This window comes from Bactrocera tryoni, chromosome 4, assembly GCF_016617805.1.
Source record: "Bactrocera tryoni isolate S06 chromosome 4, CSIRO_BtryS06_freeze2, whole genome shotgun sequence".
Taxonomy (NCBI): domain Eukaryota; kingdom Metazoa; phylum Arthropoda; class Insecta; order Diptera; family Tephritidae; genus Bactrocera; species Bactrocera tryoni.
Window position 1 is genome coordinate 53,879,171 of NC_052502.1, and position 72,089 is coordinate 53,951,259.

A 72,089-nucleotide genomic window follows, 5' to 3' on the forward strand; every position below is an offset into this window, starting at 1 on the left:
CGACACTGCGGCATGGACGCCGAGGCAAACTGCTGACGGACACTCGTTGCTCGTCGCCCGGCAGAGTAGGCGGCGCGACGGCAGTCAAAGTCTGTTAAGCTGCGAATAATTGATAGCAATTTTTCTTGTCACCCGACGACAGGTAGGCGGCGCCGCCCGGCGATAACATAGCGTGCGCAACACACACATACTTACGCACATAGATGCCACACGCATTTATGTGGCGCAACATTGCAGCTTGACTGTGTGGCAACTCCACTGATGCTGCCACGCGAGCCAACGCGCGACATATGGTGTTAATTTATAAATGTTTCACGCAAAGAGCAGAGCAAAATGGCATGCAAAATTTATACAATATATGTATGCACATGTAACGATAACGGTATTTACGAGCACGCAGCATATTCCACGGTGTAGCATATTGGTAGTGCGTTGGTTTGCCTTTAGTGTGGGGGAAATTTCTTAGGAGCTGGTAGCATGCATCAAGACACCGCTGTCACTAAAGTGCGACTAGTTGAAGGAAAAGCAAGCAAAGGAAGCAGTACAGCAGCGCACAGTGGTTAAATGTCGTAATAGTATAAATTTCTCGAATGCTTTTTTTTGTAAAAATTCCTAATTGCTCTAGTTTGCTTCCCAAGCCCTCTACCTTACGCTAAAATCTACAAAAAATGTTAGAGCAAAGAAGTTCAGCTAGCGGAGGAGAGCTGTTGAAAAGGGAGTATATAGCCTTAAGCGCTCCAGTTTAAGTGTTCCAGATCACTGTCCAGGTGTTATTTTGCAAGAAGATGGGCATTCTGTAGATAGTTACCTTGTATTCTATCGTTAGGTAACTTGTGGTTACCTCATGTCAAATCAGATGACCTAACACACTTAATTAAGAGGCTCACAGCGATATCGAATTTAAGCAGGATCGCTGGAAATCTTCGATAAGCCTTGAGTTTTCACCAGTTTTCCAATTTATTATTATCGACCTTAGCTGTGTTGATAATAATTCCTTGTATTCCTTCGACTAACTCCTTCATAGCAGGGCTGCAATTGAATTAATCGCGAATTAATTAATCCTACGAACTTGCATTTAGTTAGACACAGCCTTTCAATTAACAGGTAATATAGATTGTAATCCTGTGTGGCAGAACTAAACGTTTTTTATTTCAATTAAGAAAAATATCGGCTAAGGAAAGTCAGCAACAATCGATTCTCGAGGCAAATATTTTACAAGCAAAATCATTCGCTATAGACAGATATTGGTCACTTAGTTCGAGATTCGGTCCATAACATGGATGTTATGCATCTCAATCAAGTTCCATAAGTTTCTGGCGAGTCATTATAGATATGTGAACTGGTGTTGCTCTGTATTAGACGGTCCCTTTGTAAGCTTCCAGATATTCTGACGAGTCACCTTCGATGTGTGTGGTCTGACATTGCCGTGAAGAAAACTTCTCCTAATGGGCAAAGCTGACCACTTCTAGATATTTTACTTGCATCAGGCGGTCCATTTGAAGACTCTCAGAGATTCTGGCGAGTCATTATCGATATGTGTGGCGTGGTGTTGGCCTGATTGAACGCAATTCCTCTCATATTGGGTAAAGCTGAACGCTTTTGGAATTTTTCCTTTCATAAGACTATTGGTAGACTCCCGGAGCCTCTGGCGAGGTCCTAATTAAAATTAAATTAAAATCTAATTCCTCTACTATCGGCCAAGACCGGCCGCTTATGAACGAATTCCATTATCAGACGGTCCAAATCCGAACTAGGAGTTGGCCGTAGGGGAGGAGGCTCCACTAAATACATGCAAAATTCATAAATCATCGAGCATCTTTTTGTATCCAGCTTCATTTAAATGCTTCCAAACGGGGTTTGAGCAATTTTGAGCTTAGCTCTGAGCAATCGAAACCTTAGTCATATGATAGTCAGACTCCACGATTTCTACATTTTATGGATATTGCATAAGGACCATAAACTCAATTCACTTTTCCAGCCGCTGGCTTACACAAATGCCTTTATAAAAGAAAACCTTTTAAATTTGGCAGTTGCCTATTTGCTGGCGTTCTTCTTTTATGAGTCCTCAAACAATTCCGAGTCAAGCAATCAAATAACAGGTCAATTGACCTTTAAAATTTTCATTTTTCAACGAATTTGTCCTTCAAATAATAGTTCCACTTCTTCGTTTCTTCCTTTTTCAAGGTAGTCAATAAAAATTAATCCATATGCAATCCAAAATATAGTAGCCATAATCTTGCCAGCCTACTATCACGATTTTCCACGCTTTGGAGCGGGTTTATCCTGTGCAGTCCACTCGGATGATTGTAGATTGGAGTTTAGAGTAGAATTCTGGAGTCACGTTTCATCTATTGTCATATATCGACGCAAAAACTCGGGCTTAGTACGGTTGAATATCTCGAAAAACGATGGCGATCGATTTCGCCATGTTCGTCTGTTTTTCCGTTTGTATATAAAGAACCAGTGCCTCAGTTTTTGAGATATCGGTCCAACATTTAGCTGAAATAATTTTCTATCGAAGCAGCTACTAATTTTTTGGAACCGCCGATATCGAATCCCTATAGCATCCGTTCCCACGACAGTCAGGTGTACGTAACCGCAACGGACCTGTATTTTAATCCGACCAAGGACTGTCAACTGGGCAGATTTCTGCCGCAACAACAACAATAGCATATATCAAATATATTCAAAGCTTTGAAAAAATGGGAGTGGCCCCGCCCTCTAATTGGTTTAATGTACATATTTTCTAAGGACAAATCAATCATTTTAAAAATATCGGGTGATAACTCACTTACTCCTAATTTAACGGTTACTAGTAAAGGTGTGATAAATAAAGAAATAAAAACGCCAGAGGCATCCCATTTACAGATACGGTTTGAATCGGAACAATCATTTCCTTACCTCCCATATACCTAATAAGAAGACTTTCGCAGCTTCAGCTGATTTTGTACAGTATATATCGACAAATATGTGAGTTATCTTAACAATAACATTGAGACAGCATATTTTTCTTGTCCTAGAACCCACATAACTAACAAACTTTTAGTATCTTAAGTTATATCCCTGGCTTTGACCTTGGCAAGTTTCAAGAGTATGCAATATTGGGTTACACCCGAACTTAATCCTTCCTTACTTGTTTTCATATAACCTTTTTAACATTTTTTTTCTAAAATTACCCACTGCGCATATCCTTCTAACAAATTCATAAATGGCTTTCTGAGCACAGCCATTACATCCGCGCTTTTCTTCCGCATTAGTACCTGCAATTTTTACTTAGAGGAATCAGCTGTTTTGAAAAATAGCAAAAGGACTAAAGACTTAGGGACGTACATACATATGTACATTGTACATTCATACATTGCGACCAGTAAAACGCAGCCCAAAAGCTTGCTTCTCAGCTGGAAGCATTTTTCCTAGCATTTCTTGATTGTACAGCAACGTCTTACTTTCTCACGTACGTGGCTATGCACAACGCTCTCCGATTACCTGATGACAGCTAGCCAGCGACGTCACAGGGAGCGCACGCACGTACGCAGGCGACTCAAGCACGCCGCGGACCGAGGCAACGCTTTACGTGTATATTTACCGGTGCAAGGCGCCTAGATTTATGCGTAATAAATTTTCAACCGCCTGCTTGAACACGCACACCTAACTCAGTTAGCAGGTAAAAAGTCTGATGTTACACACACATACATATATACGAAGTGGTGAGTGTGTGCGTGCGCGCTTTGGTGGGTGCATGCAAACAAGATGGAAAATAGAAAGTAGAAATGTAATACTTCCGCGCTGAAAAAAGATATCGGTTTGTGGGGAAAAAGGTGAAAAATGTGAATCACGTCAACCTTTTTACGAATAATATAACGGCGAGAAGAACGCAGACAACAGTAAACCCGAAACGCATAAAAATAACTCAACAGATTTGCCAATGTGTCGGCCGCCGAGGTGCGCCATAGGGATCAGACGTCGCCACCATCTGTTCCGACGTCGTCGTTATCGGCGTTGAAGGTGCGACGCGTGAGTGTACGATGGGTCATGCAGGCGCCACCAGGACCCGCCCACATGCGCACATTGTGTGCGTGAAATATTTACCTAAGTTACTTTATTTTGATATTTATTTGTTTTTTATATTCTTATTTATGCCTTTCTTTGTTGTTTTGGACTTGCGTTTGGCTTACTTCTTGTTGTTGTAGTCGGCATTAGAAAGTAAATTATAGAACCGAACGCCCAGTGTGGGCCAACTAGTTTATCCTTTCGACGCGGTTGTTATTGGCGTTGGCTGCGGCAATCATAAATCACCGTTACTTGGAGTAGACGCTGGCAAACGTGCGCTGCCATGGCGATCCTTAGCACGCGCAACAAGCTGTGAAAATGTTGCACATAATTATTTTGCTCGGTTCGTTGTGTTCGTGTCGCTTGTCGGTGTTGTTGCTGCTGCTGTTGTTGTTGTTGCATTGCACAGTTAATGTGTAAATTAAGTGTCAAGTACAGGAATCAGAGCGAAAGCGTCGGAAAAAATGCGAAACGAGTGGAAAATCCGTGCGGAAGTGGTGTGTAGGAAAATTAAGTGTTGTTGTTGTTGCTGTTCACTTCGCTGACGACTGGGGTTTGCTGAGCAAAGCGTTTTACTACTTTTACGCAAATTTAAAAAAAGGCATACAATTTATAATAAGTAGGAAGTGAGTGAGTGTAATTAATTAATTAAAAGTAATTTGGTGCATAAATAAATATTCAAAAATAATTAATTAATTAAACAACTTTTCTAAGCGTTCATAGCGCAGTATCATTTCAATAACATTTATTAACTTACATCAGCTTTAACAAACTAAATAATGGGTAGTCGAAAAAGTCTTTTCGTATTTTGTCAATAGAAGACGTTGCAGTCGTATATCTCTAGTGCCACCAATCACATTGTGCGATACCATATATTGTTCGAAAGGTGAGATTCTGAGCTTCATTTAACGAAAAAAAATCTAATTCGGCGAAGTTGAAAAAAAAATTTATGAAAATAATAAAGAAATTCGCTATATTTTGAAATTTTTGTATAAAAAAGGGAAGAATGTCACACAAGCCACCAATGAAATTTGTGAAGTTTACGGAGACGATGCTGCATCAGTTCGTGTAGCTCAACAATGGTTAACTAGCCTACGTTCTGGAAATTTCGATGTGAAAGATGCACTTCGCTCTGGTCGACCTATCGTTGAAAAAGTCGATGAAATTATGAAAAACATTGACAAGGACCGTCACATAAGTAGCCATGACATCGCACAAGGAAGACAACATTCATTATAAAATGGTTTCGAACCATTTAAAAAAGGCTGCCTACAAAAAGAAACTCGATGTTTGGTTACCACATTAATTGTCTGTGAAAATTTTAATGTACCGATTTAACATCTGCGATTGAAATGAAATCGAACCATTTCTGTAGCTAATGGTAACAGGAGACGAAAAGTGGATCAAATACGACAATACTGTGTGTAAAGGATCATGCTCCAAGTGTGGTGAAGCTCAAAAAATGGTCCCAAAGCTAGAATTGACGCCTTGAAAAGTTATGCTGAGTGTTTTGTGGGATTGGAAAGGAATTATCCACTATGAGCTGCTTCAGCCTGATCAAATGATTCATTCTACATTTTACCGCCAACAACTGATGAGTTTGAAGCAAGCAATCGAAAAAACGGCCAGAACTGATCAACAGATAGGGCTTCGCCTTCCATCAAGACAACGCTAGACCTCACACATCTTTGATGACTCGGCAAAAACCGGAAGAGCTAGGCTGGGAAGTTTCGATAGATCCACCATATAGACCTGATTTTGCACCATCGGACCACCACATGTTCCGGTCAATGCAGAACTTCTTTTATGAAGTAAAGGTGGCTCAAGAGAAGTCTGTGAAAATTACTTGCCGCAGTTTCTCGCCAAGAAACCAGCAAAGTTTTTCACTGATGGAATAATGTCTCCAGCGGAAAAATTTAATAATTTTACCTAATAAAAGAATATGTATTCAAAACTAGTTTTACCAGTTCTGGACTTTTTTATCATAAGCTGTTTTAGAATTGTCATTTCTTTACTAGCTGTTTGTTCATGTAAAATCAACAACACAGTTATCGAGTTGAATTGAGACAAGAGTGTATTCGGATATCTCATTAAAGCAATAAAGTTTTGTTTTACAAATTTTAGACCATTTGTACAATTGCGAATGACTCATATAAAGGGTTTTCTCATAGGCACCCTACAAAAGTAAACCGATAGGGAGAGCAAACGACGGCATATTTTTTCCGATCATTCTTTTCAGTTTTTTCTTTTCGGTAAGATTTGTAATTTCATCATAGAAAGATATACTACGATCCAAGAACGAGTCGAAATCGAAATTATTACAATTTACCATCGAAATTCGGAGTCAGTGACCTCAACTTTAAGAACGCTACGTCAAATTTATGGACATAATAATCATTCTGTCAGATCAATAATTGTGTGGGTCGTACTTCTTCCATGATGATCAAGGCCGGCACGTTACTGTGAATGGGAATAGCTATCGCTCAATGATAACCGTATATTTTTGGCACGAAGTGGCTGATATGGACTTGGACAATATGTGGTTCCAACAGCCACACAGCGATTGTCACAAAAGATTTATTAAAAACCAAGTTTGGTGAACGTGTTATCTCGCGAAATAGCCCAGTCAATAACCCGCCTCGGTTGTCCGATTTGACGCCATTAGACTATTTCCTGTAGTTCTACGTCAAGTTTATGGTCTATGCCAACAAGCCAGCGACAATCGATGAGCTTCGAACGTAAAATTGCAATAGTACCGGCCGAAAAATTGGGTGAAAACCGTCGAACATTGGGTTCAGCGTTTGGATTTCTGCAAGCGTGCCTGTAGTAGTCATGCAAAAGAAATCGAGTTCAATACATAATAGCATCGGATATACTATCACAGGAATAAATAATTTCATTGATATCCTAACCCAGTTTTGTTTTATTTAAAAAACTTTTGTAACGCTCTTATTGAAAACCTCGTTATATTACTGTCTAAACAGAAAATGCAAAACTTTTCTTTATTGATTTTAAAAAGTTAAGGCTTTAAATAAATTATAGTTGTTTATAGAAAACTTAAGGCTCAAAATAAAATTCAAATTCAAAGGTTTTTTTGTGAAAATGAAATTTGTTTCTGCAAAAAAGAAGCGCAACTCACTTGCGGATGTATCATAGAATGAACTGTATTAAACTAAGGAGAAAAATTGATGTACAACTTGAATGGTTCTAGTTGCCTCTAATGAGATTCAGAAAAGTTTATGGTATTAATAGTTCCTATCTTCAAACTAAAGTAAATAGACATTCAACTCAAAGCTATAGTTATTTTTTATATATTAGAACCGTCTTACTTTCTTCTCAACAAGATTTTACACAATTCAGGGTTGATAGTATTCCGTCCAGATCTCACTTTTCATTAAGCCTAGCAATTTCTCTTTTTAGAATACCCCAGAGATGTTCGATAGGATTAAGAGCTTGTTTAGCATGAGGAGAGGCTAAATTCTTGATGCGGGTTCTTTCTTTATTCAGCTTTATAAAGCTTAAGCACTAATTTAATGTGACTCTAGGTGCCACATTAGCTTTTAGTCGTACTTCAGTTAAAATTTCTGAATAATTACTAATCAAACTTAATTAAGAACTCTTTAATGTACTTAAAGCACATTAAAATAAAAAGTCGATATTAAATACATTATAAACGTTTTTCACGAAGCCTTGCGTAGGAAACCATTCGACCGCAACAAGCCGGCGCAGTGCTTATGAACGCAGCAAGCAAACCTAATACTCCGTTATAATGACGGTTAGGTAATGTGCACTTTCCATTTGCTGTCACCACCGTCTACCAACAAGTATGTTTAGTAGTTTAATTAAAAAAACTTGCACTTCTTCTAAAGTTGATAAAAGCAAATATAAGTAAGTAAACACATTAAGCTGCTTTGCGCCACAAAAGCACACACCAAGCACTCACACACATCACCCTAATAGGGAAATGCAGTCGCATAAACCAGATGGTGGTTGAGTAAATTTAGAAACTATACCAGCTCGTTCAGTACTTCGATATATGTATATAGTTTTCAATGTAGGATGCATTAGCGAAAGGGACAAGGAAAGAAGAGGAAGGGGTGTGGGTCGGTCTGAGCGGGGAAAAATTCGCCAAAAACAACACAAGTCTTCCCTATATCTTTTAGGTGATCACGCCGGTTGTACATCCCAAGTAAAGAAAAGTCGCTATACACTTGGTCCCTCCCATGAAGTGATACTTAACTGTACGAAGTAATACTTAACCGGTGGTTCCGTGAGAGAGTCTTGAGGTGGGAGTAGGTTAAGTTTGGCCGATTAAACTTCCACACTCTGGCTTCCGATGCTTCCCTCTGCTATAAAAAAAGCACTTGGTCCTTCCATTGGGTTCGTGAGCGCCCTTACTTCCGTTGTCCACCCATGTGTCTCGAGTTGAAGGAACTTTTCGCTGAAGGAGCATCTTCTATGGCCTAACCAGCGTCCTTGTTTCAGAGGAATTTTTCGTTTGAGCATCGTCTTTTATCGTCTAATCAATAGATTCGCTAAATTATTATTTGCTTAACTATATCCATGTTGCCGTAGAGCTCATACAGTTCGTTGGTCCATCACGCGGACGGCTCAAAAGAACAGTTTTGGCGTAAATTCCAAGTGCTTTCTGATCTCGATTCGTTATCGTCCACGTTCGTGCGCAGTATAATAGGGCAGGAATAATGAATGTGCGTCGAGAGAGGGAACTGCCTCTCAATTGCCCACCGATCTCACAGTAGCACTTACTGACAAGAGTTATTTCGGCCATCCCCGCCAGGCTTAGACTTTTCAGTAAATATGATAAAGGAGGTCTCAGATGGACGCTTAAGGTATACCACTTCATTTGACTTGAAACCGCATATGATCAATCTCCTTAAGAAAACAAGATACATGTTGGGAGAATTGAATAAAACCATCAGAATGTAGGCACAACTAGACTAGCTTAAGAACGGAACGTACAAAATATCAAGGCGGCTGGAAAACATCTCACAATTCATCCTACAAAACCGGCAACCGTTCTTTAGTAGTGGTTAGATGTGGAAATCTATTGGAAATTTGGTCGCTTCTCAGCAAAAAAGATTGGAGTATATTTCTGGAAAGAATTCCCTCCTAGAATCTGTTAGTCGTTGTATCGTTCATTTGCTTCTTGACTCGATCCAAAGAGCTATAAATGATTTTGGACTAAAACCGTATTACATAAAACAGACTCAAGGTCGTCTTTTTCCAGAGAAGGACTTTGACAGATAATTCTTGACTTCAAGGAACTTACCTATTCACGTCTTTCGCACGAACTCAAAATTTGAAGAGTCGCTTCTTGTAAGGAAAGCCTTTCCAAAGAAATTTAAAAAATTGCTCCCGAGTTAACAGTCCTTAAGGGGTTGAAAATTTAGGTAACTTCCGTTGCAAAGAATTGACTGTCATGATTATTATTGATAGAGGTAGTGGTGCAATTCTGTGAGTAACTTATTGACCTTTGTACATTGGGACCTTAGGTAAATAGGCATATTTCTCGTGAGCCACGAATAATGCCACTTGGACAGCCTATCTGGTTTGATGCTAAGATCTTCTAGGTATCGATAAAAAAGTTTCTCGCATATCGACAAAACGCGTAGAGGTTCCCAAAAATTTATTGTGGAGGCTAATATCAATTCGGCAGGTTCGTATGATAATCAATATACTTCAACTTTGGTCTGTTGCTGGAAGGTGCTGAAGAAAGTGTCTGGATGTTTCCACCTCATTTTGCTCTTTGCAATTTTGACAAGTTGCGTCCTCCAGTCTTACCACTTGAGTGCCATTGGCATGGTGAGCACTTGGTGCGCTTATCACTACGGCGATGAGACTAGCTAAGAGTTACGACCGTTTGGACCTTTTACGTTCCACTCTGGGCCAGATGGCTTTCGCAACCCTACAAGTGCTGGTTGCTGAGCAACGCTTGTTGGTCACCAATGAGGTCCATAGACACAGCGCTCGAGTTCACGAAGACAGAGGAACCCCTGTTCGTTCTCATCCTGATGGAATTTGGGTTTGAGTGCCTTTCTATGCAAGAGCTTTTTTTTACATTTTCCGACTATTTCGCTGTTTCCAAACATAAGCTTGATGTAACTGCTTGTGAAGTCATGCACTACTCGACTAGTTTTAAGGTCACTGTCAGCAAGGTCAAGACCTGTATATTTGCTCTGCTATCGGAGTGGAATCCCTTAAACAAGCTGCACTTCGGTGAAGTACATCTGCTGCTTGATGGCTGCGATATCTGCTTTAAAGACACTACATTGGTCTGGCAGTGTTAAACAAGAGTTTAGAGAGCTCGAGAAGACTCCCCTCCAACCGTCACCTTGAGCTTCGATTCAGCCGTGGCCAAGTACACCGTGTCGCTTCTAAAAACTAGCTTTATTAGCAAACTCCCACGAGATGTACTCCGAAATGTACTAGTACCAAGTAATTCCCGAAGGGTTCAAACTACCGCAAGGACAGCTCACATGTCCCGCCTGCCGTTTCGCTTCTACTTATTATGCGCTGCATACGTGAGTGTCGCGCTTAAATGGCACTGTGCTACCATACCAATTTGTTTATGTGTTAGTGGGTGTTAAATTTGCTCCGGGGATTTTTTCTAACAAATTATGCTGGCAGATTGCATTCACACCGACCGCGCTGCAGCGTTCGAAAGCCATTGACATCACAACCGATGACTGCCGTGCGAGCAGATGCCGGCGCACGAATGGAATTGGAAAGCGGAAATGTGTGAATGCGTGAAACATGTGTAAATATCAGCACTTTTGCAGACATCTGCCAAGCTTTCAGTGAGTGGCGCTAAACAGCTCTGCAGTTGGTGGGTGTCTTCAACTATCTGGGTGCGTGTGTGTGCGCTTATTGCAAATGTGTCGTAATATTTGTACATTTTTTATCTTCAGCTGCATATTTGTATGCCATTTTTTCTTTCTACACATTTTCCATGTGGCATTACACATGCAGGGACACCTAAGTACGCACATATTGCCACTTTTCTCTGTTCTCTGCTGAACTATGTCGTTTTGCAGCTTCAGACGCGCTGAATACCGTTTATTTAGTTTGTGTTATTGTTTTTGTGTAATTTTTTTGCAAATCTCGTGCTTTAGACATTTACCATATATTTTCTTGACACACTCACAAACTATTTACAGTTATAATAACTTGTTTCTTGTTACTGCTAATGCGACAACGCAACGACGGAACTCGGTGTATGAGAGGCTGTCTGGAAGAATGTGAATTGCGTAGATTTGAAAAGCAGTTTTCAATAAAGAAACACTCCGTTTTTTACTCTTTAAAATTAGAGCTACTTGGGGAAAGTTTTATGAACATCTACTATATACTTGTATACGTCTGAACATATATTTATATATGTAGGTTAGTGTGATTCAAAAAAAAAAATTTTTTTTTTTGGTACTCGGAAAAAGAGGTTCCTAGACACCTTAAGAAAGCCTCTCCAAGCATGAGTTCTTAATTGTAACGGGAAGGTCCTCCTACATAGAGTTTTCTATTTTTTCTTATTATCAGATAGAAAAATTTATGTATATCTCGCTTCCAACTACTTGAAAAAATATCTTGTTCCTTAGATTTTGTAGGAAATTGAATGCTCTTTTTATTTCTAAGTACCGATTGTTTACTAAACTATCCGCATGTACATTCAATGCGACGCACCGTAATAATATTTCAAAAGGTTAGATTAGATTAGATAAGGTAACGCGGCCCAACCTGGCCGGGATCTCATTTGGAAGGCCGGCACCTAAAACTCTCATGTAATAAATCATAAGAACCTTACAAATCGACCAAGCGCCTTGAGCCTATCACCAATTTGTTGAGATCTAATGCCAATTTCGGCTATGTCTTTTTGTACGCCGAAAGTATGACTATCGAGATGTTTTTATCTCTTACTTGCAAAGGCACAATCAAGAAGAAAGTTCCTGGATGTTTCTACCTAATACTCCTTCATACAACTTTGACAATTTGAGTAGGCCAAGATTTTTCCTTACGGAACGAATGCCTATTGTACAGTAAGAAACCCTACCTTTGCAATTTGTTCAGTTGCTCTCCTTGTGTTCTATCCTGAGCCAAAATAATCCTGTAGTCGCACAGGAGCAGGTCGTCGAACAGTGCCTGCTAAGCTCATGCGAGATCTTATGATTCAGAGTTAGAACATAAGATGCTAATTGAGATCCAATTCCATTCCCATTTAGATGTGAGTGGGGCAAGGGTGTCTTGTCTGGTTAGCTTACCGGCTTTGCAGTTGCCAGCGACTCAAGCAAGTCTTATAATGAAGTAGCTTGACACTTATTGTACTGAAGGCATACTACGCTCCTTGACTAGCTTTAAGTGAACAGTTTTCGAGCTCATAGCTGTTGGTGTGAATTTCATGGAGTACGTGTAGGCCCTTTAATAGCAGTCACTTCCGCCTAAAACATACTACAGCGTTTCCGTAGCCTAAAGCTAAGATTGACGGAGAGCTCCTTACAGAAAACTTTTTCACCAGCCTTTCCTCCCACCTTCGATCCATCTGAGAAAAACTCACACTTCTCCAGTGACTCCTCCCCATCCACATATTCCTCGTCGTTACATGAGCAGAGAAAAAATCGCCACAAGTAGGTTCTACGGCGTAGCGATCCTAGCTCCCATTATTGATGCACTTATTTCTAATGTCAACCCACATGTACGACTTTTTATTTTAAAATATTCTTTAATTTTCTCTTAATTTCTTAGACGCGCATTCATATTTTAAAGGGTGATCCAAGTAGAAGTAACATAAATCGGCATACTGTAGACCGCGGGGAGTCGATTCGGCGGTGTTCGGAGCAACTCGAATTGACGTATGGAACGACTTGGCGCATTTTTAGCCGAGATCTTAAATTAAAAGCGTAGAAAATACAGCTTGTGCAATAACTGAGGCCGACCTTCCCAAGGCCTTAGTTTCTGGAAAAGTTCAAAAAAGCCCCACGTTTCCAAGCCAAATTTTGTTCAGCGTAAGGCTCATTTCTGGGTGGTTCAATGGGTATGTAAACAATCAAAATTGCCACATTTGGGACAAAAAGCTACCTGAAAATATTCAAAAGCTGCCGCTTTATCCAGAAAAAACAGTGGTTTGGTGTGTTTTGTAGACCGGTGGAATCACCTTCAAAGGCGACCGTTATCGCGCCTGTGATCTCGGTAACATTTGGTTTCAACAAGACGGTGTCACTTCAAACACATCGCATCACTTTGGTGAGCAGATAATTTAACGTTTTGGGCTTGTCGATTGCCCACCACCAAGATCGGGTGATATTACACCATCATATTTTTTTGTGCTGATATGTAAAGTCTATGGGGACAATCCCGCTTCAATTCACGCGTTGGAGCAAAACGTCATGAGTGTCATTCTCAAGTTACCAGTCGATATGCTCAAACGAGTCATGGAAAATTGGACTCAACGGATGGACCCTCTGAGACAAAGCCGCGGCCAACTTATGAAAGAGATATTCTTCAAAAATTAAATGCCAAATAATGTTCTTTCGAATGATAATAAACAGTCCCCATTCAAGTTGAATTTTCTGTGGGTTTATGTGGGACATATGATGACGGTTTGACTACACCCTATATCTGTTGGTATTTTTTTATTAAGGACAAACAAGAAATTCTAATTAATCGTTTGGGGATCAGATTTGTCATAAAAAATATTCTAGTTGTCATTTATAAGATTTATCCAGGCTTAAGAAATAACAAGATTAACTTACTCTTCTAAAGTTCGATTTATGTTTAATATTTATAAAATTTACTTGCCTTTACTTAAAGTAAATTCAATCAAAGTGAAACCTTTCGGCTAAATTTATTATTTTCTCTCATAAAATATATTCATATTAAAAAGACACTTGTGCATATGTAATAGAAACTAATGAGTCGCTTCGTCGCAAAGCTTTAGTCACTATCAGCAACAAAAGGCTGAGAGACATAATAACACAGACTATCTGCGTGCAAAAATATACAAGTGAACAAACTCATACGCCGTAAACTCCCTAGCACACATAGTTATAATCATAGGTGCTGTATAATCTTCACACATACATATACAAATACGTTTATGCACGCATTTCGTTTCAGCTCGTGAATGAGCAAAAACGTTTTTAGAAATACTTTCACGTCATGCGTGCCACATCCGCTGCAACCGCATTTTCAAATGCGACGCGTCGCCTAACGGTTTTCTCTGCCACCTTCGGCCCCAGCGCTTCCGCTCTCCACACGTGATAGTCAGTCGCTGGCGCAAAAGGAAAAAAACGTAAAAACTGCGCGACAGCATACGCCATTGAGGTTGTCAAAAGGCAAACAATTTTACGCTTGAATTGAGGAGTTGCTAAACATTTTACCGCATGGCAGCAGCTATAAATATAAATAAATTTCTGTCTGTGTGCTCTGTGTATGGGTTTCGTTTAAATAGAAAAAATAGGCGGCTTTAATGATGGCAAAACTTTAATAACGAAAAATTTGCAAAACAGCCAAAAAATTCAAGTGCTTGAAAAAGTAATTTAATCTTGGTTCTCGCACTCTTTGCTAGCTTCAAATTAGAAATGCGGCTCATAGCAAGCGTTTGACTCACCGGTAACATATGAATGTAATCACTTAAGCTGATGAGACAAGCTAAGATGATTAAATCTGCTAGGCTAAGACTTTAACTGCAATATGTGTATGAAAAAGTCGTTGACTTTCGCACAAAAAGTGCCTCCCTACTTTGTAGGATTATGAGAGAGAGAACGAAGAAAAATATATAAGCGCTATTGCTTTCACAAAAGTTTAAATGGATTATACTAAAAAGAAGAGTAAAAGAAATTATTTCCTCTAAAAATTCGTCTATTTTAGTGAATGTGATCTAGAGAGTAGGATATTTCGTACTATAAACTACAATCACCATCTAGATAGTCGTTGTTCAAAGTATCATCCACTGTTTAGTGAACATATGGGCTCGATTTCTTTCTTATCAGTATTCAATACTCTCTATTCATGCAAATTCTTCTGAAAAATGACTGCAGTCATTTGGTGGTAATAAATTATTAAAATAATAGACACCACGAAATCTTTTCGAAAATAAAAGAGAAGAATTTGGTGGACACCATGCCGAAGAATTTCGTAAAGGTTCTCTTCTCGAATTGATTCGAGCATACCATATCATACAACTATTGTGAATAGTTAATAGTTTATTTTTAAACTAAAATGCGACGTTATTTCGGTTGCATCGTAGTTTTTTATAAGAACTTTATTTTGAGTGGTTCGTTTTTATGACAACTATATGTTATAACGATCCGATTTGAACAATTTCTTCGAGACATTCCCTTGTCAACAACCCTCGCCAATGCAAACAGCTTTCCATACAAACACCCGATTCCGATCATTCAGTTTGTGTGACAGCTATATGCTATAGTGGTCCGATATCGGCTGTTCTGACAAATGAGCAGATTCTTGGAAAGAAAAGAAACGGTGCAAGATTTCAGAACGATATCTCAACTACTACGACTAGTTCGCCAATATATAGACGGATAGCTGATCATTTGACGGTTTATCCAAGTAAAGGTAGTTTTTCAGTTCAGTAGTCCTTTTTTTACTAGATCACGCGTGAGTCACGCCAAAGTGTCACGTTATTTTTGTTCAGTATACGATTACGATTACGTCTGAACAACAATTACAATTCTTCCAACTTTGTTACGAAAATTCACGTTCTGCAAAGAATGTGTATCGCTCGCTTCGCTCAACTTATGGTCCACATAATCGGTCTATCGGTACCGTTCGCAGCGGACTTACGTATGGGACAACTCGGCGCAGTTTACGTCGAGATCTTAAATTGAAAACCAACAAAATACAGCTTGTGCAAGAACTGAGGTCGCTCGACCTTCTTTAGTGACATCGCTTCGCTCTATGGGTTCTTCAAAAGTTCCAGAGAGATCCGACGTCTTCGAAAGAAATTTTACTCAGCATGAGGCCCATTTCGGACTCAATGGGTATGTAAACAATCAAAACTGCCGCATTTGGGAAACAGAGCAACCTGCAGAGATTGAGGAACTTATATTTCTGATAATACTGATAAAAAACTACGATTTGGTGTGGTTTGTGGGCCGGTGGAGTTGTCGGTCCATATCTCTTCAAAAATGTTGCCGATGAGAACGTAACCGTCAATGGCGACCGTTGTTGCGTCATGAAAACCGACTATTTGATGCCTGAAATTGAGGATCGAGATCTTGACTACATTTGGTTTAAACAGGACGGTGACACTTCCCACACATCATATCAATCAATGGATTTATTGAGAGAACACTTCGGTGAGCAAATAATTTCACGTTTTCGGCCGGTAGATTGGCCACCAAGATCATGTTATAATCTTATTATACTTTTTTTCCTAGAAGATTTGCTTCGTCAGCAGTATCTCTAATTAGATAAGTACCTAGCACCCATTGCAGTTTTAACGTGAAATAGGTTATTAGATCCTACATGAAGAGTTAGACCCCACCAACTTTATCTTCTAATAATGGTTTCCATGACAAGAAAATTCCAAATTAGTCCCAAGTAGCTTCAGTTCTCTCTTATTGAAAGTCTGGTACCATTTGGTAATTGTGCTTCCTAGTGAACAATAGTGGCTCTGTCTTTCTAGCAATTGAGTTTAGTCTGAACGATAGGACACATAAATTACACAAGATTACCGGGGGTATTATGAGCGTAGGCCGCAACAGTTACCCTTTCATCCCTAGATGTATGAACATTTTTTTTTTAATTTTTAGGATTCAGAAAAGGATTTTTAGGATTTAGAAGTTCAGAAATCGCACGCCTCGTTGATGTGAACCGCTTTGAACAGATCTACATAACGTTGAAACTCCCAATTTCAATTGTGGATCTGCCCATGAGCATCAGTTGAATCAATTTCACGAGAGATTCGTAGTTTCCCAAATGTGTAAGCGCACTCAGTATGGCCTTAGGCTGCATGTTATTGAAAGTGACTTCTAAGTCAAGATAGGTTACGATATTTTTCAATCTCTACTACCACCAAGCATAGCGCTAATTCATTTCGTTTAGAATATGCACGTTTCGAAACTGCTACTTTTTGTGGGGTGAATTTGTTTCTTATATATATTTCTATGAATCTCTCCAACATTTGTAAGGGGGTTGAAGAAAGACTCATCAATCTGATCCTTTTGGACTTGCATGAGAGCTTTTACCTGTCTTTGGTATATGTATTTCTTCAACTTTCTTCCTTCACGAGGGAATATATGGTAATTAGCAAGATTGTTATATAACTCGGCAGCTGTAATTGTGCCGTGAATAAAGTGTCAGGTTCCGGCGCCTTAAAGTGCTTGAAACGTCCTGTCGTCCAGTAGACATTCCCTTCTGATACTATATCTATAGAAATGGAATCTATCTTTATCCATTAGTAGGCCTAAAGATTCTTTACTGGATGTCCTCTAGATGCGGTCTGACTTCTGAGGGTACCCAGTGTTTTGTTTCGACTGTGCTATAATTTTCTTCTGTCATAATCTCGTTATCATTATCTATATCTCTACCTAACCAATTTGCGATTGCACACTTTACTTTTGCCAATGCAATCTTGGAAAGAGCTGGAAAGAGAGCTAATCAAATGTATTGCTTTTTATGAGCAAGCGACTTTCAAGTGAACTATAATTAATTAGAAATTACACTGCTCCTTTCCTGCGAAATTGAAGCGTCCAAAGGCTTGTAGCGGTGTACTAAGAAAAACTCTGAATAATTATTCCGTACAAATTTCCAGTAAAGGTGAATTCTCCATTAAAATGTCCATTTGAGTTCAGGCTACTTTGCATAAGCGAACTGCTATCTAAATGCGGAATGTGGCAGCCAAAAAAGACAAAAACAAAACAATTTGCGATGTCAGGTAAAGACGAAACCAATAGCAACAAATCAAATTTGAAAGGTTTGCCAAACACTTGCCCTGTTGCCGATGAAATACAATATTTTAGCCATTTGCTGCTGGAGCTACACCATTGCCACTCTATTCTACTACTTCACTTCCTCTAAAAAAATTGGACGAGATGCAAATGAAATGGTGTTACGTATAGATACCGTGGTGTTTGCATGAGCCAGCGGTTAACCCAGTAAATATGAAAATATAGATAATAGTATGCAATTCCAAAAGTTCTTAAAACTGGGATGAGAGAACTAAGACGGTGATCTTTAGGGACAGATAGAGTCTTCTTCTGATGACTAAAATAACTCTAAATGAAGTGTGCTCTTTTTATTTTGGAAAGGATCATCAAAAGCTCTAAATACCAAAGGCTTAGAACTATCAGAAGTACCTGAAGACCGGAACCGGAAAGATTATATGGCTTTGACGAATAAGAAAGAGCAGAAAAAACAAGAGGCGATGTTGCTAATCTGAAATAAAAAAAAACCACTGTGATTCAAGTAAGGATCATTTTTCCGACCAAGGCTGTCTAGGACCGTGTAGGAAACAAGCGGACGTATTAGATCTGAAAACATTTAAGCTAGCACTAGTTTTAACAACGCCTTGCCCGCGATAAATCCTAAAAAATCTCGGAAGCTCTGCGCCCTCAAAGCGGCTTCTTCCTTGCCTTAGTATCATCGAATTTCGGAGCTCCGCTGCCCCTTTCAGTTTATCTATTACTGAATGACTGGTCCCCCGTGTAACATTTTTTACAACGCCTGACCAAAGCGGAATCTTCTTTGCCTTAGTATCAACAAAAGTCGGAGCTCCGTTGCCTCTTGCAGTTTATGTACGACTGGATTGCTCGGTGTCCCGTTAGCATGGTGGATGCGGATCTCTTACTAGTGGAAATGTTTTTCTGACCCGTTCTAGTGTTGTAGGAGTCTGTCTGACTGACTGAGGTAAAATCTTGCCAGATGCCGCTTGTCGGGGTTTTTTGGAGGAAGACGACGTAATATCACTTAAGCACTTCTTTATGGACTGACTTACTTATGAGAAATTAAGGGAACTCAACTCTCCAGACATCCAGCCGAAAAAACTGGGGTCAAAATATATGTTTCAAGTAGATTTGTGACGAGGGCAAAGAACTTTGTCGACTTAAGGGCGTAAATGTGACTTTACGAGTTTTCTAGCATTAAAAGAGACTTGAGAGCTGATCAATGGTGATCCACTCCTCGCTGATCAACCATAAAACTTAGACTACCTCAAACCAGCTTTACCCAAAATTCTGCGACCCCGTCTATTAACAGCAACCCTCCGAGGTTTTTACTGCTACCGACACTCTTGGCTCGTTGGGTCTTCAAACGCTTAGTCTTGCTGCGAGCATAAAAGCATTCTATGAATTTTGCGAATTGATGGCGAACGGATATTATTTGTTGAACACTACAACGCTTTGCCAGCAAAGGTTGTGCTTATACTTCTTCAACATTTGCTGCTGCTCTTTGATCTTCGATGCTCGTTTTTGTTGGCAAGTTTCCTGCGCTTCTCGTTTTGCATGCTGCATTTTTCATTTATTTGTTTTGGGTGATTCATTTCTACGAATTTTTTTCCTTGGTTTGACTTATAAAGCTTTGACTTCGATGAACTTTGTTAATGGTTAGATTTGTAAATTTGTATCCTCCATTACGAAGATTGCATTTCAATTCGTGGTGCTTGGCAGTGCATTTCGCTAGGAGAGAAATATTGTCGGTGGCAATGTGGACGGTTTTAAAGATTTAATTTGCAAATGTAAGAAAATGTTTTAAAATACCTGTATTAAACGTAAACGATTAGAATAAATAAATGAAAGATTTGCATAAATTTTCAATATTTTTGGGATGCAGCTGTAGTTCCTATAGAAATTAGGTTAAACGGTGTTTAAGATAGTAAAAATATCACTTTCAGTCATCACTTCGCTAATATGGAAAATAATCTGCAATCCGATAAAAGAATTGAAAATGTGACCAGAGTTATTAAAGCTTCAGAGCCCGTTCTTTTGAAAACCACGTCAGTGTCATAAACTGCTTTGGAATCAAAACCGAGAAGATGCGAAGTCTTCGCATTCGATTTCAAGAGACTGGCTTTACGTGCCAGAGATAGGCCCAAAAGACTTGGACTTAATAACAGGACCACGAAAATCCATGGTAATGTAAAAAGAAGCGGGTATCGTATGCGCCATTGTTCATAATATACGCTGGATTGCTGAGAGGATAAGGATAGGTTGGTCAGAAAAGTCTCATGGAGGCCGTATTGCTAGTCTGCCGGAAATTGCTTCCAATAAAAGGGATCTAAAATATGCTAAATGCTGCTACACTTCCGCAGAGAACAGTTTGCTTTTGGATAATCTCGAAATATTACTAGTATGAAAATATTTTTCCACTTTATCTACAAGCCGTCTTTATGTATTGAGCTAGTGAATAAACTATGGCGGAAATCATTAATGCCTTGACCTTTACGCAGCACCGCAGAGAGAAAGCCGTAGCTCGGAGATATTGCATGCGTACATTTTGATCCATCAATTCATTCATATTATACTTTCAAAAAAAAAATAATAATTGATTATTTTTCTGATAACTTGGAAATGATCTGGTAATGATATGTATATGGAACGTTTTAAAGACGGATCTTGTAAAGCATCTAGAAGGAACATTGATGGGAATCTACTCAGAAGTCTCGAAATATCATTCCCAATTTTGTTCCTTTTGGTGTCTGGAAATCTTACGAATGAACTAAAAATATTAATGTATACTCAGGGTTTGTCCGAAATATAATAGGACTGATTTTATTTCACCGCAACTGTATTTCGGAGAGTGCGCGCAGCGACTGGATTCGGTAAAGAGCGTTCTCAGCTAACGAACGACCGGCTGGTCAGTTGTCTCCGAGCATTGGAGAGTCAGTTCTGTGAGTGATGCAAGCCAAAAATGCAGCGTTCGTTAGCCCAAAGGTACGCGATTAAATTCTGTGAGGATCTCAATAAATCTGCTTGATATGATCAAGCAGGCTTACCCAGATGTTGCTTTAGCAAGAAGTGGTGTGTTTTGGTGGCACCAGGCCTTTTTGTAGGGCCGGGAAGAAGTCGCTGATGAAGACCGTGCTGGGAGACCTGCGCCTTCGGCAAACACCGACAATGTGACTCGTGTGCGCAAAGGTCTGAACTCAGACCGTCGACTAAGTATGTATTCGTTTAATTGCCCAGATGTTAAATTTATCAAAATTGTTTAATAACGGAATCACAGGAGACGAGTGGATCTTTTAGTATGAACCCAACAGAAAGAGACAATCTTCCGAGTCCAAGCATCATGCACCTCTGCTCTCAAGGCTATTAGGGAGAATGGCTTCTGAGATGCCTTCAATGCTTGGAATGCGCTGCATCGACGCAGAAGGAGCCAACTTTGAAAGTTTTTAAAGAATTGTAAGGGTTGGTTCAATAATTTTTTTTAAATCCACGCAGTCCTATTACTTTCCGGGCAAATCCTGTTGCCTCCAAAATGACAAAACATTTTATAGTTGAAGTTATAAAACTGATGTATCTTTTATTTACCTGCCAAATTAGATCGCTTGTTCTTGCCTTGTCATGTCTATATTATCGAGTGTAAATCTTTCCTGAATATTCTTAATGGCCAGCCTTCACGTCAGATTCATCCAGCGACGCTTCGACCTTAACCAAGTCATCCTTATAGTAAATAGCTCCTCTTATATCCGAGAACACATGTGATAGATGTATAGGGTTATTCAGGCTTATCGCAGCAATTTCAGCTTATATTAAGTTTCCGGAATTCACGTGGATTTTATTCGGCCGATTGTTCATAGTTAGACAAAAGGCAGTATTTTAAGCTGCCGGACCACTACAGTATATTTTAAGCATGAGTCTTTATAATTGGGAAAAGCGCGAAACTAGCCTCTAATGCATCAGCAGACTCCAGAGCTAACATCTACGTGAACTGTCAAGCAGCAATCGAAGCAGTTACCTGAATATTTTGAAAAGCAGCGGAGCAGTAGAGAGTGACGCTAGAAACAAGTGACTTTACTTCTACTTGGTGCCAGGTCACAAAGACTTTAAAGGCAATGAGAGTGTGGACGAGATTGTCGAGAGTGGTGTATAGTTTTCATCCGATGACGCGACAGACATTGGTATTTCCATTCATTGTCTTTGCGACGATCTAGACGGGAGCATGGCAAAGAAAGTCAAAACGCGATGGAAAGATCTAAAAGGGTGCAAAACTGCAAAAGTCATTTGTATAACGGTCGATCCGAAATATATCATGTTCCTACTGGCTCTCGATACAAGGGTCTTTGGGATCATAGTTGAAATAATCACTGATCACAGTCTGGTGGCGGCATACTCCTGCAAAATGCGGCTGACAGATCGTAGTGACTGCAGGAAATGTCAAGAGCAAGGCACCACGGAAATAATAGAATATCTCTTGAGTACTTGTCCTGCATTGATAGAGCCATGCTTTAAGTATTTGGGGTCCCAACGATTTGAGACACTGGAGACAGTAACGTTAGTAAAGTCACAAAGGATCTGTGGAAATTCCCGTCAAGCGCAGGTGTCCTAAAGGATGACTACTCATCATGGAGCTAGTAACTGAACTCCATGTGGTATCGCAAAGGACCAGCACTAGCCTATGCGTAACTCATTAGTCTCGCAGACTAACCTAACCTAGCTTAACCTAGCTGGCCAAAGGATTTTTAGAGCGGTCTAATCCGAATCGGTAAGTCAACACCGTGTTAGCAGCTAGTTGGAATTTATCATTGATCAAAATAAGGTTAATAACTTTTACTGGGTGTCTAAGTAACTGATCGCTTTCGTGGCTATTCAATAGTGTTTGAAATAGTACTATTTCTTCAACTAGCAAACATTACTTGAAGGATTAATTGTTGATCAGATAAAATTTGAATTTTCGGTAAAAATGTTGTCGGTTCTCAAATAAGTAATTTTTTGATACCAAAATATTTTTTATGAGTACCATTAGACAGTTGTAGTTTGCAAGACTTGAACAGCACAAATAAAGGAAAATAACTAGTGGAGACTTAGACAATGTTGCTGAGTCCTGCACAGTGAGGACGGATGCTCACTTGCTAACCGCACACATCTGACCTTCCTCTCCCTATTACCATGAACGATATACCTCTGTGAATTAATTGTTTCGACCTTTAGTTTTTCAAGTCGTGTGTCGAAAAGTTTCCATTATTTCCACTAACTCAGCAGTTCATCAACTATCTTCTTTCAACTGCTCAAAAGCAATTTTCATTCTCAAACACTTAGCACCGTTATAATATTAGCATTTCAAGTGGCAACTAGCTCTTATCCCGTTATGTACTTAAAAAATATTTTACTTTATACAAGTACAAACAGAACTTAATTAAGTAAGTTGATGCAGAAAACTTGCACATTTCACGCTCGTGGAAAATTGCAAACAGCCAACTGTCTTCGTGGAATGACAGTGTGGCAAAATATTTGTACAATTTGCTAACGAGTAAGCAGAAATCAAAAAAACAAAGGCACACACACGCGCAAACGTACGCAAGCGAAGATCTGAGAGGCGGCATGTAATGGGAGAGGCAGAGCCGCCGAAATGTTAAATTGTTGCATGCGTTGCAAGTGTGTGATGTGTGCGTAAAACATGTTGCAAGGAGCATGTAATACGCTGACACACATGCCACACATAATGTCAGCGCTGTGAAAAGTTTTCGTGCATTTATTAAATTTCACAAACACCCTAAGGAATAAAAGGAAACAAGCAAAAAAAGGCGTTTTGCATACTTACAGGCGTTAGAGCGCATATGTGTGTCTGTACGTGTGTGCAACGATGGTTTGCAAATATGCAACAGCTATGCGAGTAATATAGGAAAACGCTCATATGGCAGCATATTAGTCAACGGCATTTTGTTTGTTGCAGTTGTTGTTGTGACTGTTGTTGCACCACTGTTATTAACGGCAATGCAAGTGTTAAAGCGATTGTAGACCTGCATGCCTTGTTATTTGCACTCACACACGAAGCACTGCGGAAATATAATATTTAGCTTATTTTCCTGTTGCCAACGCCCTCACCTCGCCCCTCCCGCCCTCTCACTTCTCGCTTCGTTCTTGCTGCTTTTGCGCGAAAATGCGATTAAGTGACAAATTACTTTGCTTGTCTGTTGCACTGTATACATGAGTGTGTGTGCGTTGGTCGTGCAACAGCGCATGCTACTCCTACACTCACAGCGACAAGCGCACTTGCCGCTTGCGCCCAAAAGCAGGCTCAACAAATTGTCGCAGTTATTTACAGTAACTTGTGTGCGGAAAGAAAACAGTTGGAAAAACGCCCGCAGAGAATGCGAAAAAACAACTTAAATACAATTAAGAACATTAACGTACACTTGCAAGCTGCTCCGCACACACACGCGATCGTACGCATGCAACTCTGCGCAAATTTGTCAAGCGTAAGCAACGAATGTGTAACGAAAATGAAAATGAGCGAAATTCGCGCAAATTTTCACAAAGTCCTCATATTTGTGCATAAATGCAAATGCGAAATAAAGGCTGCTCAACGCCTAAATGCATGCAACGAAAAGTAAAAATCTTCTTTTTGTTTAACAAGACAAGAAAAAACTGGTAATTTCGGCTTGAACAAAAAGTAATAAAACCCTTCACTGGTGCATTCTCTGAAAAATGCTGCTCAACGCCTAAATGTATGCAATGAATCGTGAAAAATCTTCTTTTTTAAACAAGACAAGAAAAAACGGTAAATTCGACTGCATCGAAGCAATTATACCCTTAACATGTGCATTTCCAAAAAAGGCTGCTCAGCGCCAAAATGTATGCTAAGAAAAGTTAAGAATTTTATTTTTGGTTAAAAAAAAGAACAAGCAAAGCCGTTAAACTCGGCTACATCCAGGCAATAATACTCTTCACAGTTGGATTTTTTATATCATACAATGTTATATACAGACCTTTATTTATTATGATCAGCGAATTTATAGTGCAGATACAGGCTGGTCCGGTCTGAACCATATATTCGGAATTTGTAGCGTTGCTTTGGGCAATGATTCATGCCAAATTTCGTGAAAATACATTGTCAAATAAAAATGTTCTCCATACAAGGACTTGATTTTGATAGTTTCGCTTGTATGGCAGCTATATGCTATATTAATCCGGTCTAAACAATTTCACTGGAGATTATGGTGCAACCTTGGATAATAATCCTTACCGAATTTCGGCGTGATATCTTGTCAACTACAGGAGTTTCCCATACATGGAGTTGATTTTTTCGCTCTATTTGTGTGGCAGTTATATAATATAGTAAGCTGGCCTAAAAAATTTCCTTCAGATATTTAAGAGTTTCTATAGTAAAACAACTCATGCTAAATTTAGTGAAGATATCTTGTCAAATAAAAAAGTTTTCTATACAAGAACTTGATTTTGATCGTTCAGTTTGTATGACAGCTTTATGATATAGTGGTCCAAAATAGGCGGTTCAAACAAGTTAGCCGCTGTTTGAGGAAAAAAGAATATTTGCAAAGTTTAATACGCATATCTCAGCTCAATATGCACAGGGTATACAAAATTCTGCTCAACGCCTAAGTGTATGCAACAAAAATTTAAAAATTCACATTTTTCCAAAAAAGCAAAAATATCAGAAAATTCTGAACTACTTATAGTTTCATATATTTTATGAATTGCAAAAATGAATTGTTGTTGCAGCCGACTAACGGCATTAAGCTGCTTACAAATAAATGCACACACATACATACATAGGCACATCCATGAGAGTGTGAATACTGCTATAACTCAACTTATATGCAAATGCAATGCAAAAGTTCAATGCACACCAACTTCTTGCAACAAACTTGCCACTACCACACTGCAACACACAGTTATGCCGATAAATCTGCCCGAAAATGTTGCAAATTCATATATATGCAGTGATGTGAGTTCATGCAAACATTTTAATAGCCGCCCGGCGTTGATATCTTACGAGCGATGTTCAAATCTGCTGCGCACTCCCTCAAGAGCTTTCATTTCTATGCCAGTTATTGCTGGTTGGGGCAATAAAAACATAAACGTTTGCAATAACAGCGGCTTCTATGTGTGTGAATGTTTGTATTATACAATCATTTTATTCGTTTCTGAAATTCTTAATATACTTTATAAGCCCTCGGTATATTTGCCATTTGCAAAAAGCTACAAGGAATTTACTGAAGCTTTACTTAAAGCTCAATATTTAACTCAAAAATTCAAAGACTAGTTACACTTAATGTATTCAAGATTTTATATCTGGAATTTGTAGCAACATAAAAGAATTTTATTTAAAAATAATAAAAATAATAAAAATTTTTTTTCAATATCCTTCAAATACTCCTTGTTACTAGTTGGAAATAAAGCTTTTTGAAATGAAACATACTTACAGATTAATTTATTTTTCAAAAATTGCCCAAGTTTTAGTAAATAAAAGGCTAAACCAGTAATTTTGTAGATTTCCCCAGCTTATTTACAGGGTGCAACAACTTTTCTTTCGACTTGTAAAATCCGCAAAACTATATATCTTTGTCTGACTAACCACTTCATAAAAACCAAAGAAACAGAGTTGCGATTTGTCAACGTAAGTAAAACTGAGCAATGAAAGCAAATTGTGTGTCAAAAGAAAGTCGTTGCAGTGATATTTTTGGGATAACACAAAGGGCGACATCTTTCCAAGTGAGAACCATCGATTGTGGATCAATCTTACCTTCTAACCTAACATTTTTGGGAGAGGCTATAATTCAAAAACACTTTGAATTATGTTGGCACCTACGGAAAGAGATAAATGGAAGCATGGAAAATAATAAAATAAGTCAAGAGCCGCGGCTCCTGGTTTGATATCATAATATATGCTTACAGTTGAAACATTTTTTTAGAAATAACAGTTAAATCATTCGATATAGTGACGCATTTGTTTGCCGTTTATGTTTAGTTAACTTTAATATATTTCCATATAGCTAGAACTAATTAAACCAAAGTGTAGAATCATGGAAATTGATTGACAAAGTTGCGTGCTTTCCAGAGCAAAGAACTATAGTATACCTTCAACACAGTGGGCTGGTATGATATACATGCTGTAGGCTTTATTAAATCAGGAACCGTATATGTGCTGAATAAAAAGCAGGTTGAATACAACTCGTTAGACCATAAACTGTAAATATTGAAAATTTCCTTAAACTTTCTGAGTTTTCTTTCTAAACCATAATTCTACACCTCCAAAAATATAATTATTTTTATATACCTTTAGGTGAAACCCTATATCTCAGAAATGGTTAAATGATGAATTTCAATCCAAATTAATGTGTGACCACATCGGATGACAACCACGACTACTCCCCATATAACAACTTCTAATTTATTCACCTTACAATATACAAACAAAACCTCACTGAAGTTGCCAGATGTTTTTTATTACACAGGTATTTTATTGTATGCTGAATAACTGTCGAAACCGGCCTATAACTTTTAGAGGACACAAACATCTGGGTAAAATCGGATCAATATATCCCTTAACTTCCATAAACCCAATAAAAATATTTTCCAACTTAAGAGATCGTCTCAGTGTGAATATCCGAAAAATCCGAGATTTTTTATTTTCTATCGGTCAATATGTTAGAAGTTCTAATGAAATTCAGAATTTCTTTCTAATAACAGTGCATATTATTGCCTGTGACAGAGAAAATCTCTTGCAAATAAAAAAAAAAGTTTGGGACTAAAACTGATAAAACTGGTGAGTATTTCCCCTAGCCTCCTTATAACTATAATAAAGATCTTCAAACATACGGCGGACTTGACAATTTTTATATTGGTAAATATATTAGGTGAATCCCAAAGTGCACCTTTTTTCATAATGATATGTCTTAATGAAAAAATTCATAAAATCAGGCCAGTTCTACTGTACCTCTAGTTCTCATATCCTTAATATAAAAACTTCGAATTTGATTGCCTTTATACCGTATATGTACATCGGGCATGGAGTCGATCGGCGAAGTTCGCAGCAACTCGAACTGACGTATGGAACGACTTGGCCCATTTTACGTCGAGATCTCCAATTGAAAGTGTACAAAATAGAGCTTGTGCTAGAACTGAAGCCGTTCGACCTTCCCAAGCGATAAGGTTCCAAGAAGATCCGACGTTTTCGAGCCAAATCTTGTTCAGCGATGAGACCTATTTCTGCTCAATGGGTATAAAATCAAAAAAATTGCCGTATTTGGGACGAAGAGACACCTAAAGAGATTCATGAACTGCTATTTTATCCAGAAAAAACAACGGTTTTATATGGTTTGTGGTCATTCAAAAAACATATCGGTGAGAGCATAACTATCAATTGCGACCGTTGTCACACCATAATAATCGACTACTGAAATGAAACTTGTGATCTCGGAGACATTTGGTTTCAACTAGTCGGCGCCACTTCCCACATATCGCGTCAATCAACTGATTTTTTGAGATAACACTTCGAGGAGGAAGATAATTTCACGTTTTGGGCCGGTCGATTGACCCCCAAGACCGTGTGATATCGCACCTTTAGACTTTTTCCTGTGGGGATATGCAAAGTCCAAGGTCTATGCGGACAATCCTGCTCCGAATCAGGACTTGAAGCAAAACATCACGCATGTTATTCGCCAGGTACCAGTCGAAATGCTCGAAAGAGGCATCAAAAATTGTACTTAACATTGGGAAGAGATAATCTTCACAGGATATGTAAATGACAAAGAACATTATTTCGAATGATAATAACCACTCCCCATTAAATTTGATTTTTCTTTAGGAAAGTAGTGAACCTTAAAATGGATCACGCTATATAAGATATCTTATGAAATTTAGTGAACATATAGTTTAATAAATAAAATTTATTTTATACATTCTGATCGTTATTTATCATAAGCCAAAAAAATAAAAAAAAAGTGAAAGCAATTAGTCAAGACCTTCTACGGCTACAAATTTACCCTCAACAGTTACTTTCCAGTGAACTTTCTTAAAAATTATGTTGCTTAGCACTGAATATGGTTCCAATTAGAGTAAACCGCGGTCTAACCCTCATATCCCGAATATATAGATTAATTTGGTAATCAACTCAATATATTGAATTTGGCCTCTTCAGTTGAGTTTATGTCCGATACATCTCATTTGGGTATAATATTAATATAATTTTTGCTGACGGGAAGTAAAATGTAGGTCTGAAGCTAAGTGAGTCTATGAGTCAATACAATACCTAATTTGATTGTAATCCATTTAGAATTTCGTCAAATAGTAAATATTTAATTGTTTCGGAAAATTTTTTGATATAAAAGCACCCCGGCCTTGATCGTGCAAACTGCGAGAGTATAAAATATTTGATTACACCCAAATTTACCCCTTCCTTGTTTGTTTTGATACTTTAGTAGATTTCAGTCAATTAATTAATGATGCATACATACCTTAAAATTTGTGAACAATCCAGCAGAATGAAATCATACAATTGATTTCGATGCTTTGCCATATATTTGATTGTAAATTGTTAACACTGTAGTTTTAAAAATATTCACACATCTGCAAACTAAAATGAATTAAATAAGTTAAACATTTTAAATATATTTTTTGTAATAATTAAATATTACTAATAATTTTAAACTTAATAATTTACACTACATTTATATAATTTATATCAATTATTCGTATGTATATAATATATTCATTGAATAGCTTTTAAATTTCTATTTGGTAAATTTTAATGAATATCTTTTAAATTATTTTCAGTTGTACCGGTTTTGGAAATAATATACTCACTAAACCTTGCAACAAAATTCATTTTTGGGTATGTACATAAATATATATTTTAATCTCATGAATTTATACAGAAACTCCAAAACATTACCTTTTATGCGCTCTTGTTAAGTATACATACAGGCGTCAATCTGAGAAACGTTGCATATTTGTCAGCGCACACAAAAATTTGAAACCCCAATTGGCTCCAACGTATCGATATATAGCATATCTATAAATGGATTTGTAAGTTGTTGGTGAGATAAATATGTCACTCTAGTGCATCTGACGGCCTTAAAATGGAAACAGTTGTAATATTTCTTAAGAATGAGTACTAGATTCACGGCAAATCAAATTAACTTTTGTATTCCTCAGTGGACTGAACCCAGCAGCTGGCCATAACTGCGCATAAATATCATAAGCAATTTTTTTTCTATATATACAGGATATATGTAAAATCAGAACAGAACTCGAAATTTAAAAGTTGTATCATAATGAGTTTGTACGATGAACTGCTGTGATTAAATTACCTACAAACCAAAAATTGAATTCGGCAGTTCGGTAGATGTTTGTACTACCATAGTTAGTACAGGTATGAGATTCAACTACATAAATCCAACCCATTTTTCAGTTTTTTGACTGGATAAGTCTGTTTTAAAATATTTGCAAAATACAAATAATGTTCTTACCTAATATACTACTCTATAGAAAAAATAGTAAGACTTTGTTCATAATTATAAAATTCTTAATTTTTTCTTCAAAGTAATCCCCCTTGTCCCAATAACAGTTGGTAAAGTCAATTTACCGAATAACCTTCAATGCGCATAGAGGCTCACTTTAATGTCTTCAATTGACTCAAAATGGTTTCCCTGGAGCGGTCTTTTGATAGCTAGAGCCCACGCGGAGCTAAATCAGACGAATATGGTGGTTGCGGCACTACATTGGTTGGAAATGTGGCGCAAAACTTAGGAAGAATCAATGCAGTAAGCGACGGTGCATAATTATGGTGTAAATTCCAAGAGTTGTCAGCCTATAATTCTTGCCTCTTTCTACGAATAGCTTTTCGCAAACGACGCATGGCGCTCAAATAGTGTTTTTGCTGTTAGTTTGGCCGGTCGGAAGGAATTCGAAATGCACCACATCTCGATAAACGAAGGGAACTGTAAACATAACTTTAATCTTTCACCTGCCTTGACGTGATTTTTTCGGCTTCGGCTCACCTTTGCCACGGTAATCGGCCGATTGATCGTCTGTTTCCGGGTCGTAGGCATAGATCCAAGACTCATCGCTAGTAGTAATTCGTTTCACGTAATAGTGGTCTGAAGGCATTGCTTCACAGACGTTAATGCGACGCTGATTTTCAAAAGAATTGATTGATTTTGGAACCAATTGTGCTTTCTCTTTCCTTAGACCCAAGTGATCTTTCTGAATGGTTTTCTCTGATTACTAATGTTTCTATGAATACTTACTTAAGTCCTTATGTCGACTTTCTTAGAGTATATGAAATAATAATAAGCAAAATATCGTAGCTATATGCTATAAAGATTCGATCCGAAAAATGTCTTCGCAAATTTCAACGTTGCTTAAGTTTTAGAGCGATATCTTAAAAACTAGGTGACTAGTTCGGCTTAACTTGTCGTGCTGTTTATTTTATATGGTCTCCGACGTATCCTTCTGGGTGTTAAAAACTTCTTGCAGAGTTTAGTATACTCTGCTCAAGGTATAAAAATTTGCAATATTTTTAGCTAGACAGAAAAGCTTAATATTAGTGCTCAAGACAGCTCATTCTCCACTATCAAGGACAGCCATTTGGTATTGCTCTTCTGAGTTTTTGAGTTAGTTTTGATTTTATTGAGATATTTCTTCACAAACTAATTTTTAGCAACATTTAATTTGTACCTGTTGTATGTTCGATTCACTACTGGTATAATGTGGATAGGTAGACCGAATATGTAGTCTCTAGTATTTGCATAAACAGGAAAAGAGATCACATCTTCAACTGTTATAATGAAATAGAGAGAGGATGGCAAGACATACTCTCTTGTATTTTAATAAGCTAACTACGAGTGGATATCTTCAGCATTGCGTGTAGAGATTGTCGAATCGAACACGAAACAGCTACAAGGTTTTGTCTGTTATTAAAATTTTGTCTCACTGTTCACTGCGTTCTTTTTAAACCCATCCACACATATTTGATTACATACATATGTAGGTACTTATTTAAATTTGTCCACACATGCTTGTACATAATTGCACAAGTATTTGAATTGCGTCAGTTCAAAGGAGGTCATTGTACTTGCGACTTGATTGCGCAACTTCTTCTAGACAATCGACTTGGTTTACCCAGCTGTGACTCGGTTTTTCCATCTAAAATGTGTCGTTTGCATGGGTTGTCTGTGCGCATATTTCGCAGCCGAGCTGCCTACGCCATATCAACAACAACAACATCACGAACAACCCGTACATGACAAGCGCCATACAAATAAATGCAATAACAAAGACAAGTGCAATGGAATGGAATGCAATTGCAGCAAAGGCAATTCAAACGCACAACCACATATAAACATATATATTTATGCAGACAAAGCCAGTGTGCGAACAAAGGCATAACGCATTTTTGTGTCTTTTCTATTGCTGTGAAATATGCCAGAAATTTGCTGCTGGAAATACCGCCAACACATACGCAAATGCCAATCTGGTATTTGGTCACATTCAAGTTTGGAAATTCGCAAACAATTTTCATTGCATAATGTTGACAGTACAGAGAGGGGCTCCCCGCAAAACCGGAAATGATACTATTGAGCGCGTGTTAGTTGGTTGTTAAATGTATATTCAGAAGTCCTGCAGCGAAAGATCAACAAATCAGACATTTACCGATGGTAGAACTATCAGAAATGTTAACTTCGATTATATCGAACCTGAAATACCTTTCGCAACTGCATTTCTTTTAGCATAAAAGGGTATAAAAAGACTTTTATCCTGATTTTGATCGGTCAGTTTGTATGACAGCTATATGCGATTGTAGTCCGGTCTGAATAATTTCTTCAAAAATTCTACCGTTGCCTTGGAAAATAATTTACGTTAAATGTCGTAAAGTTATCTCGTTAAATACAGCAGTCTTCCGTACAAAATCTAGGTTTCGATTAATCATTTTGTATGGCAGCTATATACTATGGTGACCTGATCTGGGCAATTCCTTCGGAGATTGTACCGTTGCTTTAGGGAGTAAGCTATGCCAAATTTCGTGAAGATATTTAGAGAAACAAGAAAGTGTTCAATGAAAGGAGTTGGTTTAAATCGGTCAGTTTGTGTGGCAGCCATATCCTATAGTAATCCGATCTAAACAATTTCTCCGGAGATTATGGACCTTCCTTGGATAATTATCCATACAGAATTTCTAGATTTTATAAGGTTTAGAACGCTCACTTTGTATAACAGCTATTTGTTATACTGCTCCGATATCGGCGGTTCTGGAAAATGAACAGCTTCTTCGAGAGAAAAAGACGTATGAATGGTATTTCAAGACTTGTCGGAAGAACCTTATGGTCCAATAAAAATTAACAGAGAAGAAGAAGCAAAGTTCCAGTAAATTTTAGAAACAACAATACAATCCTTTATTTAGTTTCAAATTTCTACTATTTGTTGTTGATACCGTAGATATAACAGAGGTAAATAAGTAGAATTACGTCTTGACCAAAGTTGATTGAATGCTAGAGGAACTCTTAAAACACGCCCGGTTCTTCTTCTTCTTCTTAATTGGCGTAGACACCGCTTACGCGATTATAGCCGAGTTAACAGCAGCGCGCCAGTCGTTTCTTCTTTTCGCTACGTGGCGCCAATTGGATATTCCAAGCGAAGCCAGGTTCTTCTCCACTTGGTCCTTCCAACGGAGCGGAGGTCTTCCTCTTCGTCTGCTTCCCCCGGCGGGTACTGCGTTGAATACTTTTAGAGCTGGAGTGTTTTCGTCGATCCGGACAACATGACCTAGCCAGCGTAGCCGCTGTCTTTTAATTCGCTCAACTTTGTCAATGTCGTCGTATATCTCGTACAGCCCATCGTTCCATCGAATGCGATATTCGCCGTGGCCAATGCGCAAAGGACCATAAATCTTTCGCAGAATTTTTCTCTCGAAAACTCGTAACGTCGACTCATCGGTTGTTGTAATCGCCCAAGCCTCTGCACCATACAGCAGGACGGGAATTATGAGCGACTTATAGAATTTAGCTTTTGTTCCTCGAGAGAGGACTTTGCTTTTCAATTGCCTACTCAGTCCGAAGTAGCACCTGTTGGCAAGAGCAATCCTGCGTTGGATTTCCAGACTGACATTGGTGGTGATGGTAATGCTGGTTACCACAAAATAATGTGAGTGGCTAATTATATGAGAAAAGGAATTCAGTATTTTGATATGATTTGATATGATCTCACCATCAGATAATTAATAAGATCAAAACGGCAGAAAAAGGCATAAGGATGGATGGCGAAACGTTGCAGCCTATATATTTAAAAGAACAGCTTAAAGGCGAATGGGATCAAGTTTCTACCAGATAACTCCATATTCCAATCTAAAATAAATTTGCACAACTTTGTGGAAGAAACTGTAAGCCTTTGTTAAGATCATCGAGTTGCCCAGCAGTCTCAAGTCCAATTGGAAGCTCAATAAGCTTATTAATGGATGCAATGCGGCTACTTGCCAACAAATATACTTCCAATGTGATTCAATTGCCTTTTTTCACTTGAACTCATTTACATTTCCTTTTTACTTCATATAATTCGGAACTATAGAGGTTGTTTAGTGGAGATAAGCTCTACTGCTTTGAAAATATTATTTTCTTGTTTTTATAGGTTAAACATTTAAAAATAACATACGAAAATTTTTCATCGATTTTCAAACAGTTTTGCAATCACAGTGTTCCAAAGTGAAACCGTTCAGTTCAAACAATTCAAGCAGCAATGCCAAGTTTTCTTGAGTGATAACTCTGCGACAAATTACTATCACACCCGACCACTATAAAATTCGACTGCATGTTCTATACACCTATCAGTTTTTTGAGTTGATCAAAAATTCAATTTCGAAAATGGCCGAAAATGAGTAAAATTCAAAGTTTTTTAAAAACGTCGATATTTTGGCAATTTTTGAAGTTATACTTCTTATACGAGTTCGGAAAAGGTTGCGATAGATTCAGGTTGCGCAACCTTGCTCAATATGAATATACGGCTCGGCTTTTCTACCAACAACACAATGTTGCCATGCTTATGCTGTTGTTGTTTTTGTAGAACAATGTTTCAATTTTTGGTTGGTGACATTTTCAATTTAAAATAAATTCTGTTGAGATTCGAACCTACGTGCTCGTCGTCACTTTTGAAGCGCTTACCACCAACACCACCATTGACACTTTAATTGCGTTGTCCTAATTATGGTTTGGTTTTGCATGAAAGAAATATACAATGGATCGCCGATTGTTACCTCTTTGCTTGCTGCTGCTGCGCATATGTATGTTTGTATGCTTGTTCATTATTGAAGTTATGATCCTTTTTCTTTCGTTTGTCTTCAATTTCTGCGAATTCTCAACTCCCTGCGTTGGCCGTTGAAAATTAAGGCTATACTTTACAGGATTACTTCTGTAGTTAGTCTTCATTTACATTTTTTGGAAATCGACCCGCGATGACGAGGTATATCGTTTTATCTGACAGCGTGAGGTTTAAGAAGTTAATTTTTAATTTTGTCTTGTGGCATATTAGAAATGATGCTTCTTCGAAAATCGTTCGCTTGCAACGGATAAAACGACTTCTGAGTGGTGATTTTAATGGATAAATGGTTGAAATGTTCTGCGTTGGCCGTTGAAAAGTTAAGACTATACTTCTCAGGATCATTCATTCCTTACATTTCTTCAAAGAAATTAATGACATTTAGAAATATGCATATTTGCATTATTTCGTTGTCATTTCCATATTCGTAGCAGTAGAATTTCTATGGCATAAGTAAACTAATGGCCGCCGATTGTCACCCCTCGTCGCGAAAAGACGACTTGTTGGCAAAGGCATGCTCGGGGAGATAATAAATTTTAATAAATTTATAAAATGTGAATTTAAGTTTTCTAGTTTTCTTTCATACAAAATGATATGCATTTCTTGGAATATCACTAAGAAGTATAACTTCATCCGCGCGTAGGGACTCCACGCACCTTTTTTTTATAGATAGTAGGTTTGATACAGACAATATCTTCTAACTTCTAACTTCTTATCTTGTTTTAGATTTCATCTACTTTCCAAAATGAATGTTGCAGTGAAGAACACCTTTTTAAGCGCTATAAGAGATCGCCTGGAACTCGAAAAATTTTTAATTTTTTCTACAAAAATTTTAATGGGTATTTTTAACTTATGTATGGTATAACTAGTAATTAGAAAAAAATATTATACAAACTTTTTTTCCCCCAAAAATGGCATTTCTTTGGGATTGTCAAACCAGACGTGACCCTTAAAATAGGTACCGCTGAATTTTTTCAAAAAGAGTATAGTAAACAGGTCTCTTTGAACATACCTAATCGTGTGAATTCCGATCCCATATTCATTGAGAGCATTGTAACTGCCGAAGAGACTTGGGTTTATGATTTTGACCTATAAGAGATAAAACAAAGTTCGCTGAAGGAACTGAAGGTCATTTCAAAAAGTGTTTATGAAAAGTGCTTCGAAGACTAGAGAAATCGTTGGCCTAAATATATTACATCTGGTGGGGATTACTTCGAAGCCGACAAAAGAATAATTATTGACGGTTAATTAAATATTTTGCGCTTTATTTACTATTTCCGGGTACCTTTTTGTCACAATGAATGCAAAAGTTTTTAGGACTTTTCCTTGCAGAACTGTAAAAAAACCTACCAGCTCTTTGATATTAATTTCCAAGCAAATAATTTTAAATATTTTTGAACTACTTCAAATTCCTACAGGGTTCGTATGCAAGTTCGAAATTATGTAAAATCATTTATTTGCAACTACTTATATATATCATTAGGCAATAGGGCATGTACAAACTGAAAATTTCTGGACAATTGAAGATTTATACACATAGTTGAACTCGGGTTTTACCACACAGTTTACAATTGCTTTAATATATAGATAGCACTTAAAAATAAGTTTTTATTAGGGTGGGTCAAATTTTATGATAACAGTTTTTTGTTAGAGAGGGCTTCATGAAAAAACGGAAATATGTCTTAAAATATTTGAATTTCGAACTTTCATGGCTTTTAATGGTGAAGTTTACGAAAAAAGTCTTACGAGACCGGTTTTGTAGAGAATTATATTTATTTTTGGGTAACTTTATATGTTTTTCAAATATTGGATATTCATATATGTGTTTTTTGAAATAGTAGGGAAAAAGTAGGAATCCTGGGTTCCCTGCTATTAATATTAAGAGCTCATATTTGGAGAAGACTTTTTAGAGGTGTTTCAAAAACAATTTTTTTTGACCCGCCCTAATATTTTAGATCCACCCAAATACTTTACTTCCATTTCAAGAGCTTATACTTGGTAAGAATATGTCTAGTAGTCAATATTTCTGCGCATAAAATGAAAAAAAATACACATTTTGTGTCCCACCCTAATACTTAAGATATTTGGATCCCATTTCAAGAGCTTGTACTTGGAGAAATTGTGTTAACGTATAAAATGATAAAAACATAAATTTTGTGACCCACCCTACTATCTAAGGCATGTGGTTTTCATTTTATTTTTCCAAATTTAGTTTAGTTTATTATCTCATTGAAAAATACACATAATAATGTGTGTAATTTAGCTGGAATTTCAACAATTTTGGCACTCAGTCAACTGACCTTGCGCACACTAAGCGGCTTATCACGGATAATACGCAAATATGCAGAACACACAAACAAACAGAAACACACACAAACACGTACACAAGCATATATAGATCTTAAAATATATAAGCAACGGTTTAGCTTTCGAAATGGCTTTCTATTTATGTTTATGCACACACTTCAAACAAAATATCTAAATAATGCGGAGATAATTTTAATGCGCATTCCGTTGAAATCACAGCTTATCATTAGTCATATAACACGCACAATAAACAACAACGAGTTAGCGCACTTAATATTGCATTTATATGAGAGTAGTTTATGTCCATTCTGCTGCTGCTGGTGTGTTTACTAAGCGCACATTTTATTGGCATTCATGCGTGAAAACGCGTTGATAAACTGTCGCTTTATGCTGCTGGTCTAGGCAGCTTCCCCCTCAAGCTGGTTTTCGCATTCACGCATACGTGCGTCGCCCTCACGCGCATTATACTAACGGTTAATATGCATTTTTGCTCGCAGTATTATATTTATTGGGTTTTTGTAAATTTATATGTATGTATATTCACAAACTTCATAAACCATTTTAAGTTTTATGTGCGAAATTGGCTTACTCGTTTGCTATGGAAAACTTTCATTAGTGCTTTCGTCTGTAAAGCTCTTTACCGAAAGCTACGCAGTTTATGATGAAGATTTGTGTTTTTAAAAAGACTTGTGAATCACAGAATATTTTTCTTAATTAAAGGTGAGAAAGTATCGCTAAGAATCAAAACTAGTTTATTCTCTCATTAGTCTAACAGACTAACCTAATCTAAGGCTAAAGGCGATAGAGTCATTTTTCAGAAATCGTTGCATTAAAAATCGTGAAAACTACTTTTTGTGGACCTGACACCAATGTGATTCATGCTTAAAACTGATCAAAAAGTGTTTTCATTTAAGGAGAGTTTTTTCTTTTCGAAGCTTGTCGTAGAGTGAACGCTGCTTCTTGCAGTAGTAATCGTGTAGCAGTAATGATATGAGATTAACTAAAATTTTGAAGGAATCGTTCTTCCCTATGATCAAAATGATTTTGCACGGAGAATCCAATCTAATTGATGTAACATCACTTTTCATGATAAACTTGTAATGGGTTCCAGGATATAGCGATTTCCTGGTAACTATGAAGCAGATAAAATAGCAAACATGTATAGATATAGCTTAAATCTGGTTTTAAATTTTCCAACAATCTTGTAACATCGCAAATAAAACGTCAGAGACTTTTCTTCTTCTTTAATAGCGCAGACACAGCTTATGCGGTTATAGCCGGGTTTACAACAGCTAGTCGTTGTTCCTCTTCGCTGTTTGGCACTAATTGGTGATTCCAAGCGAAGCCAGGTCCTTCTCCACATGAACTTTCCAATGGAGTGGAGATCTTAGTCTTCCTCTGCTTCCCCCGGCGGGTATTGCGTCGAATACTTTCAGAGCTGGAAAGTTGTCGAGAGAGGACTTTATTTCTCAATTGTCTAGTCGGTCCGGAGTAGCACCTGTTGGCTAGAATCATTCAGGGTTCGATGCTATACACTCTTATAAAATATTGTATATGCTCGATTGAGCTCTGCTCAAAAAAATTTTCTTCAGCAGCAGATTGAAGAAGACGAACGCAAGGGAATCACCTTGTCTGAAACTTCGTTTGGTATCGAACAGGTCGGAGAGGTACTTCTCCATCCTGTCGGACCTTTTGGTAATACCCAACGTCAGTTTACGCAGCCGTATTAGTTTAGGGGGAATACGAAATTCAGACAAAGTGGAATAAAGGCAGCTCGTTTTCGTACTGTCAAAAGCAGCTTTGAAAACAACAAAGGGATGGTGTGTATTGATTCTCTTTTCATGGGTCTTTTCCAGGATTTGGCGCATGGTGATTATTTGGTCGGTTGTTGATTTTCCAGGTCTAAAACCACACTGATAAGGTCCAATAAGAATTGTTGAAAATATAAAACCTTGTATACGATATTGAAGAGGCTTATCCCACGGTAGTTGGTGCATATTGGGGTCTCCCTTTTTGTCGCTTGGGCAAAGCATATTTAAATTCCAATCGTCGGGCATACTTTCGTGCGACCATATTTTATAAAGAAACTGACGCATGCTCCTTATCAGTTCATCGCCGCCGTGTTTGAATAGCTCGGCCGGCAAGCCATAGGCACCCGCCGCTTTGTTGTTCTTCAGACGGGTAATTATTATTCGAACTTCCTCATGGTCAGTCAGTGGAACGTCTGCTCCATCGTCATCGATTCAGGAATCGGATTCGTTTTCTCCTGGCGTTCAGCAGGCTGGAGAAATGATCCCTCCATAATTTTAGTATGCTCTGAGCATCAGTTAATAGATTACCTTTGGGGGTTCTACAAGAGTATGCTCCGGTCTTGAAACCTTCTGCTAGTCACCGCATTTCTTGGACGGCGGTAATGTCAGCATTCACTCTAATGAGAACATAAACCAGCTGGGCAGCGGCGCCTTCCCAATTAATGGACCGGACATTAAAAGTGCATGCCCTCAAATCGTAATCCTTAGTTCGTTTGCCTTGGTCGTCATCATAAGGGAGGTCTTTCATCTAAGGATGATTGTTGATTTTCATTGGGTGCGGTTTTTTACGTGGCGGGTCCCAAACTCAGCGCACAATCCTGCGGAGGGGATATTTCGCTTCTCACTTTAGCTCACTTTCAAGCTGATGTTCTTTCGCTACCCGGAGGAAGCTTGGTCTACGACCGGAAGTTGTGAGCTGCTTGAGTCATATGTAAAAGAATCGTTTCTGGCCACTCCGAAGTGAATGGCGATCAGAGAACTTTCCTCACGTACGTGAACTTCTACACATGATTCCATCCATCTTACTTAAGTTATCGCAAAAATCTCCATAGTATATTGCTGAGATCGGACCACTATTGCATTAACCTGCCATTAACGGTATACTATCATAAAAGAAAAGCAATAAAATTCACCTTAACCCTGTTACACGTAACTCTCCTAGAACAACATGACCTTCACAACTACTTTCTCCTTAAAAGTAATTATTAGCAGTCGAAAAGGAATTCAAACATAACAAAGTTATAAATACCACCTCGTAGTTTCAAGCAGAATCATCTTAATTATGCAACACATTATGCTAAGGGCTACATACACACTCATAGAGCTGGCAATCTAATTGAGACTATTCAGTTAAATATAGGACACTTAAGCAGAGCCAACACGGGCTGTAAGCCTTTTGGGACATTACCCCGTTGATTGCTGAAAACCAAGGCAAATTAAACTTTTCACAGCTCGCCAAGAACATGTGGTCAACGCCGCTAATGCAAACAAATACAAAAACAACAGAAAATGCTTACAACAACAAAGATTCGCTTTAGAACGCATTTATATGTAAATCTGCTGTACATAAATATAAACCGTTAGCATTTAAATAGTTTTCGGCAACTTGTGGCACATTTGTTGTAGTTGTAGTTGAGCTTATGCTGTCACAAATTGGTCAAACAGGCGCTCGAGCAAAACAAAAGCATCAACACACCCACACACACATTGAAGCGAGGCTGTGAAAGGATAGACATAGCAAAACATAGCAGGCAACACATTGACTGGCGGCTCAACACGAAGTAAACCGAGGATATGAGTGGAGGGCCTTTGCCTTAGTTGGGGATGTGCGGAGCCCACTGCCGTTACGATTTAACCCCAACAAATTGCCAGTGTCAGGGTTTTCCGCTTTATGGCCAACGCACTTATGTGAAGCCCTTATTAATGCATAAAATCGCGTGCGTGTGTATGTGTGTGCCTCTTAATGTGTGTGTTTCGGTTGCTTACAATGTCTTCAGCGCAAATAATTCAAAACATAAGCGCCATCGGAACCCCTCAACCGAAAATTCACTACTTTAATGGCGGCTTTGTGCTGTCTCGCTGTGTGATGGCATTGAATATGAAATTAGTTCAAGCAACAAAAACTTACACACAACAACAACAACCACATCAACATCATCCGTCGTCCGTCGTGAATTGTAAAGGTTTTTCACCAAGTGCTGCGTGTGTGCTGCAGTAAAGCAATTTGCCACGCTTTTGAATTAAGCTTTGTCGGCGAAATTTTATGCGCAGCTTTTTTCTGCTGATTCTTCTTCTTCCTCTGCATGGCAATGACCGCATTTTTGGCTATAATTCATAAAGGGCTACTAGAGTATAAATAAAATATAGGTTCACTGCTGAAAGGGCACAAAGTGAGTATGTAGTAAACATATATTACTCTATTTTTGAAACGAATTTGTTGCGCGGTAAAGCTTTGTACATAATTTCAGTGAAAGTTCTGCGAAAGCTGTAAAGTTTCCATAAAAAATTAGTGATATTTTAGTAATTTTTTATTTTTACAGAAGTCTAGTGGAAAGTGTTTACATGAAGCCAACAGAAATACATTTTAGAAGTCGAGTCTTGAACTATTAAATATATTCGAGCTTTCACTAACGATTCTGAAGATTACTTTTTAACCTCATTCTATGTATTATACTATATAATATAAGTATTTAATTTATAGTCATTGCCTTCGCTGCGTTTTTTGGTTATAATCACGGCAGGAACCGAAATAAAAAGAAACTTCTGTTATAAGAAAGCAGTTCATAAAAGCAATCAAAAGTTCGAAGTTTTTGTACGGAGTTTAAACTTCTACAAGGCACAATAATACAACGTCGTACCTTGAATGCAAGATTTGTCCACATAACACCTTCATCCTATTGCGCGTTTAATAATACCCTATACTAACAGGTGATCTAAGTAGCGGTCCTTTATTCAATAGCCTTTTTTGTGTTGTTTGAAATTTCATCACGAAAAGTCTTCCGCCTGAACAACGTTTACAAAACGTTCAATTTGATTACGAAAATTCATCTTCGGTAAAGAAGTGTTTCCTGCGCTTCGTTCAATTTATGGACAACATAATCTGCGTACTGAGCGTACTATTCGTACCACCATCATCCATCTTCAGATCTAGCATTAATTATTGGGTAACATTCGATGGTGTGGCCAGGTAAAAACTTAACCGTCCACGGGGACCGGTATCGCGACATGATAACCGACTATTTGATGCCCGAACTTGGAGCTCGTAATGTCAGCGGAATTTGATTTCAACAAAACAGACAGAAAACACTCCGTTGAACATATAATTTCACGTTTCTGGCCGGTCGATTGACCACCAAGATCGTGTGATATCAAGCTGTTAGACTTTTTCCTAAAGTCTAAAGTCTATGCGGATAATCACACCTCATTTCATGCCTTAGAGCAAAACATTACGCATGTCATCCGCCAGTTACCAGTCGAAATGCTCAAAAGAGTCATCGAAAATTAGACTCAGCGGATGGACCATCTAAGACGTAGCCGCTGCCAAAATTTGTAAGAGATAATGTTCAAAAAATAAATGTAAAGAATGTTCTTTTGAGTGATAGATAATAAACATTCCTCATGAAATTTGAAGTTTCTGTGTTTTTTCTTTAAAAAGTAGACAACCTTTGAATGGATCACTCTTTATAATCATCTTTTAGCTTGGTAAAGTATTTATTGCTTCTTCTAAAGGTATTTGGAAAAAACTCTGTTTTAATATTAAACTCTTTTGTTGGTACGAATCTTCTCCGCTTATTCAGTCAGATATGAGTTCTCAGTTTTTCATTAAAAAATAAAAAAGATTATAAAACAAAACGAAGCTTTTTTGACTTCTATCGGATCATTTTATCATTACTCAATAAAATTATATTTTTAAGCAAAAATAAAATAGTATATATTATAAACATTCTTTAAACATATTCAATATTTTCAGTAAAATGTTGGAACTCGATTGATTCCATGGAATGAGCTTGTGAGAACCTTTTATATATATAAAAAAAAGAGGGGAACCTTTGGTCATATCCAACTAGATGACATTTTTGTAAGCGTGCCTTTTCTAGTAGTTTCATCGTCTTTACAGATTACGTTGTGACCAGGCACCCAAACAAGTTTTATATGGAAGTAGTCCTTGACTACCATTGAGCTGTTCATCATCAGCGAGCTCAAAACTTGTATATCTACTTCTACTTCTGCTTGAAATACACTAAAGTCTTCTGGCAGTCTGAAACAACAGTTTATTGAAGACTCCCCCTCCAATCTTGAGCTTCGATCAAATAGTGAAAAAGCTCACTACACTTCTTTTCCAGCGACCACGCCACACCCACACATCCCTCGTAGGTATGTGAGCGTAGAGAATCACACAAGTTGTTAATTTCCTCAGCGTATTGTTTCAAATTATCAGGGATGCAGTAGCGGTGAGAGGGGATTTCGGAAAGTTTCCAAACCTTGAGGTGTCCGGTTAGCCGACGTCTGGACAGCAACCTTTGCATGGATACACCTGTTGGCTATGTCTATGGTTGCTATGTGTAATGGTAAGTATTTAGTTCCATCATTGGTGTTGTACATAGTGCACCACTAATACCAGTGAAAATCGCTCGTTGAACACGTTCCAGCTGTTCAGCAAGTGTAACTGTACCGACCGCCCTCCACTAGAAAAATATGGTACATCATCGAATTGATAGCTTAACTACGATTTTCTATAACCAAAGCCCAACTTTTGGTGATAAATTTGACTGCTTCCCATTAGCTCCATTACATCATCAGCCATCAGTGCCCTCCTCATGCTCTCGTCAATTTGGAGTTTCCAAGTACTATCCCTTTTTGAAATTGCGAATGCGACAGCCTTCCAATAAGGGAAAGCGTGTACCGGGATTTTATACTTTCTTGTAAATAAAAACCAGTTCAGATTTCCAAAGATTGACATTTAAAACACTTCTTCTCGCCGGGTGGCTGGCTATCACATCGCAATACTCTTAGGTTGACTCGTCAAAGGTATCTAGGAATTTTCCCTTAGCCATAAGAGTAACATTGTCTTGATAGGCTATCACCCGGCATACTAGTCGGTCAAGAATCCGCCTTAAGCGCTCACCATGTTCCCTCTCCTCCGTCACTTCAGCAGTTTGTGGTCATCCGCTCTGACTTCCGCAGAACCACCCTCTCGAAGTCATATCTTATGGCATTTCAGAAAGTGTAGAAATTATGCTGCGATACCAAATCAAAACTTTATCTCTTTTAAATACATCTTTATTTCTTTAGTACGAGAAAAACTAATCGATTTCAACTTAAATCTTGAAAATTCTGTATCACAATTCGAGTGAGCTAACCTCTTTTGAAAAAATGTGCCTTCTTTACGTCAATTTTAACCACACATTTGAGACAGTAACTGTTCAGACTTGCAAAAAAAAAAATCCTCACTGCCTGCAAATCTAAGCATTGTCCCTTTGTCCCACCGTCAAACATATGCGGGTAATTATTTTGTTGAGCGCCTATTTTTCAGGCTGCTGTTGCCACACTTTACGCTTTTTTGATGTTTAAATTATGCTCGGTTGTCTTTTGCGCTCGCTTCATTTTTGGCTCAAGCAGTTGCTGCAACAACAACAATGTCGTTAATAATAAAACTTTGCAACAATATGTTGCTGATTCAGCGACGCGGCCGAGCAAGGCCGCTCACTTACATTTGGCGATGTCCTTTTTGCGGTCCACTTGCACATTAAACTCGTTGAAAATGTAAAGTTCGGAGGCATGTGTGTGTTTGTGTGGGCAGTTTATGTGTGCGTGCATTAATTATGATTCAAACCCTTTTTCATGCACAGCAAAGCAACAACTTGCCAGTATGCTTGAGGTGAGCGGCATTTTCACACACATACGAGCAAGCAAAAGGTGCGTAATATAGGGAATTTTTAACTGGTCGTCTTTTGATTACTTTTGGGCTACTTTGTGGTTATTTCTTATATGAAGGGCTGTTTACGGTATTGCTTTTATGACATGTTATTTCATAGGTTGGACTATTAGTACCAACAAAAAAAATTATAAAATTGTATATTTTTGTTGCAATTTGTTGTTGCTGTTTTTAAATATATTTTTATCTCGTAAACAAAGTACTAAAAATTCAAAAAAATGAGTTTTTTTAGTTGAGAGTGTACAAATATTTAAGATATTTGATATGGTAGATTGTCCTAAACTGCACCACAATCTCCGAACATGTTTTCCAGATCGGACCACTATAGCTTACAGCTACCATACAACCTCAGGCATCAAAATTAAGTTCCCGTATGGAAAACTTTTGAGATTTATTCATGAAATTTAGCACGAATCAAAGTAACTGTATAATTTCCGAAAAAATTGTTCAGATCGGATAACTATAGCGTATAGATACCATACAACCTGAGCGATCAAGATCAAGTCCTTATATGGAAAACTTTTTTACTTGACGAGATATCTGCACGAAATTTAGCACAAATCATTTCTGGAAGTAACTGTTTAATTTCCAAAGAAATTGTTCAGATCGGACAACTATAGCATATAGCTGCCATACGAACTAAGCGAACAAAATTAATTCTTTGTATAGAAAACTTTTGCACTTAACGAAATAACTTCATGAAAATTAACATGAATCATTTTTCAAAGTAACTGTATAATATCCGAAGAAATTGTTCAGATCGGACAACTATAGCATATAGCTGTCATACAACCTGAGTGATCAAAATCAAGCACTTGTATGGAAAAAAGTTTTATTTGACAAAATATTTTCATGAAAATTGCAATAGATTATTCCCCAAAGACACTTACAATATGTGCACATATTGTTCAGATCGGATGGCTTTATCATATAACTGCCATACAAACTGGCTTCATAAAATCAATTTCATTCACTGGGTTATTTTATCTCCTTCGCCCGCCACACGCACTCATACACACCAATACACTCAACTCGACATGCTTTATTGTTGTTGCGGCTTAAGCGCCTTGTTGCTTCACAATGTGGCATAAATTATTAAATACGTTTTTGCTTGTTTAGCATACATATATTTAGCGATACAAGGTAATAAAGTTTACTCGGTCTCTTTCACGCTTCGGCACACTGCAGAACCTTTGTTTTATATACACTCTATACATGTGTGTGTGTGTGTGCGCTTGAGTGTACTCAACTATTTAATATGCATGCGGTAACCCACAAAATTATGCCACAAAAATAATTTAAAAGTAATCATGCACACAACGAGGCATCACACGTACAACGACACCAAAATCACCAACACACATACTGATACAAAATATATATGCCTAAACGCATACACACACATACACATATATATATTATCCTCGTATATACCGTCCCCGCTCGCATTAGCATTCATTTCCGACACATGACTTTTCACTTTGCCCCTCTCCCTTTGCCTTTACATGTTTGCATGTGTGTGCTCATGTGTGTTGGACTTTCGCCTGAACTTGTTTCCGCTTTCCGGCTTTACTCTACTTGATTTTGTCCGGCCTATAGCTGTGGGCAGTGTGGACCATATTAATTTGTTTCAACTAATGATTAGCACAAAGAGCTCTTAAAGTAGGTCGTTAGAAAGCTCTAAGGTTATTTCACTCATATGTACTTTTACTCGTTTCATTTTTGCATACGTGCGAGTAGATGTATGCTGAGGGATAATTTTGTATGGGAGAATTTTTACACTAGAAAATATTTAATTTTAATAAAATTTATAGAATATTTTTTCCCGAAAAAAATTTGCACTTATCAATTATTTAGTCTGATATTTAAAGATTTTCTTAAGCATCGGCATAGAGAATTTCTCACCCCCCAGATTAGCTGTTGTACTGTGTAATAGATTCAACGATTTAAAGCAAAAATTACTGCCTTCTAGTCGTACTACCGAGGGTGATCCGAGTAGACGTATTTTATAATAGCCTTTGACAGATCGCACATCAGTCGTGTCAAGCTGTCATATTATTTTCGTTCAATATTGTTTGGTATTTAATCATGGAAAGCCTTACGCCTGAACAACAAATTTATAAATTGTTCAATTTTATTACGAAAATTCACGTTCCCTAAAAATATCTTTCGCGCGCTTCGCTCATCTTATGGTAAACATAATCGGAGGGAAGAAAATATATCAGCACTAGCTGAGAGTGTTCACGAAGACCGTGGATAGTTTATGCAACCTCAAGAGATTCAAGAGCTACCATTTCATCCAGAAAAAACATCGGTTTGGCGTGATTTGTGGACCAACCGTTCCATGGTCGAAATTTTTTCAAAATGATGCCGCGAGAACATTACCATCAAGATCGTGAGATATCACCCCGTTAGACTTTTCCCTGCCTGGATATGTAAATCCTAACGTATATGCGGACAATCTCGCTCCGATTCATTAGCCAGTTACCATTCGAAATGCTCGAAAAGTCATTGAAAATTGCCCTCAACGGATGTACATCTGAGACGTAGCCGCGGCCAACATTTGAAAGAGGTACTCACTTTTATTCATACAATCTCGAAAGGAGTGAGGATGAGGGAGACGCTAAAATACCGCAAATGTTTTTATTCTGCCTTACCTAGAACACGTCTTAAATATCTAAGAGCTTTGCTGTTCAATCGAAAAATCGAAATTAAATATCAAGTTACTTCTAAAGTTTGCAAAAAGCGTTGACATTCTGTATGATGAATACTTCAGCTCAAATTAAACTGAACGTCCATCTGTCATTACTAAGGACCAGTAGGACTATGTATAGCATGACAGCTAGCAGGTATAATCTAACCTAACCTTAATATAACTGATAACAGAGACTTTATTAAAATACGTGAAAATGTATTATTCCCATCTTTTGATGATAACGTTTCGTAGCAATATAAGCTGGAGGACGAAGTAAATGAAGTTTGCACCACGACATAGCGTCTATTGTCCATCTCTCCTATCACAGGCTTCAGTATTTCGTATTCCTTGTTGACACCACATCTCGATAATCGAAGAAAACTGTCAACATAACCGAGATTGATTGTCTGTTTTCGAGTCATAAGCATAGATCCAAGACTTATCGCCCGTAATGATACGTTTCATGAAATTCTGGTAGTCGAAAAGCATTGTAAATTGAAAAGTCTTACTGTTTTTTGCCCACAATTGTAGGTCATATCCGCACAGGGAAATGCAATAGATTTTGGTTGACCGTAAAAATAAGTTGATGAAACAGTTGGTTGAGCGAGCTTATAAAAATATTAGATCAGCGGATGCCGTGCGAGCTCGGTGTTGACAAAAAATATGAACACAATGATCCTAAGCTTTCTTTGTAGATAATCAACATTAAATAAACCGCAAATAAATTGAGCTCCTTACATAAAAAAAGAATCATCTTAATGCCTACAATTAATCTTTTGCAGCTTGTGTGTGAGTGTTTCAGTATGCGAGCAATTTATATAATACACTTAAGTTTATCCGCACGGCCCGATAATAATACTTTTATTACACACCCACTTATTTAATTTAATTTTGTTGATTTTTCTTACTTTTTTTGTATTTTTATTCGGCTTAAGGGGCAACAGCTCTAATCCAAGCTTGAGTCCAACTACTTAAAGACAATAAATCGCTGCGGCTTTACGACGCCGTAGCCGGTAACTTTAAACACTATTAATATTAATGCAAACGAGGCTTAAGTACGCGGCTTTCAGTAAGTGACACGCACAGCAACAATAATAAAACAAAAACAACAGCAACAAGAGACAAAATTAAAATAATAAAATAATAACATTAAAGCGAGACCAAATGACAAATTGTATTGTCATGTGTGGCACAACCGCGCGCCGATGCGGGCACTTGGTACATGCACTCGTCGAGGCAGTAAGGCAAAAAAACAAAAACAAAAGCAGGAAGGAGAGCAAAAACAGCCACGAGCACTACAAGCTATGTACACGAAGCCAAATTAAATGAAATAAAAAAATTCCAAAACATAAAAATGTCATGTGTGGGTGTGAATTAGAGCGGGTCGATTTTTATGGACCAAAAAAATGGTCAAATCGTGTATGCGGAAAATGTTTTACAGAACATTTTAAGCAACGTTGACTAAGGAACTGTGGGTCTAAGCCCGTTTTTTAACCAGCGATTTTTGAGGCGAAGTTTAAAAAACCTGAATAAACGGTTGTATGGGGCAATTTTATTCAGCATGATCCATAGAATATATTCCGCATACGCGATTTTGCCATTTTCTGACTCCCTATAAATCGACCCTCTCTAGTATGCGTTTATGGCACGTCTAAGGCATACAAATATTAATGCATATGTAGTCGTAAACACACACACATGTCTAGTTACCGATGTGTCTTTGCGTAACGGACGCTACTACGTGCTGGCGTTCTAACGTAGCGCGCACAGACGCGTGTCAGGTCCACAAGGCCGCCTCGCCTGCGCTAATATTACTTGCTAAATAATGACGTTCATTGTCGTCACGAGCAGCGGCAGCGAAATATTTGTCATGTTGATGGACGCGTGTCGTCTCGTTTGCCGAAAGCGTGCACAAAACAGCGAAAATTGAGCTGAAGACACAAAGTTGCGACATGACTGCTTACTTGTCTAACTCTGTATGTGTGTGTGAGTGCACCTAAGCTGCTCAGAAACATCGGTAGGTAGGGAGTTTTCTACATGAAAGTAAAAAAAAAAAATAAAACAAAAAATTCACTCGAAGTGTTCAGCGCTCGTTTGCAAAGCGGCAGACAGACATGTTGCAAGCTCATGTGGCTGCAACAACGCACTGAACGCAGCGCAGCGCAGATAAATCATTTCATTCCGCACACAATGCCGCTTAATTAGATAATGTCAACTGGAGCTTCCGCCCGAATTTTGCTTTGAGTGAGTGGTGGCTGACTGGCTGGCTGGCTGTGGCAAGCGCTTTATACGCATGCATACATGTATGTATGTACATATATGTTTTTGCAGCATTGCGACCTATGCTTTATAAAAATACACGAGGGACGCTTAGTTGTTGCGGTTGCCAGCATTTTGATGATATCAATTAAATTTAAATCAGCGCTTCAAACAAAAAGCGGTTTCAACAAGGGCGAGGAGCACGCACAAATGAAATATAAAAGCAACATACATATGTGTCTATATGTATTTATATATATCTGTAACTATATATATTCACATGTTTTTATGTGATTAATTAACGCGTCGTCTATTTCTATTCACTTTGCGCCCACAACACTAAGCGCTTGGAAAATTGTTACTTATACGCCCTGCTGGCGCTTTCAAATATGGACCATAACATAATGATAACTCTAAAAGCGCAAAATTGCATTAATCTTCAAATTGGATTACTGAGTTTATGAAAATATCCAGGCTAAGTGGCGTTTTTCTCAATTTGATTTAATAATAACGGCGGTGCAAGCACAAATTGCGCTCGGAAAATAAATAATCGTTCGCCTATATTTATATTTACGCAAAATATAACTACATATGTATATGTATATGCAAATATACCAATGGAGCATGTGTATAGCACAATTTTTCGACATAAAATTTATTGAATGTTGCTAACCTCACTTTGGTGTTGTTAATCAAAAATATATTAAAATATCACTTTATCTTAATTGATTACTTTGGAAAGTGTAATTGAGCAACAAAGTAAATGAAACAGCAAATAAGTGTTAATTAAATTGCAACTCTGCCAAAACTGGCAAATCAATTTTTGTCAGTTATTTTAAAACCCAAATATTTAGATTTCTAATTAATCAAAGAAAAAATATTTATTTAAAATAAATTGTATTTTTAAGTACGTACAAATTCATCAGCATAATTTTCAATTAATTTAAAGTTTCAATTTCAATTTTCATTAAATTTCCACAAAACTTATTAAATCAGTCATTTTTTCAAGTGATTTAGTCAGAAGCGAAGAGAATTTGTGTTTCTTTATCTGAAATACGAAAAAGTAGAAAACTGTACGCTCCTGTTACAATACAGGAGTTCATACTTAGAGAGATTTTCTGAGAAGCGTCAAAGAAACTATATTTCAGAGTACTAAGCCAAACAAATATTAATTTAATTCAGTGGAATTTAAGATGGCTGTACGTCTCTAAGATATCTTAATTAGATTAGGTTAGGCTATAGTGGCAATGCTGCGCGCCATACATAAACCTACGGGTTCTCAGTAATGCCAAGTGGAGGTTCAGTTTAATTTGAGCTAAAATATTCGTGGAAGAGGACATCAACACTTTTTTCGAACATTATAAGTGGCTTAATATCTAATTTTTTATGCTACATCTAATCTGGGATGTAGTGATGGACGCCTCCACGCGGGTGCATCTTGGGTAAAGCTAAATGGCCTGCGGCCTTCACGGCCTTTCAACTCCTTGAGACGACTTTTGGCATCGGAGTGGTTTTTAGAATAGGAAAACTTTTTGGATCTGTTAGAACCCTGGACTGGTGAACCCTGGGGTGACACCCATCAGAAATGGCTGTCGGGCTAATGTCGAAACAATCTCCGTCCCTTTAAAAGCCTGGCAGGCCTCGGAGTACGGAATGGGCAGTCGGAAGTGGACATCGACATCAATCCAAATAAAACAGAAATGGTTTTATGTAGTAGAAGATACAAGATCCCTGGGGCACCTTTGCCGCAAATGGGAGGTGTTCGGCGGACACAGTGAAGTATTTAGGGCTCATCCTGGACAAGAAGCTTTCATGGAAGCCGAATATTGAGGAAAGAGCCAGGAAGGCATCGATTGCCCTATACTGCTGTAGAGGAGCTATCGGCAAGAGGTGGGGACTCTCGCCGAAGGTGGTCCTCTGGCTCTATGACACCATACTCAAGCCCATAATATTCTATGGAGTCTTTATGTGGTGTAGGCGCTTATCAGTATGTGCGCTGCATTAAGTTCCACCCCAACCATTGCACTCAATGCAATTCTAAACATAACGCCGGTGGACATTGCGGGAAAGTGTATGGCGCAAAAGTGGCTATCAGGCTCAAGGAATCTGGGTTCCTAATGCAGCGTGTATCTGAACACGCTGATATCCTCACAAGCTTTGACTTCATACCGGAGCATCTGGATCAAGGAGTCGCCTTATCGAACTCCGGCGAACTCAATGCCTATATACCGACGAGGGAGGTTTGGGAGGGAAGAAGCCGTTGGAGGAGAGGGGCAATAAGCTTCTTTACGGATGGGTCAAAGCTTGGGGGGAAGGTTGGTGGAGGGGTCTACTGTCGGGAACTCTCCATTAAATCCAGCTTCAGACTTCCCGACTACTGCAGTGTCTTCCAGGCGGAAGTCGCAGCCATCAAGGTGGCACCAGATTTGCTGCTCCGGAGAGTGTCTACCTTCAGAAAAGTGACCATTCACTCAGATAGCAGAGCGGCGATACTAGCCTTGAACTCATTCACGGTGCGTTCAAGGCTGGTCGAAGAGTGTCTGGCATTACTGTCTCTGGCGGCTAGAGCTTTTACTATAAGACGTGAATGGGTGCCGGGCCACAGCGGGGTCGGTGCTCCCGCATCCTCCTGTGCTCTACTACTGGCTAGCTGGGCCTCGCGGCTTCTTGGTCAACGCTGGAACAGCATTGGTACCTGCGCGGTCGCAAAAGCCTTCTGGCCTAACATAGATCGCAGGAGACCTAATGATCTCTTTACCCTCAGTAAGGCCAGCCTCTCGTTAGTGATGGGGCTCCTGACGGGCCACTGCCCTATTGGCACACATGCTGTAAGACTGGGAATTCTACCGGACACCGCATGTAGAAGCTGTTTGGAAGAAGATGCGGTAGAAACTAGCCAGCCCTTCCTTCTTGACTGCCCCGCTTTCGGGAGATCAAGACTTAGGCACTTGGGGGCGCATACCTTCAGACATCCCACCGAACTGGCGGACATAGAAATTAAGCGCCTTTGCAAATTTATATTGGCTACGAAGCATTCGCCGCTCTTTAAGTCCGAACACGGGGTTCTATTTTTAATGGCTTCACAAAGGACTACATCTAGTCCACGTGCGATCTATGATCAGCCATCTAACCTAACCTAACCTAACCTAGTCCCTTGAACTGCAAAGCTCATAGATATCTAAGACGAGCATTACATAAAGCTGAACAGAGCCCTAGGAGCTGTTCCAGCATCTCTTTTATTCTTACTTCCCTGCACTTTCTGTATGTATCGCGGTTACTAAAGCCTGTAGCTTCTGCTACTACTAGTTGAGCACCCATCAAATGCAATAGCTGGTGGCACTATTTTTGACAAGATTATGCTGACTCGAGGCAAGTCAATGTTATTAGTCCAAAACCTGTTCAACATTCCTTTTGAAACATGATCTTGGCGACTCTACATATACTTAAAGCATTATATCTCTCTGTGATTCGTCTGTCAACACTTTAAGACATTTCATTGTGTATCGTTTTTAACGTCTAGTGTATTGATTGTATTGCGATCGGTAACCAGACCGATAGAACTTTTCGCAATGTGTTCAATCATTTTGTTTCCCGAAATTCGTACGTGACCTATCGACTTGTATATTGATCTTCTTTATGTTCTTTGCCACTGTTATTATTTACCTTATGCTGCTTTTATGACCGCAAAGACTTCTGGCTGGATGATACTGCAGTATTCTGGAAGTTTGAAAGGTCGTCAGAGATCCAGCTCCGAGCACTGGACTTCGGCTGTTACTCCAACGATATTCTGTAAAAGATTTTACTGACAGCAGTTCAAAGCACTGAAGCTCTGTAAAGCAATATGGGATTGACTAGCGTTGTGTACCATCAATAGACCCATGAAAAGATGATCGAAACACTCCACCTCTTCGCCGATTTCAAAGCTGCTTTTGATAGCACGAAAAAGAGCTTCCTTTATGACGCTATGCTTAAATTTGGTATCCTTGAAAAACTTATATGGCTGTGTTAACTGACGTTAGGCAGTACTAAAAGCTCTGTGTGAATCGGGTAAGACCTCTCCGGGCCGTTCGATACCAAACGAGGTTTCAGACGCCTGGAGAAAATATTTCGAACCAAATAGAGAAGGTACAAATTTCTATAAGAGTGTAAAATTGCTAGCGTAAGCCGATGATCGATATCTTTGGCCTTAACAACCTCACCGTTAGTTCTGCTTTCTCCAGGTTGGACAAAGAAGCGAAGCAAATGGGTCTGGTAGTGAACGAGGACAAGACGAAATTTATCCTGTCATCAAACAAACAATCGTTGCACTTGCGACTTGGCTCCCACGTCACTGTTGCCAGGCATAACTTCGAAGTCGTAATAATTTTAACTATCTTTGAACCAGTTTCAACACCAACAACAACGTCAGCCTCGAAATCCAACGCAGAATAACTCTTTCATAAACAGGTGCTACTTCGGACTGAGTAGGCAATTTAGAAGTAAAGTCCACTCTCGACGAACAAAGACCAAACTGTATAAGTCATTCATAATCCCCGTCCTGCTTTATGGTGCGGAGGCATGATAAATGACAAGATCTGATGAGTCAACGTGACGAGTTTTCGAGAGAAAGGTTTTACGTAAGACTTATGGTTCTTTGCGCATTGGCAACGGCGAGTCCCGCAATCGATGGAACGAGGAGCTGTACGGGCCTTACGACGACATTGACAAAGTTCAGTGAATCAAGAGACAGCGGCTACGCTGGCTAAGTCATGTCGTTTGAATGGGTGCTCTGACAGTATACCGCCAGAGGTTGCAAAAGTGTAGGAAGACCTTCACCCCATTGGAAAAGCCATGTGGAGAAGGACCTGGCTACACTTAGAATCTCCAATTTGCACCAAGTAGAGAAAAGGAAGAACGACTGGCGCGCTGTTGTTAGCTCGGCTATAAAAGCGTCGGTATCCAATAAAGAATTTATTCACTTATGAGCGTCTCGGTGGGATAATAATATCATAGCGTAGTTGCCTATGTATTTTTTATAGAATACTCATTTCCAAGAGCCTTACTTCTCTCACATAGTTCTGTATAACTGCTGCGTTTATATTCCCATGGGAACTGATAAATATAAAGCTTTTGACAAACTGCTAAAACAAAAACAAATAAAGTCTCTATTATATATTGATTAACTTTTGTTACATAACAAAAACAGCAGCTAATTTTTCAGTAAGCAGCTTGGTCATAAACCATACTTCTCGATAAATTCATATTAGCAAGGCAAAGCCAATGAACATCAGTGCATTAACTCACATAATCAATTAATACTAAATGTTCCACTATGTCACAAAGTAATATGAAATATTAGCTGCTAAATAACTTTGCCACAGCCAGCATATTGATTCACCAAGTCCACAAGAAAATTATGATAAATACGAAAGTCATCAATGATTATACAGTTCAATGCATATTTAATATGCCCGAGTAGGTTTTAAGTTTAACGTTAATGCCAGCAAATGAAAGGATTAACTCGGATTGATTACAATCACAAATATGCATGCAAAGACATACACCTATATAACTGTATATACTTGCATGCATAATGCAATAAGCTGACAACATGTGAAATTGCATACAAAATTGTGGAGGTTTTTGCTGAACATACCTCAGCTAAAGCATAAATATTTAATAGAAAATCACAATAAAGTCATTAAAATAATACTCACACAGGTTTACATAAATATATATATCTATGTGTGTATGTATTGGAGTAATATACTACTATATACTATATTTACAGCCTGAGTTGCTTCTTGATTATTATTTAGTTGCCTGCAGATAGTTGTGGCACACAAATACATTCGCACAATAACCAACAGCCACGTACTTAAATGGAAGTGCATTTAGTATTAATTTTCAATCAAACAATTTATCGATATTTACATATAACAAGAAGTTATAATTATATCCTTCGCAAATATTTGTGTCCATTCCATTCCATTGTGTCTAGCTAGCACACAAATATTTATATACGAATACATAGATTCTGTGGCACATTTCCAATTTATCAGAAGAGTGTTCTCAGTGAGAGAGAACGACAAAGAACTTTCACTGGAAGTTTGTACGATTCTTCACAGCTTGCAGTGTAGGTGGTTTTCCGTTCCAACTCTTTGTTTTTTGTATTATTCCATCAGTGAGAACTTTTCTGATTTCTCAGCGAAAAACTGCGACTAGTACATTTAACAGGCTTCTCTTGAAGCCAACTTTACTAAATTAAGGGAGTTCTGCATTGACCGAAACGAATGGTAGTCCGATGGTATAAGGTCAAGACTATATGGTGGATTCTCTCCCAGTTTTTGACAAGTCATCAAAGATATAAGAGTGGCCTAACGTTGTCCTGATGGAAGACGAAACCCTCTCTGTTGATCAGTTCTGGCCATTTTTTTATTGCTTGCTATATAATCACTCGTTTGACCAGGTTGGATCAGCTCATAGTAGTTGATTCCTTTCCAATTTGGAGAGCTTCACCACACTTAGACCATGATTCTTTTCACACATTATAGTCGTATTTGATCCACTTTTCGTCTGCTATTACCACTCGCTTCAGAAATCGTTCTATTTCATTTCATTTCAGCAAAGAATAGCTGATGTTAATTCGGTCCATTAAATTTTTCACAGACAATTAATTTGGTACCCAAACATCGAGCTTTGTTTTAGACAGCCTTTTTTAAATGGTTCAAAACCGTTTGATGATGAATGTTAAGTTAAGTGGTCAATATTTTCCATAATTTCATCGAATTTTTCAACGATAGGTCTACCATAGCGACGTGCATCTTTCAGATCGAAATTTCCAGAACGGAACCGAGCGAACCATTGTTGAATGACACGAACTGATACAGCATCGTCTCCGTAAACTTCACAAATTTTATTGGTGGTTTGCGTAGCATTCTTCTCTTTTTTATACGCAATTTATAGCACACAAAATATAGCAAAAGTCTTTATTATTTCCACTCATCTTTGAATAGCTGTAACTTTTTTTCAGATTCGTCGAATTTATTTTTTTGAGATTAAATGAAGCTTAAACTCTCACCTTCCTAACAGTATATGGTACGACACAATGGGATTGGTAGCACTGGAAATATACGACGCTAAGGATCATAAATCTTAAGCAAAATTTTTCTCTCTAACACTCCTGAGACCAAGTCATCATATGATGGCATTGTCCATTTATCCGCACCATACAGCAGGGCGGGGATGATGAGTGACTTGTAGAATTTGGTTTTTGTTCATCGAGATAGAACTTCACTCTCAATTGCTTACTCAGTTCGAAGTTGGCAAAAATTATTCTGCATTTGATTTCGAGTCTGACGTTGGTTTTGGTCTTAATGCTGGTTCCAAGATAGACGAAACTTTTTACGACCTCGAAGTTATGACTGTAAACAGTGACGTGAGAGCCAAGTTGCGAATACGACGACTGTTTGTTTGATCACAGAAGATATTTCGTCTTGTCCCCGTTCACAACCAGACCCATTTGCTTCGCTTCTATGACCAACCTGGTGAACTTGGAACTAACGGCGCTGTTGTTATGACCAATGATGTGGATGTTATTGGCCTACGGCAGCAGTTGTACACTCTTGTAGAAGATTTTACCTTCTCCATTCAGATCTGGAGTTCAAATTATTTTCGCCAGCAGTAGATTGAAGAAGCTCCACCAAATTCAGTGCTGTCGAAGGCGGCTTTAAAATCGACGAAGAGATGGTGTATATCGATATCCCTTTCACGGGTATTTTCCAAACTTTGGAGCATAGTGAAAATCTGGTCGATCATAGATTTGATAGGCCTAACGCCACACTTTGAGGATGGAGGTGGGCTTTAATCTTTCACACAATTCGCTCGATAGAACCTTATACGCGATGTTGAGGAGGCTTATGCGTCGGAAGTTGACGCAGATTGTGTAGTACCCTGTTTTTGGTTTGGCTAGAGCACACTTTAATTCCAATCGTCGGACATGCTTTCAACCGACCAAGGAAGCTAATGCATGCAGTTCTTCGCCGCCGTATTTGTATAGCTCGACCAGCAATCCATCGGACCCCACCGCTTTACAGGTTTTGTCCGGAAAGTAAGAAAAGTAAACTGATTTTTTTCCGCTGCGAATGTACTTCAGAGCGTACGCGCAACTACTGGATTCGGTACAATGCTTTCCTAGCTAACAAACGAGTGGTTGGTCAGTTGTCTCCGAGCATCTGGAGAATCAGGACAAACATTTTCGGGTGACGTGTTTCTGTTAGGTGCAAGCCGAAAATGATTAAATTCTATATGAAACTCGGTGTCCTTCGGTGACACCAGCTTTTTTTGGAGGGCCAGGAAGAGGTCGCTGATGAAGACCGGAAGAATGAACAAATCCAAAGTGAAAACGATAATCATTGTCGTTCTTGAATAATCCGTCAACGCCAAGTTTTACGCAGAAGTCCTCAATAAGCTCAAACGAATGATCAATCGGGTCCAATAAAACATCACAACCGATTGGAAGCTGCATCATGACAACGTCCCGTCTCACACCGTCTTTCTTGTGAACAGCTACTTAACCAAGGACGACATCCCAACGCTTCCGCAGCCGCACTACAGCGCAGATGCCGCCTTCGAACTTTTTTTGTTTCCTTGGTTGAAAGGGGATCCAAGCACATGCACCTCGGCTCTCAAGGCTATTCCGGAGAATGCCTTCTGTGACGTCTTCAATGCTTGGAAATCGCGCTGGCAGTGCTGCATCGGCGCAGAAAAAGCCTATTTTGAAAGTTTTTGAAGAATTGTAACGATTGGTTCAATAAATTTTCTTAAATCTACTCAGTTCTGTTACTTTCCGGTCAAACCCTATAATATTCTTCAGGCGGATAGTTGTTATTCGAACCTCAACATAGTCGGGCAATGAAGCTCAATCCCATCGGCAAATTAACTCTGACTATTGCACAAAAATAATTTTTGTTTTGTTCAACTTTTCGTTTTTAATTTCAAAAACATTACAACAAGCAATTTCACCAATGCTCAAAATGCTAGGAAAGATGCCAGATTATTTATGTTATGCATTGAAGCGAAATTCTCATAATGACACCGAATATGCAACTAAATGCTCATAGAGTAATAAACCTTTCGTTAATTGAACAAAACTGAGACAACTAAGCAGAGAATACTGTAGAAGTATTTGCACGTGAATGCCAGGCATTTCCACAAACGTGATACGCCGCACTTATATAAGACAACATAATAAATTCTAAGGATACAAGTACATATATAGTATACATATACCAATTAGAAAACCGGCTCATGTGAGGCCAGCATTGCCAACTGTTATAACAATGCATTAATTGCACAAAATGCAAATGCTATCAAAACAACAACAACACACATAAGCTTTTGTCTATACAGAGATGGCAAAGCATTCATTCAAGTATAATTGCAGCCGAGATATACTTATAATAGAACTAGCAACATAAAGGATACCAAGAACAATGCAGCAATTCAGTGCTTGTTATCGCATGCAGTGGACTACAAAAACTCTCAGCCGCTGATGGCGGCAACAATATACCATGGTATACTTAATCATACTTGACCACACAAATAAACAATTAAGCGAGACAAATGTTACGAGATGATACTTAAGCAGCATTTCGCAACATTAATTTACGTAATAAATGCAAACATACCTAAGTGCTCAGAACTTTACATATGTTGCTAATAGAAAGGTGTGCAATTGAAGTTGTTGTGAAGTGAAGTAAAAGACCCAGTAGGAAAGGCGGCATTTGCGGTATTGTGGAAAAATCTTGAAATATCTTCGACAGAAATCTTAGAAAGATTAGAACAACACAGTTTTTAATGAACCATATATTAATCTTGTTTTTTTTAACAAAATTTAAACAGGTGGCAACTCTTCTTTATATATATTTTGTGCAAGAATTACACAGTTTTTAATTAATTATGTAATTAATTTTGTTTTCGTTTATTTTTTACAAAACTTAATGGAGGTGGTAACTCTTTTATATATATGTACATATGTATATATTTTCATTTACATTTAAATGTAAATCTTCTTCAACGCTTTTTATCTGACACCAGAATTACGATAATTGACTTCTTTTATTAAAGTTAGTATGCAAAAACAGTTTGAATAAGTGGCAACTTCAAAAAAATATTTTTAAACTTAAATTGTACTAATCCCTTCGAAAACTCTAACTCAAAAATTTCCAATAGGTGGCAGCGCTCTCAAAAATTAAAATTAAATTATAAAAAATTAAAGAAATTGTTTGTGAAATAATACTTCGCATATTAATTTATAAAATATTTTATAAGTTTGAGTGAAAAAAAATTTTAAGCAGATGGTAACATCCGTTAGTAAATGTCTTTATATTAACTTTTTTACATCAATGCTTTTGATATTTAAACCTTTAATGCAGATCCAAATATCTATCTTATATGTACCGAATTAAAACCTTTTAAATAAACGACAAGGTCACGCAAGGTCCCGTTTGATCTCTCTGATGAGCCATCTAGCCCAACCTAACGGCAAGCCTGACACAAAAATACTTCCATATATTTGAATGTATCAGAGATTATCAATTTGAACCTGTTATTGATTTAGTTCCTTTGTAGTTTTCGCATTTTTGAAGTAAAATGTTTTAACAGGTGGCAACCTTCCACTAAAAATGTTTAACTATTAACTTCCTTAATCTTTTTTCTTTAGTTAATTTCCATAATAACTTACTTTTTTGATTAAAAAATAAAAAAAATACGTAATAGCAACTTTTTAGAAAAATATCACAGTTACAAATTTCTAAACTACTTATTTTGGTGACTTTAGTGACCTCATCAGTGCGGGTTTAACTTCAAAATATTTTAAACAAGTGGAAAAATTTTTAAACATTCGGCAACCTTCCTCTAAAACTGCTTAACTATTAAATTTCTTATACCTTCTTCTTAAGTTAAATTCCATACCAACTTATATTTTTTGTTAAAAAATAGAAAAAAGGTGCAACCCTTCAAAAAGTTTCAAAGTTAAAATTTTCTGAACCACTTATTTTGGTAAATATGTCTTAGTGTACTCTACAATGTGAGTTTAATTTTCCATCTTTTGCTTTGGTGAAGATATTTAAAAAAAGTGGCAACTCTTAAACAAATATCACAATTTTTTAAATCACTATTTTGATGGCTATGTATTAATATTATGTTTATCATTTTAATTTTGAAATAAAATGTTCAAACAGGTGGCAACCTTGTCCAAAAATATTCTTAACTTTAAGTTTTCTCAGTTTCCTTTCAATGTTTAATATTAAACACTTGGCAACTTTTCAAAATTTCAAAACGTTAAAAAATTTTTAAGCCTCTAATTACAATTGGCAACTCTTCAAAATTAAGAAACATTGAAAATTTTTAAACCTAATATTATGGTGACTACATTTTAATACTTGGTTTATAACTTAAATTTTGAAAATAAAGTTTAAACAAGTGGCAACCCTGTCTAAAAATATTTTCAACTGTGAGCTTTTTCAGTTTCTTGAGTATGCAACTACTGCCATTCTAATAACTGCTTTTCTATTTAATTGAGGAAAATGTTCAAATACGTGGCAACCTGTTAACTTACTAGTTGAAAAGATTAGCGAATCTAGAGGAAATTCAAGTCGATTCAGACTGTAACTATATATGTATCACAAGCGCTATGGTTTATTTTTATGAAAAACCTGGCATCACTGTTCCACCGACCCTGCCTCTCATGTGATGTGTACCTTCCATACCGAAACAAGCAACAAAACTGAACATTTCCTATCGGGCTCATACACGTATCACATTTCATAAGTACAAATTGTGATGAAGCCGGCAAATATTTAGAAAGTATAAAATCACTGTGTGAAAACGATACAACGATACAATGGGAAAATACTTGAAAGACATTGTAAGATTTAAGTCTTGTGAATATATTACATGTGCTTCAGTATAATTATCAAAGCATATTTACATAATTGGCACTGTGTCGGATTGTAGCCAAAAGATAATTGCTTGAAACACATGTTATAAACTTGCATGTGTGTGTGTGTGTAAGGAGAATTATTTTATGCAACAATTATACACCTCTTTGTCAAATGAAGAAGTTGACTAAACTGGGAGATGTAACAAAAAAGAAGTAAAAAATAGTTTGAACAAAGACGGCAAATATTGAACATAATTATTTGTATTATTAATATTGTAGTCAATTATTATATATGGCTTTTATTCAAAATAATTATATACGGTAATATAACATACAATTAATTTTGATTGATGAAGGAGTTTTGATTGTTAAGGATTAAGAACCTACTCTCTATTTTCTAATTGTGTGGATTTTTAATAAACTAATGTCATCTTAACTTGCTTATTTTGTACTATGTATTATTGAAAAATCTTGATTTTATGTGATATCGCCTCAAAGGGAAAAAGAAACATCGAAAATATTTACATAAAGTAGTTAACATTCGACAAAAAGATTTATTCAATATTTTTAAACTCTCGCTTGAAAGTGGGAATTTGATTGTATAGAGCTTAGTGCGACTTAATTTACTTCCATTCCTATTTAGGAGTTTTGGCGTGAACTGATTGAGTAAATCAAGTTGAGTTAAATGAGCTACTTAGAGAACTTCGAGATACAGCGACCAGCCAAATTTTATACAATGCCTCGAAACATTTACATATGTTCTAATAGGCAGCTACAAATAAACCTGATCAACAAAAATGGGAATATTTACTCAAATGTTAGGTTAGGTTAGTCTGGTAGGCTAATGAGTCATGTATAGAAAAGTTTTTTTTACTTAGCGATGCTGGATGGTATGTCGTTCATGAAAAGTAGTCAGCTTTGATGATGCCTGCAGTTGACGCGCATTTCAAAAGACTATGTGGAGTCACTAATGATACATCTCACCTTTGGGCACGCAAAGCCTGACCAAAGCAGGACAAGTGCACAAGCAATGCTCCATTGTTTCTCAACTGCTTTGCTCTTGACATTTCCTGACGTCAACTTTGATTTGTTGCCACCAGACTGTGACCAGTGAACATTAGAATCATGTTCCTGGACTCACTTCTGTCAAGTGTAAACACGAATTTTGAAAATACAACTTTTGAAAAATATCTGGTTTTCTAATAGAGATGATATCATTTCTGAGTGTCGTTTCGGCCATTTCTAATATGTCGTGATTTACGATATTAACTTTTTATTGCATTCAGTAATTTTTGCAATGTAATCGTGGAAAGATATACGCAAAAACAATGTTTAGAAATTATTCAATTTTATTATCAAAATAATCGTTTTCCAATCGCAATTGTTCGTGCGCTTTTGCCGTTTTATGGCCTCAATAATCGTCCACCTATGCTCGCTATTCGTCGCACTGTTGAATATTTCTAGTACACATTTTCTGTGCACAATGGTTAAGTTCCAAAAAGATAAAGAACCGGACGAAATAATGAAAAATTTTTTGCCGTTCAGACAAATGTCGTTGAAGACCGCAAATACGTTCTCCAAAATTGGATCTGTTTAAAGCCACGGCCTGGCGGATTTTAAGAACGGGTTTTTCATCTGTATAAAATTGTTCTCACTCTAGAACTGATGCCATTGCACCACCGTAAACTTCGTAATAACGATGTTTTTAAGAGTGGTGCGGTAAACAAACTGTCGATTCCGTTGCGAATAAAATCCACATATTGTTCATAAACAACCATAACATACAACTAAATTGACAGTTTGGTGAGGTTTTTAGTCTGATGGAATCATCGTGCCGTACTTCTTTCGAAATGAAGCTGCTAATGGAGAGCGATGTACTTGTACTAGATCAATGATAAGCAACTTTTTATCGCCGCCACTGAAAAAAGTTGATCTTGAAAATATGTGGTTCCAACAAGACGGAGCTACGCACCGTTGCTGTCTAGATGCAATGTCATGACTCAGCTAGATCAGAACCAACTTGAAAACATATTGTTGTAAACAGTACGCTATTGTAGTCCGATCGTTACAATTTGTATTGTTCTGAGATTGTGGTGTTGCCTTATCTTGGCAAGTTTCATGAAGCATTTTTAACTATTTTTTATTTTATTAATTTAAAACATTTTCAAGCAGCACCAACCTTCCCAAAAATAGCTTCAACTATATACTTTTTTCAGTTAAGTTGGTAAAACTAGTGGCAACTCTACAGAAAAGATATCCAACTAAAATTTTGGTAAAAAAAATTTATTTTGATTATCTTATTACATTCTGTTTATCCTTTCCATTTTATTATATTGAACGTTCTAAATAGGTGGTAACCCTAAATCTCAAATAGGCGGCAACTCTATTAAAAAATGTGTTCCAGCTTTTGAAATTCAGTTTTATTGGTGACAGCTAACTTCATTTCTTCGATGGTCCATTTCCTTTTATTTTATTCATTCTCCTAATTTTATTGGTGGCAATTCTATTATAAAGTATATTTCTGCTTTCTAAATATTTTTAACTGACGTTTTTATTTGCAACAACTCGTTTTTAGTTTTATTGAACTAAAATTACCAAATAGATGGCAACGCCAATAGTTTATATCTTGATAATCAATAATTAAACTGCAATAATTTGATGGTATGTACATTATGTTATATTTTATATATTTTTTGTATTTATTAAATTAAAATTTAAAAAAAGTGGCAACTCTCGAGTAAAATATATTCGACTGCCAGCTTTCAAAATCTTTTTATTATTTAATTTTTTTCTTATTTGCAATAATTCATTATCAATTTTATTAAACTAATATGCTCAAATAGGTGGCAACACTTCTAGTTGATATCATGAAAATCAGACATTAAACTAAATTTCTCTTTTATTTTTACTATATTTTATTTCTTCTCTCAATTTATTTGAATTAAGTATTTCAAATAGGTGGCAACTCTATTTCAAAGTATATGTCCGCCTTAAAAATATTTTTAAATAAGTGATTTATTTGCAACAACGCGTTATCAGTTTCATTGAAATAAAAATTTAAATAGGTGGCAACTCTCGTATAACATATGTACATATATTCGACTGCCAGCTTTCAAAATATTTGTAATAATTTTTTTCATATTTGCTTTAACTCGTTATCAATTTTGTTGAGCTAAAATCTTCAAAAAAGTGGCAACACTACTACTTGATATCATGAAAATCAAGGTTTAGACTAAGTTTCTTTGATAGTCCATTTTATTATATATTATTCATGCTCTAAATTTTATTGAATTCAAATTTTCAAATAGTTGGCAACTCTATTTTAAGGTATTTTTCTGCTTTCGGAATCGAATTTTAAATCAGAATTTGTATTCACTTTTGACGTTAAGCAAGAAGAAAATAAATTAATTATAATTTGCAGCAAGAAATATTCTGCAAAGCAACGGTAAATTGAATAATAAGTGCACAAACCACAAGCAATTCAAGTTCGCAAATAATGACGGCTGTCATTTCGTTTATGCCTGCCATTGTAAAACAATTGCACTTTTGCGTATGTATTGTCCGTACACTACCGTTATTTGTTTGCCATTGCCCTGCGCTGACATGCAGTTGTCATTGTTTCGTCTCGCCTTGTCTGCGGGCAGCAAATTATCATCAACAATGTCGTCACCAGCTCCTCAATGTCATTATGCACATCCGTCCGTCTGTCCACTTGTCATTGTCAACGCAGACGCGTTGCGCGTTGCGCGCTTTTAGGCTAACAACCCAGTCAAATGGGCATGCACACGCACACATACACATGTAAAACATATATGCAAACACATAGCAACAGCTCGCTGTTTGAAAGCCCGTTTTGTTTATAATTTAGTTGCAGACAAGTGGCAACTACACACATACACACACGTACGCATGTGAGCGCATATGACGGCAAGAAACAATGCCTTGCCACATGCGCAAACAAAGCCAAGCAATTACAGACACATTTGATAATGTTTAGTGAAGTTCAACTGCTGCTACACACACACACACACACACACACGTGTGTGTGTGCGAGCGTGCGTTTCACGAGTGAGCGTTGCTGATTTGCATAACTGCAGCCTTTGCCGTTGCCGTTGCTGGCTCTTCAGAGAGCGTTGACTTGCTGCACGAATTGCCGGCAGCGCTTTGGGGACTTCAAAAGAACTCTAGCAGTGCGTGTTGTCGTTGTTGTTGTTGCAACAATGAATCGTATAAATTATAACCATGACAATGACAACGCAGAGGAGCAGAATTTAATTTAATGTGAATACAATTAATTGAGAACCCTCAGCGCAGCTCTGAGTGGACTTGGCAAAGCACACAAGTTTTCACTATTTCAATTTTAGTCGGTCCACATGGAATACACATTGGGCTACATTCATTGTTTCATTTCGACTTGAATGCCTCTCTAGTTGCACTATGGCACTGTGTGTATGTGTGTGTGCGATGTGGCAAAATGATGTGGACAGTTGCTAACTTGCAGAGCTTTGAGTGAATTCGCTGCGGAGTAACGAAGTGACACTTAATTTGCTCGTTGGTCATGGACTTCTTGCACTTTTGCATTATTAAATGAGCTGGAGATTGTTGAAAGCTTTACAGTAATCAAGTTTGCGTATATGAATTTTTCAATATACAACCATCGTCATTTATTTTCATAATACTTATTTAAATAATAAATTAACAAAAACAAAAAATACAATAAAAGTTGTCAACTTCCGTTGGACCGATCCTATTATATAATACCCTTCACAAGCACGCAAGTTTCCATACAAGAACTTAATTTTGATCGGTTAGTATATATGAAAGCTAGATGATATGTGGTCGATATGGTCAATCCCAACAAATGAAGGCGCTTGCAAAATTTTAGATCGATAACTCTAAAAATGAGGGACCATATGCGATTATATTCAGACAAATAGAGATGGCTAAATGTCTCCGCTCATCAACCTAATTATTTATATATATATACTCTATACATAGATAAGTAAATGAGGATTGCACCGCGACCTAGGGTCTATTGTGCCCTCTCCTAAGTCGCAACATTTCATTTGCCCCAGCAAATTGATAAATTTCAATATACTGCTGGGTGCTAGTGAGGCTATGTGATCCCTATTTGGAAACATGGATCCAAGGGCCTTTATCCTGAACCTATAGACTGCTGTGCAGTTAATTAGCAGGTGTTCTGGAGTTTCAGACTCACAGACGCAGAACCGGGAATTCGCATAAGATGTTAGGTCCATATTATATAAGTGCATTCTTACAATGGCTAGTGTTAAAGGCGGCAAGTAGCCTGAGTTTTTCCCTTGGGAGGTTGATTACATATTTAAATCTTAAGGTTGTAACTACCCATTAGCAACTTGGCATGGACTGTTTCATCTTTGCGGAGCAGCTCCTTTATGGTGTGGGGACCAACCGCAATGAAAGGTTCGGGTCCTACCATGTTGGTGGATGCTGCGGAGCGGGCAAGCTCATCAGCCATATAAGCTGCACTTGGTTACGATCTATTCAGTCAGACCAAACACTCCTGCATCAATAACGATTTGATCTCATACGTGGGGATCTCTTTGACTGCCGCTTGACTGTCGCTTAGTATAGCTTTACGTTCTTGCGTTGTAGGTTTTACTCTAAACACCGACTTATTGCAAGGATTTCTGCTTGAAATATGCTCGGAAAACCACCCATAGGTATGGAGAGCTTTGCGCGTGGTCCTGCGACCCCTGCGCCAAATTTTTTCGACGTTTTTGAGCCGTCGGTGTACCACTTGATTGTATTGTCTCTAAGCAGTACCTCGTGAGCGGAATCGTTCTATTCGGCCTTACTGCTGAGCGTAACTTTAAACTAGTGAAGTTCACGCTTTTGGTAATGCTATCCCTTGAAAGAAGAGCCTGTGATATTTCGCCACTTAGGTCCTTCATACGTTGGGAAGAGATTACCTTACCTCTGCAAACCATTCTGCTGTTATTTGGAGCAGCATGTGTTTGACCGTTTACTAGGTGAAACGGCGAGAGTTTCAGGAAGACTTCTAATGCCGCCGTCGAACATGTGCGCATGGCACTCAACTCACACAGACACAGGCAAGTCGTTGCAGTCTCGATAGTTGAAATCCTACCGAAGTCTGCGATGCTTTCGAAGCGGAAGCCGCTGCTCCATATGTGATAATCGGTTGCACGATCATTGTGTACAACCACCTGACAATCCTTGGTGTGCAGCCTGAGATTCTACCCGCAAGCCGATCGCACACCATATGTGCCTTCATAGCTTTGACCAAGATCAAAACATGCTCCTTCCACCGCAGAGTGAAATGCAGCGTGACACCAAGATATTTGACATTATTAGTCATCTCTATCTCAGTGCCCCCGAAGCTTAGGTTCTTGAGGCCTGGCAAAGACCTGCGTCTCGTCATTAAGGGGTTGATGTTTTGTTCAACACCATCACTTGGCTAGGCCAATATCGGAGAGAGTCTCTCCGAACTTTTCTCTGGATATGATAACAATGTCGTTTGCATATTCTTGACAGCGTATTTCATTGTTACTCTGCAACACAAGTTATTCGTCCACGACAAAGCTTTAAAACATGGGAGATAGCACTCCTTCTGGAGCAGCCAGTTTTAGTGAGGAGACGAAAACTGTTATCTCCAACTGTGGTTTCAGCTATTCTCTTGTGTATTTGCCATTATTGGATCAATATAGCATATATTGATAATACAAACTGAAGGATTAGAATAAAGTGTTTGTATGGAAAACTTTTTTATTTGACGAGATAGCTTCACAAAATTTGACATGGCGTTTTTAATAAAGCAAGGGTGCAGTATTCGAAGAAATAGTTCAGATCGAATCACTATAGCATATGGCAGTCATACAAATTGAACGGTCAAAATCTTGCCGTGTAAGGAAAGCTTTTTTATTTAACAGGATAACTCCCGTGATATTTGACACGAATTATTATTCAATTTTTTTCTAGATCGGACTATTGTAACCTATGTATAGCTTCCATACAAACTGAACGAGCAAATTCATGTCTTTGTGAGATAACATTTTTATTTGTCAAGCTATCTTCTCCAAATTTGGTACATTTTATTGTGCCGGCCAAAGGTGTAATAAGCGAAGAAATTGTTAAGATCCAATCGCTATAACATATAGCTGCCATACAACCTCAACGCTGAAAATCTATTTCTTGTATGGCTTTGTTTGTATTTCTGAATGGTAGTATAGTTTCGGTGTAGCCGAAGTTGACGTTTTTCCAATATAACTCTATTTTGAATTCCATCTGATGCCTTTTCTGTATAATATATGTACATTGGAACCAATGATGATAGTGGAATAAAAACTTTACAGCAAATACGGTATTTGAAAAATATGTAAATGACGGATAATGAAATCTCGATTATCACTTTATCATGCAAGAGTATAAAATGTTCGGTGACACCCGAACTTAGCCCTTCCTTACTTGTTTGTTTTTGTCTTGGTTAAGCAATGCCAAAATATGTTGCTAAACAAGCAGTTGAATTTAAAGTGATTTAACGAAAAGTAAGCAGACAGAAATACATACAATGTGCTACCACTTGATACATCGCTGCGTGTTCTTGAAAGTGAAAACGTTTAATGACGGTAAAATAAAACCAATTATATTTTCACTTTTTTAATACCAATCATATTTTAATTCGAAATTAATGAATAAAACCATTAAGCAATTAGTGAGGCATAAAAAAAATATAGTTATGTATATAAGTATTTGCGGGCACTGTAGCTTTTTTGGGCATATGCTGAATAATATACATATTTGTATTTTAGTTATATATAGGTATATAGTATACTGTACTGTGTATATATGTATATACTAAAAAACGAACAAAATTGATTTTTCGTGGTTTTGTAGCTACATTTATTTATTTTATATATTTTTTTTGAGGTTTGGTTTCGATTTCACCACATTTAACGCAAGTTCGGTAAAGTCGCCCAAAGGCTATTAATATTGTTGTTGGAAAATACAAAGAAAGTAATATATTTCCGCTCAATTCAATAGTGATTTTCGTGATTTCTATCACTGAATATCACAAATGAGTGTCGCACGCACATTATGACTGCATATTTCAGACATACACACACATATGTGTACAGACATGTATACCACTTTGCTGTGCGCACTGTTAATGGCTCGATATTTGCTATTTTAAGCAAAATGAAATTGATATTGAAAGGCAATAAAAATATTTGCATTACGCTGGTGTTAAAAATACGCAACTACGTTTCAAGTGAATTGTATAAATATTTTTATTAATTTGCTTAATGTACTTAAAAATATTGAAATAATTAAAAGCCGTGTGTGGCAATGCATGCAATATGCGCAACACCTCCGAAGGCGATACTTGCAATTTAATTCATTTAATTTTTTTTGCATTCAACCAGCTTGATGTGCTCATTACAAACACACCAGCACACGCACATATCATATAAACCATATGTATATGCCAGCAAAAGTCCCTTGGCAAATATTACGTATACGCCATGTATGCCGAATTGACTGCAATTAAAATATTAAATGTTAACATAACTTCAGCACTAATTAGTAGACAGTTTTTGACGTGCCACCATCAACCCCCGCCGCCAGCTGCTGTCACTCAATCAATGCAAGAACACGAACATACCCACACACACACACAGGCATCCATATACTCATATCAGCAATTTATATTTTTATGTTCACATCATATGTTGGTGCACTCAAAGTGCTCCCGGCGGCAATCAATTGTGTTGCTCCTCCCTTTGCGCTTATTAACCACTTGCTCATTATCATACGTTTCATTACTTTATAATTAAAACATTTTAAAATGATTGCATTTTTTCCAGTTCGCCAAGCACAACTCGTCATAAGTATTCATTACATACAACTATTTCATTAAGCAACAACAACAACAACAAAAGCACTTTGTAATTGTAAATATTGCATAAATAAGTTGTTATGTGCACGAGTTCATGCATTAATCACGGATATGTTATAATTTATACTCGCAGATTGGCTATGTATGTCACACTAATTATCTGCGCAATCGCAAGGGCAGTGGAAATTATTCATCTAGTGACTCCGTATCGCATTCATTTAGGTCGAGATGGGGTTTGCGTGAAAGTAAAAACCAGCAATGAATTGCCGTTGTCATACTAGATTTGTGTCATGAATTATCAATAAATTATGGGAAAAAAATATTTTTTGTTTTTTAAGATTTCGTTAAAGTGTAGCTGAACTTATCTTTCATTTAAATCTTTCATGGCTTATGAGATATTTTTAGACACATTAACACAATGACAATTTCAAATGCGAAAAGTAAGCCACAAATAGTACAATTTATGAGCAGTACAAGCCTTGAAAACGATCCACGTGAAGGACGTCCAAAAAGCGCATCAACACCAGAAATCATTGCCAAAATATAGGAAGGGGGTTTGGAAGATCGTCGATTGACTGAGTTAAATTTAGTAGAGGCCTTACACATCTTATTAGGCGGTGTGAGCTATACTTTAAGAGAAGTTTTGGGTTTTAGAAAGCTCTGTGCACAGTGGGTGCCGCATTCGCTAACAATGGAGCAAAAATACATTCGAATGCAACTTTACCAACAAAATTTGGAGTGTTTTAAAAAGGATAAAGTTGATTCATCAGTATGGATGAGGCTTGGGTCTATCACTATGATCTTGAATCAAGACAAGAGGCTAAAGAGTGGTGTGAACCTAGTTATTCGGCTTCGAAAGGACTTCATGTCCTGAAATTGCCCAAGAAGGTTATGGCAGCATCAGTTTTTTGAGAAGCGAGAGGAATTTTGACTGTGGATTACTTGCAAACTGATAAAAACAATTAATTCTGATTATTATTG

General features: G+C 37.7%; 1 pseudogene; it reads left to right on the top strand.

Annotated features, from left to right (window-relative positions):
- Window positions 1-35,350: 35,350 nt before the first annotated feature.
- On the top strand, window positions 35,351-35,553 carry LOC120776208 (annotated as a pseudogene).
- The last annotated feature ends 36,536 nt before the right edge of the window (window positions 35,554-72,089 follow it).